This window comes from Cinclus cinclus, chromosome 2 (assembly GCF_963662255.1).
Source record: "Cinclus cinclus chromosome 2, bCinCin1.1, whole genome shotgun sequence".
NCBI classification, from domain to species: Eukaryota; Metazoa; Chordata; class Aves; order Passeriformes; family Cinclidae; genus Cinclus; species Cinclus cinclus.
In genome coordinates this window covers 24,716,830-24,787,600 of record NC_085047.1, presented here as the reverse complement: position 1 = coordinate 24,787,600, position 70,771 = coordinate 24,716,830, and the positions used below count along the sequence as shown (strand labels likewise).

The 70,771-nt window shown below is 44.4% G+C and overlaps 3 protein-coding genes across 3 annotated transcripts; 2 read left to right on the top strand and 1 right to left on the bottom strand.

The window, feature by feature from the left end:
- Positions 1-15,774: 15,774 nt before the first annotated feature.
- On the top strand, positions 15,775-26,268 carry DRD3 (dopamine receptor D3). The gene is made up of 6 exons (XM_062512648.1): positions 15,775-16,056; positions 21,039-21,151; positions 22,211-22,353; positions 23,861-24,057; positions 24,905-25,250; positions 26,072-26,268. The coding sequence occupies exons 1-6, from the start codon at positions 15,775-15,777 to the stop codon at positions 26,266-26,268; spliced, it is 1,278 nt and encodes a 425-aa protein (XP_062368632.1).
- An 11,876-nt stretch (positions 26,269-38,144) lies between these two features.
- QTRT2 (queuine tRNA-ribosyltransferase accessory subunit 2) lies at positions 38,145-50,148 on the bottom strand. The gene is made up of 8 exons (XM_062512630.1): positions 49,952-50,148; positions 48,889-48,944; positions 47,582-47,658; positions 44,809-45,018; positions 43,668-43,867; positions 41,005-41,156; positions 39,469-39,586; positions 38,145-38,406 (listed from the first exon to the last, which is right to left on the bottom strand). The coding sequence occupies exons 1-8, from the start codon at positions 50,146-50,148 to the stop codon at positions 38,145-38,147; spliced, it is 1,272 nt and encodes a 423-aa protein (XP_062368614.1).
- Positions 50,149-50,263: 115 nt separating this feature from the next.
- On the top strand, positions 50,264-70,528 carry CCDC191 (coiled-coil domain containing 191). Its single transcript, XM_062512614.1, has 16 exons — positions 50,264-50,362; positions 52,372-52,513; positions 54,805-54,933; positions 55,469-55,647; positions 56,158-56,381; positions 57,071-57,224; positions 59,408-59,598; positions 60,328-60,571; positions 61,876-62,330; positions 62,831-62,925; positions 64,515-64,597; positions 65,630-65,731; positions 66,739-66,882; positions 67,949-68,101; positions 68,485-68,639; positions 70,109-70,528. The coding sequence occupies exons 1-16, from the start codon at positions 50,264-50,266 to the stop codon at positions 70,239-70,241; spliced, it is 2,682 nt and encodes an 893-aa protein (XP_062368598.1). The 3' UTR covers positions 70,242-70,528.
- The last annotated feature ends 243 nt before the right edge of the window (positions 70,529-70,771 follow it).

Below are 70,771 nucleotides of genomic sequence, written 5' to 3'. Positions count from 1 at the left end.
GCCTGAGGTAAAGCAGAAGGACTTAGACCTGAACTTCCCAGTCTAATACCTAACCAGCAGATGAGAGAGTTATTATGTTACCACCCACCCTTGGAGTCAGAATGTTTTCCTGTATAAAATCTATTGCAGATGTGATTTGCATGGCAAAAATTCCCTTTTTGCCACCTTTTTCCACACTGCTGGAAGAGGGGACAGGGAAGGTAAAGGCTGGGTAGAGGGAATCAATATCAGCAGGATCTGAATCTCACGTGAATCTTACCTGACATGAGCTGTGGTAGCTTCTCTGAGGAGACTGTGATGATTCTGCAAGCTGCTGTGCATAGATAATCCTGAAGCTGACTCAGCTCCATTTTGACCACCACTGTGTAAACAGGTGAGTTTTGTAAAAAAAGTAAAGCTATTGATATGCCAAGCAGGCATATCCTGCTTAGATGGTATGGGTATGAATTAAAGTTTTTTTTGGAAGTTTGGAGGTTGTGCCAGCCAGAAAAGTTCTGTTTACTTCACATCCAGCAGGCAAGGTTATTTTCACGTCAGTGTAGGATAAGTCATCTTAGGAAGAGTCCTCAGCAGGTGTCTAGTCCAGCATCCTGCTCCAAACAGGGTCAGCCATGAGGTCTTTGTGGCCATAAATTAGAGCTTGATGCAGTCAGGTATTGAAAAACCCCATAGATAAAGAGTATTTAACAATACTCTCACAAGGGCACCCTGGCTTGCAGGAAGCAGGATGGAAGATTTATTGCACCTAAGTGGCACATTTTAGACACTGCACCTCAAATATTGGCTGTAGTGACAGCAACTGTGGTGTGAAAGCACGATAAATACCATTTGCAAACAATCCTTTAAGCTGCAGAAGTGGAGGGCATAGCAACCCAGAGATGGCTAAGTGAAAAGTGAGGAGCTTGGGCATCAGCAGCAGTAGGGAAGGACAAATAAGTTTGGGAACTGGACAGGATGCTGAGACTGTGGCTGGAAACCAAAGGAAGAAACACGTGCACAGGCTGGAGAGAAGCATGGGGCAACATCAGGACTGATGGGCAAGAAGGTGGGGTGGATATTAAGAGGGAACGTTAACATTTATCCAAGCTATTTGAAATTTTTACCAAAGAGTTAGAGGACACATAGGACTGAAAAGAAGAATTAAGGAGCTGGTGTTGGACATGAAGGCAAAGAAACAGGCTGGGAATGAACCAAGTTTGGGAACTATGGCACCTCTCCCCTTTCTGCATGGGACAGAAAGCCTGTGAAGGACTGGAAGAACCAAGAGTTTGAGCAATGAAACCTGTTTGTATCTTCTTTCATTCTGAGGTTCTAACAACTTACTACAGACCTGTTTTTCTGCCATGTTGTGATAACCAAGGCCTGCAACGTGTCCAGTGTTTAACAAGGGCAAATATACACCACACAAATATACACTTGATTTTGGGGTAGGAAGAATGAGAGGATTTTATGAGAGTGATATTGCACTAACCACTCTATTACAGAAGTTGTACTGTTAATAAAACCCACTGCAAATATCACAATCTAAATTGCTTATGCAAGTTTAATTCAGCCTTGCCTCTGTCTGCAGTGCAATGTATTCTAAATTAAATGATCATACGGATTATTATCTTGCTTCACAAGACCTCTTCTGCAAAGCAAACACAAGGAAGTCATTAAGTCCCTTCCCCAAAGAGTTTCCAGTCTTGGGAAAACCAGACAAGGGGGTGTGAAGGGAGCCATTCCAGGAAGGATATGGGGAGGGAGTGCTTAGTATAACAAGCTTCAATAGAGCAGAAGCATTTACAACCAGTTTTTTTTTGAGAACTACATTTGGACAAGAGAGGCTTCCATGAACACCCTATAGAAGCTTTCCAGTGCCTAAAGGGGCATACAAAAAAGACAGAGACAGACTTTTTACACAGTCACATAGTGACAGGACAAGGAGGAATGTCTTTACACTGAAAGAGGGTAGGTTTAGATTATATATTAGGAAGATATTGTAAGGGTGGTGAGGCACTGGAACAGGTTGCCCAAAAAAGCTATGGATGACCCCCTCCCTGGAAGTGTTCAAGGCCAGATTGAAACTAGATGAGTTTTAAGGTCTCTCCAACCCAAACAAGTCTATGATTCTGTGAGTCTAATTATTTTTTTCCTAGAGTCAGAGTAATACTAAGAATTGAGATAAAAATAATTAAAAGCAAGAAACAAGTTTCAAGGGAGACACAACCAGGGGAACCACCGACACACAAGGCAAAGCAAAGGGAAGGTTTCAGCACTGGAAGTTAAAAATGTGAAGCGAAACAATGGTGGTTTTGCGGTTATAGCAGTGCATTCCCTGTGCTGCATCTCCCCTATCTTCAAGGAGGCCAGGCAGCGTCTTTATTCATCTGTGGTTAGCTGTGTGATAATTGAGAAAAGATTTGTGTCAATCATAAAAGTAGTGGGGTTTGTATAAACCAGAATACTCAGGTCTGAAATGAAGCATGGACATTAGACAGAAAAAAAATATATATGATTAAATAATTTTGTTTGATTTCCCCTATTATGAATATAGTGGTTTTTTTAGTAAATTGTATCTGATACCAATTTGTAAAACCCGGGTTTCCCACAGCCTGAAAGATATTGCAAAATCAGATTTCCTGCCTTTGTATAATCAATTGCAGCCTGAAAGATTTTACAATACCACATTTCCTGCCTTGGTGTAATCAATTGCAACTTATCTGTTAAGACAAGACTCCCCCCCAGGTCTACTGTTCCTTCTCTACCAAGACCAGATGACAAACTGTCTGGAGACTACAAGGAAAACCATACTATAAAAAGGAGCTTCAAACCAAGGTTCGACGGAGCGTGGAGTGGGCGGTGACCCCTCACGTTCCCCAGCGCTGCTTGCTCCGTCTATATCAAATAAAGCAACTTAAATTTTGCTAAATATCGAGACTTTGTTTCTCATTTATAACAGCTGCTACATCGAACAGCTGACAGCAGAAAAGCCTCTTGCCTTCGTGCCTTGTGGCTCCATCACCCTAGAGCAGTGTGAGCACCATGCCAGTCACAGTCCTTCAGGAATTGCCCACCAAAAAAGTGCATTTAAAAACTGCTAAAAGGAAGTGAAAATGCCTCCATCTTTCTGCCAGCCCCCCCCCCCCCCCCCCGTGAGGAGTCATGCTGCCCAAGGCATCTGCACCCTGTGGACTCGCACAGCTCTCACTAGTCAGGACAAGCATCCCCGTGTGCATTTTCCCCTCTGGCTGTAGCCACACAAGTGGGGGTGTATTGGACTCTTTCTAAGATCACAGCTAAAAAGCCTCTGCTGGACATGGGCGGGAGGACTTTCCCCCTTCCTTGACTGCCCCAGGCACGTTCAGAGAGTGCATTTATCCAAAAGTGAGCAGTATGGTTCAGGTGACGGCAGAAGTTCGACTGTACAAATCTAATGTAAGTATGGTAAATGTAGTCCATGTCACACCGTTTGGGGGCTCCCGAGGGAACGAAGGAGCTGGAGAGCCCTTCACGGGTCATTTGGTCTCATAGCCTAGCAGCTATACCCTCCAGCAGGACACGTGTGAATATGTTGCCCTCGGGACTGGGCAGCGACTCTTCACATTCCTCCAGTGCCATTCTCCGAGCTGCTACGAGGCAGTCACAGCCTCGGTTAAAGGCAGAGGTGCTGATTACTCCCATCAAATCCTGTAGGGACACTTTCACCATCCTTGTCCAGGCTAAAGTTGTTACTCTCAGTCTTCACACCTGATGGGCGTGAGGGCTTTCTACAGCAGCTTTCCTTCCTACCACTCTCACCCACAAAGAGATTAGCCTGCAAAGTTGCAGGCGGGAGAGGTGATCCAGGCAGCCCAAGTCCTAAAACATATTTCTGAAGTAAATTCTTAAAAATAGGTAGATAAACTCTGCTCTCCACAGGATCTCCTCTTTTCCTTGTTCACATACAAGACAGCCTGTGGCCACCCCAATCTGTGCGGTACATGAAGAGGACGGGCACTTTGGGCCACAAGTCATACAGGCAGCAAAGGCAAACCTCAGCCCTGCTGCTGAGCTTCCTGCACCCTTCTGACAACCCCCCTGCAACCCCCATTTGCTGTGCCAGAGAGACAGAAGATTGATCCACTGGCATCCTGCGTACCCCAGTGATTACAGTCTGAGAACTGTGCCTCAGAGTCTTGATCTCAGACCTCAAGGGAAGCCACATCGAAGAGACGTGGCAGGTTTTGTAGCAGTGCCATTAGTGCTGTGCCTACTGGCAGTGGTCCCTGGAGAAGAACGCTTCCCAATATTAACCTCCTTTCCAGGTTACTCCACCTTTACCGGCACTCCTTCATCTCAGGTTTAAGGCAATTTATTTATTTTTTTTAAACCTCCCCTAAAATCATCTCTACTTTGAATTTTTTTTTCAACTGGTTTGTTTGTTTGGGGGTTTTGGGTTTTTTTTTGTTTGTTTGTTTTTGTTTGTAATAAAAACAACATAAAAATTGTTCATTAAAATTGAAGGACTACCAAGAGTTCAATAAAATAACAAAGAATAGAACCAGATCTGAGAGGGCACAAGTCATGCACCCGTAGTCCACAAGAATGTCTTGATTAGTTTGAGCTGAGTTAATTAACCATACTTAAGTATCCATTGTTCAACGTGTAAAAAGGATCTACTGATAAGGCAGAGGTTCTGCCGGGAAGAGGAGTCTTCTTCATTCCAACGACCACCGGAGAGCAAAGTACGACCCCTATCAACAGGCAGCGCCAGCGCAGACACGATTGCAAAAGGGACACGTATACCAGAAACAAGGGGTATAAAACCCAAAGGACTGAGAGAGGAAAGTGGAGTGCTAACTCCCGGCCGCCCAGCGCTGCTTTTGCTTGTTACTGCTTGCTTAATAAATTCCACTGCTTGATGTACAATTGGCTCAGAGTCAGTGTGTGTATCAAACACTTGTAACAAATTGGTGCCGTGACTCAGATAAGGGCAACCCGGTGGGAGACCTCCACCAGGGAGGCGCCCCGCTTTTAGCGGCCTTGGTGCTGCGTCCACCCTCCTGGACCCTTACCGACGAACCTTAAATTAGTAACAAGCAAAGGAAAACCGGTAACCCCATAATCTTTGTGCACGAAGCCCCAGGCAAAGACGCAGGAAGCGTAAGTATATTTGGGAATCCGCTCGGTTGGGGTTGGGTATCCCAGGACACAGCAAATGAGACGCCCAGTGTGGGCGAAGTGAGTGCGGACCTCTGAGTAGTGCGGTTCCCAAATCCCGCGAGGGACTGGGCCACAAAAAGAGGGAAAGGTGTGTGTGAGTGTTTGTTGGTGTTCTGGAAGATGGGACAGGGGAAAAGCAAGCCCTCTGATCCCATGGGTAAGGGGACCCCAGTAAAGCTCCCCCAGATACCCCCTGACAGTCCGTTAGGGATGATGATGATTAAATATTGGAATTATTATCCTACTAGGAAAGGGAAGGATAAGGTCAAAATGATACATTATTGTATGGAGGTGTGGGGAGTGAAACAGATCCGTGGAGATAATCTGTTTTAGCCAGTATTCGGAAGTTCCAAAGATTGGATTTGCCAGGCATTAAATATTTTTGTAAACTCTAAAGAACCTTTTTGCCTGGAAGAAAGTGAATATGCTGCCCTTTGGATAGTGGGAGAAACTAGGACTAGATTGTTTGCCCTAAACACCTGGGGAGGGAAAAAGAAATCTAAACGATCCGAGGAGGTCCCGACTGCTCCCCCCCCCCCATACATATCTCCTCCTCTCCCAGTTCCCCCACCTCCCCAGGCACAAGTCCTAGAGTCAGATCATGAAGAAGAATCCGGGAAACAAGAATTGGGGAACGACGACTTAAGATCCGAAGATAACCGAAGGATCACTCGCAGCCAGTCTAGGAGGGATAGAGAAGGTCCAACCCTGTATCCATTAAGATAAGTGGGCCTGGGGATGATCCCTAATCCAAATGCTGGACAACAGGGGCAGCCTGCCCAAATACTGGGCATAGGCTATTTAGAAGTGCCCCTTAATTCTGGAGATGTTAGAGAATTCAAGAAGGAGATGGGACATTTGCTAGAAGATCCCCTTGGGGTGGCGGAAAGGGTTGATCAATTTTTGGGTCCCAATATATATATGTGGGATGAAATGCAGTCTATCATAAGAATTTTGTTCTCTTCTGAGGAAAGGAGAATGATCAGAACAGCGGGAATGAGGGTGTGGGACAGGGACCACCAGGCAGGTCCCCAAGCTGATGTGAAGTGGCCATTGCAATGCCCCAACTGGGATAAGCAAAATCCACAGCACTGAGCCCATATGGCAGACTTAAGAACTATCCTAATCCAAGGAATCCGGGAATCTGTCCCTCGGGGACAAAGTGTAAATAAAGCCTTCTGTGAAAGCCAAAAGAAAGATGAGGACCCTACTGAATGGATAGAGAGGCTCCGAAGGTCATTGCAACTATATTCCGGGGTGAACCCTGATACTCCAGAAGGTCAAGTGTTATTAAAAACTCAATTTGTAGCAAAATCTTGGCCTGACATCAGGAAAAAGTTAGAGAAAATTGAAGATTGGCATGGTCGTAGTTTAGACGAATTGTTGCGGGAAGCGCAGAAGGTGTATGTCCGGAGGGAGGAAGAAGGACACAGGAAGCAGGCTAAAGTAATGATGGCAGTAGTATGTGAGGGGCAACGGGTAACAACTAGTTGATTCCCCTCGAAGGCGGGCCCTCCTAGAACCAGAAATGTGCCTAGAGAAAAGGAGGGTACCCAGGGGACTTATTATTGTGGAAAGAGAGGGCATTTTCGGAGAGATTGTCAGAAAAGGATTGCAGATGAGAAAGAATTTAAGGAAGATTAGGGGGGTCAGGGGCTCTATTTGCTGGGGACCTGAGAAAGATCAGAGCCCCTGGTAAAGCTGAAAGTAGGTCCCCAGCAACAGGAAATAGAGTTTTTAATTGACACTGGAGCAGAAAGGTCCACAGTACAAAGCCTCCCTTTAGGATGTAAAATATCAAAAGAAAGAATCCAAGTTGTGGGAGCGAAGGGAGAACCTTTTAGTGTGCCTGTGATTAAAGATGTAGCTTTTGAAAGCAGCTCAAAATTGGGTTTAGGAACCCTCCTGTTGGTACCTGAAGCTGATTACAATCTTTTAGGAAGAGATCTTATGGTAGAATTAGGAATTGAAATTAGTATAGAAAATAAACGATTAACAGTAAAATTATGTCCATTGCGAGTAGAGGATGAACAGGAAATAAACCGAGAAGTTTGGTATACCCCCGACACTGTGGGTCGATTGGAGATAGAACCGTTTGAAGTGACATTGAAAGACCCTGACATTCCAGTAAAGATTAAGCAATATCCAATTTCAGATGAAGGGAAAATGGGGATAAAACCCGAAGTTGAAAGACTTCTAAAACAAGGATTGTTGGAACCCTGCATGTCCCCTTTTAATACACCCATTCTCCCTGTTAAGAACCCTGATGGGAAATACCGGTTAGTACATGATTTATGGGAAATTAATAAAAGAACCGTGGAATGATTTCCCGTAGTAGCAAACCCTTACACCCTGTTGAGCCAATTAGGACCTGATAATCAATGGTATAGTGTAATAGATTTAAAAGATGCTTTTTGGGCCTGCCCCTTGAAAGAGAATTGTAGGGATTATTTTGCATTTGAGTGGGAAGACCCAGATACTCATAGAAAACAGCAGCTTCGCTGGAAGGTTCTTCCTCAAGGATTTACCGAGTCCCCCAATTTGTTTGGCCAAGCACTTGAACAATTACTAAGTGATTATAAGTTAGGAGAAGGGGCCGTGTTGATTCAATATGTGAATGACTTGTTGATTGCTGGCAAGGAAGAATGGGTGGTAAGGCAAGAGAGCATAAAGCTGTTGAACATCCTTAGTTTAAAAGGACTGAAGGTATCAAAATCTAAACTCCAATTTGTAGAAGAAGAAGTAAAATACCTGGGATACAGGCTGAAGCAAGGAATGAAAATTACTAGATCCGGATAGGATAAAAGGGATCTTATCTATGCCAAGGCCACAAACAAAACGAGAGGTGAGGCAATTACTGGGATTATTTGGATATTGTAGACAATGGATTGAGGGGTTTAGTGGGAAAGTAAAATTTTTATATGAAAAATTAAACAAGACTGGTTTACTTAAGTGGAATCAGTTAGATGAAGACAAATTACAAATTCTCAAGACAGAGTTGGTAAATGCACCTGTATTAAGCCTCCCAGATTTAAAAAGGCCTTTTTATCTCTTTGTAAACACAACGGAAGGAACAGCATATGGGGTGTTAGCCCAGGATTGGGCTGGTAGTAAAAAGCCTGTGGCCTACCTATCTAAATTACTAGATCCGGTATCAAGGGATTGGCCAACATGTTTGCAGTCGATAGTGGCTGCTGCTCTGTTAGTAGAAGAAGCTGTAAAAATCACTTTCGGGGGAGAATTGCATGTTTTGTCTCCTCACAACATAAGGGGGTTCCTCCAACAGAAAGCAGACAAATGGATAACTGATGCTCGGCTTTTAAAATATGAAGGGATCCTTATATCTTCTCCTAAATTGAGCTTAGAGACTACCTCTCTCCAAAATCCCGCCCAATTTTTATATGGGGAACCGAGTGAAAACTTAAAGCATGATTGTTTAAGGGTAATAGAAGAACAAACAAAAATCAGACCAGACCTAGAAGAGGAAGAATTAGAATATGGGGAAAAACTGTTTGCGGATGGGTCTTCCCGAGTAGTTGAAGGAAGGAGAAAATCTGGTTATGCAGTAATTAATGGAAAGACCCTAGAGGTAATAGAATCAGGACCACTAAATTGTGTGTGGTCAGCGCAGGCTTGTGAATTGTATGCTGTATGGCGAGCATTGAAATTATTGAGAGGAAAAGCAGGAACAATCTTTACAGACTCAAAATATGTTTATGGGGTGGTGCATACCTTTGGAAAAATTTGGGAAGAGAGAGGTTTAATTAATTCCCAGGGAAAAGGATTAATTCATGAAGATTTAGTAAGGAAGGTTTTACAGGCTCTAAGGTGGCCCACTGAAATAGCTGTGGTCCATGTAAAAGGGCACCAGACTGGAGTAAACAATCGAGTGAGGGGAAATAACCTAGCAGATCACGAAGCAAAGGCCGCAGCCCTCAGGGTATTAAAAGAAAAGGCTGCAGGAGTTAAGAGAAATTGCTCCTTTTGTGAAAAAGATTTAAACAAATTACCTTGTATGCTTTGCTGGGAAGATTCCAAAATAGATAAGATAGAATGTGTCTGTTTGAACCCCACTAAGACGCATTGTTATTATCACAGGCCAATTCAAATACTCACATTCACTGAGAGAGAACAACAGAAATTGAATGAAATGGGGGTAGTGAAGAAAGGAAATAAACGAGAATTGCCAGACGGTCGCGAAGTTCTTCCAAAACCGGTAGCCCGAAGAATTTTGGAAGCCATCCACTCCAAAACTCACTGGGGTACACAAGCCTTGATAGATCATTTTGCTATTAAATATGTCTGTATTGGGATGTATAACTTAGCCAAACAGGTCACACAACGATGTTTAACCTGTCAAAAGGTGAATAAGAAGCAGTGGAGACAACGGGAAGCTGGGGGAAGGGATTTAGCGTACAGACCTTTTTCACACATTCAAATTGACTTTACTGATTTGCCTAAGGTAGGGAGATACAAACATTTGTTAGTGATAATTGACCATTTAACCCATTTTGTAGAAGCTTTTCCTACCTCTAGAGCAACTACACAAGCAGTGGTGAAAATTTTGCTAGAAGATATCATCCCTCGATATGGGTTAATAGAGGTGATAGATTCAGACAGGGGGGCACATTTTACATCTAAAATCGCTAAAGAAATTGTTTCAGCCCTGGGGACAAAATGGAAGTATCACACTCCTTGGCATCCACAGAGTTCGGGGAAAGTAGAAAGAATAAATGGAGAAATAAAGAAACAACTAACCAAGCTGATGTATGAAACACAATTATCTTGGGTAAGATGTTAACCTTTAGCTTTGCTAAATATACGCACTCAACCCCGGACTGATGTAGGGATTTCCCCCTTTGAAATGCTTTATGGAATGCCGTATAATATGGATGCCCCAGCGGATCATCCCGAGATAAGTAATCAACAAATTAATCATTACATAATACAGCTGACACAAGCTCGTGATAAACTCAGAAAAGCTGGATTATTGGTACAAAGACTTCCTCTTGACTTAGCGATTCACAATATAAAAGTGGGTGATAAGGTTTTAGTTAAAACATGGAAAGAAAATACGTTAACTCCAACTTGGGAAGGTCCCTATGTTGTGTTACTCACTACAGAAACTGCCACCAGAACCGCGGAAAAAGGCTGGACTCATGCAAGCAGGATAAAAAGACCTATACAGCCCTCCTCTGAGGAACCCTGGAAAGTAACCAGCGCTCCAGGAGACCTTAGAGTCACCCTAAAACGGACTTGAACACTGTGAAGGTAGTTCGGGTACAATGAGACAGCGAAATTAAGTGTAACTACTTGATAACTGGATATTTCAAGATATATTGCTCGAACAAGGATTGTGGTTGTTATCCATTTGTATGTTTTGTTTGTAAAATTTGCCAAGAACGGTGGTGGGTCCATTGTTAGAGAGGAAGTCCACCTAGCAGTGTTTGTAAGAATTGCTATCAACTAGAACGGGAGCTTACTAAAAGGATTTTACGTGAAGGGGAAGGGTATTCACAAGGGAGGGCAAGGCCAGAAAATTATTGCTTCCATCCTAATGAACCAGTTCCTTTCATAGCTAAAATCATTAAGGGAAATTGTAGAAAAGCAGTACCTGGGGTCTGGTGTTCTTCACCGCAAGTGAAGGATAAGAACTGGGAATCTTATAAAAAGAGGCAACAAAAACGACATGGCCCTCCTGAAGAATATCCTTGCTGCTGAGAAGATGGTTCCCCTCGCGGCTCGAAGCAACCGAGTTGGCGAGTGAGGCAGAGGGATAAGAAAAGGTGGAGGAGAGAACCCACAGACTGGAACAATTCAGAAATGTTCCGAGAACTGCCTCAAGGATTTTAAATCCCAGAAATCACTCATAGACCCAGAGGGGGGGGGTGCAAAAATAAAAATTTCACATTAAGACACAAAGGAATTGAAAATAAAAATCCACCAGGACCACACCCTTCTTGGCAGGTTATGGGAATTTTAGCTGTAATATATATACAAATCAGCCAAGTAGATGCTTATGCGAACAAGCATCAACCTTTCAAATGGTCTTTGATACAAATAGAAGACTCGATAGTTATAAACTCAACAATTACGACTGCAGCCCCAAGCTTCCAAACACATTTGAGCTCAATTATTCGAGCAGGGACTGATAACACATACAAAAGACAAGTACAATCTAAGGCCTTTTATATGTGCCCAAGCTCAAATCCAGGACGGGGTTATTGCAATTGGCCTGGACATTACTATTGTGCATATTGGGGATGCGAAACTATTGCCTCTGATTGGGAACCGGGGGCAGGCCAAGACAGATACCTTAGAGTCAGGTGAGGACCACCTGGATGTCAAATACCCAAACATGGATATGATGGCACAGTGCAAGGGGGAAATCGAAATACCTGTTGGATGATTTACCTTAACATAACCAATCCACAGGATCCAGGGTGGAATATTGGGAAAATCTGGTGAATTCGGTTTTGGGAACCTGGCACAGACAGAGAAGGATTAATACTAATAAAGAAAGAAATAGCCCCAAAAGACCTAGTGGGTGTCGGTCCTAACCCAGTGGCAAAAGAGTCCCCAAAATTATATACCATCCAGAGGAATATGTATATCAAGCCCCAAATACCCCAGAACATCATTTACAAAAAAGAGAACCCTTTACAGCCCTTACTGTGGCCACACTTATGTTGGTAGGAACTGCGGGAGCTGGTACAGGAATAGCTTCCCTAGTGAGACAAACAACAGAGTTTAATACATTAAGGATAGCAGTAGATGAAGATTTAGCTAGAATAGAAGAATCAATCACAGCCTTAGAAAAATCTGTTCGATCTTTATCTGAGGTAGTATTACAAAACCGAAGGGGGCTAGATTTAATCTTCCTTCAGCAAGGAGGATTGTGCGCGGCACTTAAAGAAGAATGTTGCATTTATGCAGATCATACCGGGCTTGTTAGAGATACAATGGCTAAACTGAGAGAAAGGCTAAAGCAAAGAAAGCGAGAAAGAGAAGCTCAACAGTCCTGGTATGAAACTTGGTTCAACAGTTCTCCCTGGCTTACTACTCTGCTATCTACGATTGCAGGTCCTTTGTTATTTCTGGTGTTCGGATTAACTTTCGGACCCTGCATCTTTAATAAGGTCATAGAAATTGTAAAAGGGCGATTAGAAGCTGCTCACCTGATGTTAATTAAAGCTAAATACGAGCACATCTTAAATGATGAGGAGGTGGAAAAAGAGCTTGCATTGAGCTATCAGGAATTAAAAAGATTTAATGAACAAATTATGAAAGAAGAAAAGGAGGGATTGTAATAAAAACAACATAAAAATTGTTCATTAAAATTGAAGGACTACCAAGAGTTCAATAAAATAACAAAGAATAGAACCAGATCTGAGAGGGCACAAGTCATGCACCCGTAGTCCACAAGAATGTCTTGATTAGTTTGAGCTGAGTTAATTAACCATACTTAAGTATCCATTGTTCAACGTGTATAAAGGATCTACTGATAAGGCAGAGGTTCTGCCGGGAAGAGGAGTCTTCTTCATTCCAACGACCACCGGAGAGCAAAGTACGACCCCTATCAACAGGCAGTGCCAGCGCAGACACGATTGCAAAAGGGACACGTACACCAGAAACAAGGGGTATAAAACCCAAAGGACTGAGAGAGGAAAGTGCGCGCCGTTGCTAACTCCCGGCCGCCCAGCGCTGCTTTTGCTTGTTACTGCTTGCTTAATAAATTCCACTGCTTGATGTACAATTGGCTCAGAGTCAGTGTGTGTATCAAACACTTATAACATGTTTATTTTTTATTTGTTGTTGTTTTGTTTGGTATTTTTTAAGTAACAACCTTCTGTCTGCTCGGCCACAGCACCGGCGCCCCGGACTCCCAGCTCCCCGCTTCGCCTCCCAGCCAAAGCAGGTCCAGCCCTCAGCAAAGCACGCCCTTGCTGCAGACCCCGACGCCAAGATTCGCCCAAACACCTACCGCCGCACCCCTTTTAGCAGAAGGGCAACCTCTCGGGCACTTGAGGAGGGCACGGGGAGCGCAGCCCCAGCCCCTCTGCCCTTCGCCGGGTACAGCGGGGCCCCGGGGCAGGAGGCGGGCGGGAGGAGGTGGCCAGCCCGATCCCGCCCCGCGGCTCCGCGCCGGGAAGGCGGCAGAAGGGGGCGGGTCGGCCGGGAGTCAGTGAGACCGGGGACCAGGACCGGGACCCAGCTCTGCTCGGCGGCGGCAGGGCCCGACCGGCCGGGGGTAAGTCCTGATTACTGCCTCCCGCTCCCCTCCCGCCTGGTGCCGGCAGTCCCTTCTCGCGCAGCCACCCGCCTCCCTCCGTGCCCGGTTTTCATCAGCCCTCTGGCCCCCCACGGCATCGCCGGGGCACAAGGCAGCCGGGGCTCGGGGTACCCCGGGGAGCGGCGCAGCTCCCGCTGCCCCTCGGGTGCGGGAACAGCAGGAACAGTGGAGCAGCACCCGCAGCTGGAGGCAAATTCAAAGCCGCCGCCACACCTGGACCTTGCGCTCGGGCCCCGAACCCTTCCCCGCACCTGGACCTACCATGCGGGCCGGCACCGGCACCCGGGGGCCCCTCCGAAGTGGAGACCCACGGGAAGAGCGTACCTTTTCCCCTCCTGGCCTTCCTCTCTGCTCTTCCTCACGGCTGCGACCCTTGTCCCCATGGCAGTTTGTCACCCCATTACCCAGGGTGGTGGGTGTCCTGCCACCCCTCTGTGAGGGTATCCAGGTAGACTGGTACGTGCCCGGATTGTCAACACCCTGGCCAGGTGTGGAGTGAGCAGGACTGGGGGGGATGGAGGACAGTCCAGGGATGAGGGACCTGGCAGGGCTGGCAGGGATCTTGGTGGGGATGACTGACTTCGGGATGAGAGTAGAAAATAGGATATAAGAAACAGAAGACAAGACAGGAAACTGACAGCCAGACTGTGTATTGGGATGTCTTGCGCCTTCTGGTTATATATATTATGGGCGATGTTTTGTTCGTTCCCTGTTGTTGCTTATCACCTAGGCAGCTACTTTATCCAGCACTACAGAACCAGCCTTTCCTGGCTCCAGACAGTACAGAATTCCCAGAATGAGAACTGTGTCTGTGCAAGGGACACAAAAAAACGAATCCTGTATTTGGGTGGCTGCAGCTCATCTGTTTTGTGAACAGTCCTGGACTCAGCAGCAGCACTCATGCTACAAGAGAACTTCATGATAAGTGGAAAGCTTAACTTCTTTAAGCTTTTCTTCTTCCTGACCCTAACCCTGTCAGGGTCAGGCAGAAGAAAGATAGAGGAGACAAGCACAAACCATAAGAGATTGCTTCACCCCTGTTCTGAGGGATCTGTGTTCACAGGACAGGGGGAAAGTTCAGTTTCCATCTCATTCAATCCTTGTCCTCTCCCAGCTACAAAGCATCAGGGGAGTTTGGCACCAGTTTAAAGGATAAGTATATCCCAAGGGACTGGAGCAATTTATACCTATTTGGCAGCTAATCTTCCAGGAGTGTAGCTGTGCAGCAGCTGTGCATCACAGATGCTGCTGTTCGAGGGGTGAAGTGAAACCTAGTAATATTTATACCACTGGTATTGCAGTGTTTTATTCTTGCTTTTCATGCCTGTCATACTGATAATGAGTTCAGCAACAGGAGCAGTAGCAAAATAAAATAAAAAAAAGATACAAGCCATTAAATGTCGTGGAACAACCTTGGTACAGCAGCTTTCATATTTCTGAGAAACAGTCCTCCTCTTAAATCAAGGAAGGGTAGGTTACTGAGAACAAACTTGAATCTATTGTAAGAAAAAGAAATGCAGAGCATCCTGCAAGCATCTTTCCATTATTTCATCCCAAACATCAAGCTGGTTTGCTTTTCAGCACAGGAGGCACATCTTCTGGCCAGGCATGGAAAACACAGAGCACAGTACAGATGGAATGGGAACAGCACCAGCAATCAACCTTTTATACAAGGCAGGCAGGGCTTGGGACATGCTGCACAAAAGGAGGAATTCTGGAAGTGGTGCTTGCTGCCAGGCAGCCAGGGATCAAGAGGTTCTGCCAGGCTGCCAAGCACTTGGGTGTGTGAAGTTATTGAAAATATTTTTTGATGAGAGAAGGAAGAGGATACTTCCCAGAAGAAAAGATATAAGTTCAAAATTTCGGCCAAACACTAGTATGTTTGGGTAACTGTGTTGAGTTTTCCTCATAATTTCAAATTATTGTCTTTCAGGCTGCACTCTTGCCCAGCTGACTTGTACTGTGGTGTGACTTTGGTGCATCTCAAAACCATTTCCCACTTTCCAAACTGCTGTATTGGTTGTTAAGATCCACCTTTCACATGCACACAGGAAGTGAAATCTTGCATTCTTCCCTTGGTTTAGACTCAGTGAAAAACAGAACAGGCCAAGCGAGTCTTTAAGCAAAACTCTGCCCATATATGAGCAGAAAAAAGACCTCTCTGGTTGGCTTGAAGGACAATTCATAAGGAAAGTATAAAAATCATACCAGTACCCAAAGGGGGTACTGTTCTCCACAGTTATTGCAGAGCTCTGATTTTCAGTCCTCTCTTTCTTTCTCTTTGCAGTGGCAGCCCCATGGCACGCTACACCAGAGGCAGCATCCATCCTAATGCAGCAGACCCCATTCCCTGTGGGGTAAACAGCACCACAGAGCCTGAGCTTCCCCATTTACACGCCTACTACGCCCTTTGCTACTGCATCTTGATTCTGGCCATCGTCTTTGGGAACGTGCTGGTCTGCTTGGCTGTGCTGAGGGAATGTACCTTGCAAAGCACAACCAACTACCTTGTGGTGAGCCTGGCAGTGGCAGATTTGCTGGTGGCTATTTTGGTGATGCCATGGATGGTGTACCTGGAGGTGAGTACTTCTCAGGAATGATTAGCAGAATTTAGCCATACCACTGCATGCGTGGTCATGTTCCTAAGGAAGGCAGCAGCAACATTTAGACTGATCTGTGTGAAACAGCCCTGGAGCTGTCCTACAGACTGTGTACTGCTTGGGTGTGCTACATGGAATGATTAAAAAAAAAAAGGAATAAGTGTGTATGTGCAGGAAGCTATCCCAGCAAGATAGAATTCGACTCTTCAGTTTGATTGCAACTAAAAAATATCATTAAAAGTTAGGTTTTATTTCAAACTGGAATAGTCTGTCAGCTCGAGTGCATTGCAATCCTTAATGAAATCACATTATGCTTTGTGAAAATACTTGGCACTCACTCTTGCTGTGGACAGGGTGGGACTGAGGCACGTCTGTGGAGCAGCCTCTGCCCCATGCAATGCCTTGGTCATGATTTGTGAGGACAGCAGTAGGTCCATTTCCTAGTTGTGTTTGTAGAACCATTCAAGACTTATTTCTGTGAAGCTTGGATAATCAAAGCATCTGATGCAAGAGTCATCCAAACAACAGAGAAAAGAATTCATACACAACCTAAACCTGAACTACCAATCCTGGCATTGCACAGTACTTCCTAAAGAACTGGGCTGTAGGACTCCAGCAAAACTAAGATTTAAAAAACAGCCCAAAACACCCCAAAGTTTTTTCAAAATTTGCTGCTGTTTATGGATCAGCAATGCCATCAGTGAAGCAGAAAGAGCATCATGCTTCAATACACCATGAGCCTGGAAATTGCCAAAAAATCATTCAGTCCCTAAAATCGTATAGAATACCTATTCATCTACTGAAGGTTTGCCAAACCAGACTTCAGAACTGGCTCTTATTTATGGAGAAGCTTAAGGTGGATGAATGCCTCAGATTTAAATGCCACTTGTGAAGTTTGTGCTTTACACTCCATTTTTAGAGTCATCAGTGGCCATGATATGTGTTATTTTATCAATCATGCAGTCCAGAACTGTCTCTTTCTGAGAAGTCTTTTGGGAAGGCTGTGACAGAGCAGCATTCAGGAACATTTTACAGCCTCAAAATCCTTATCTCGACTTAAGGAGGCTTCTGGTGCAGAAGTGCTATTCAGCAGTATGTCTAGCAATCTTCAGGGGGCCAACATGTAGGTCTGACACACCAATACTTCTGCCCTCTCCTTTACTGATCCCTGGTGCTGTGGCTGCTGAAGCTCACCAAGGTTTCCAAGACAGCAGCATCAGGGTATCCTGCCCACTGGAGTTTGAGGGCATTAATCATCATCATGCCTTGTAGTCATTGCATAATTGGAGGACATGGAGCAGCATAGCTGGGAACACTCTCCTCACTCTTCTCACAACATCCAATTCTACTTCCAAAGGGGAAGAAAGCTTCAGGAGGAGGTTTTCACTGATGTCTAATCTGCTGAGACCATGTGGGAGTCACAGTCTCTCCTCATCTTCTCTCACAGGGGAGCAGTGAGACCTAAGCTGCTCTGTGAGCTCCAGGAGCTCTACTGGATTGGTGTCAGAGGGAGGACAGGGCTGAGTTACAGCAGCTCAGCAGTCCTGATCACGTGAGTGCTCTTTGTACTCCCACCATGCAAACCCACAAGTAGCCATCTCACAGGTGCAGGAGCCTGCAGCAGCCCTGAGCATCAGCTCTCAAACACAAAACCCTTCAGGGAGCCTGCTTACATGCATCACTACTTCCATGCCTGCCATTGCCTGATGCAGATTGGTTTCCTACTTTCCCATCCATGTACTCCTCAATGTGGCATCACCATTTGTATATGAATTGGGGAGGTTCTGTTGTTTATTTTAAGAATTCAGGAGAGTATGCAAAAGTTAAAAAAAAAATTCATTGTGCATTCATAAACTGAGAAGCTTTCTATAGAGTTTGGAAGTTACAAATTATAACACCACAATTTTGTAGATAAAGCAGACTGGTCATCAAGGGAGATTAGGCAAAAACCTGACCTGAATAGTCTGTAGGGATCTTTAGCATTGTGTTTGATATAACCAGGATTTCACCCTGGATGCTCTTCTGCTGCATAATCACTGAATGGTAATGAGAGATTGTATCAGCTCATCTCTCTGTACTTTGCTCTTATCAGCTGTAAGAGAATAATATTTGACCATCCACCTCACCCAGACAGATGTGAGGATTCATTCAGTTAATACCTGGGATATCCTTTGAGATTCCTGGACAAAAAGCACCAGAGGGATAAAGAAGAAGCACCCTGCCAGCACATGAAAACCAGAAATGCGGACTAGCAGGTTCTAGTTGCTGTAGCAAAGATGATTAGAGCAGAGCAGTAAAAGGAAGAGCAGAAATAGAATTTTAAACATTTTGAACAAGGCATACAATAAAAAGGCTCTTGTCACTGTTAAATTCTGGAATAAATTCTGGGTTTGTATACCCCACAGGTAAATATTAACTACTTCACCAACTCCAGCAGAGCTACTCCCCATTTTAGAAGTGGCACGTGGAAATGAGAATGGGTTTTAAGTCCAAACATTTTGATCTGTCAAGCATCCTCTTACACAAGCTACAGTCTAGTATGCAGGTGGTGTGATCTGTGTGTGATCATCCTGAGAGGGCTCACTTCTGAGCCATCCCCACCAGCACCTTCTTCAGTTTTAATGGTTCACATTCTTGAGCTCAGTATTTTAATGTGCTCAGGGCCTTGGAAAACTCCCTCATTTAAGAGCTTGCTCATCTGCTATGTTAGCAGCAGCTGGTTTTCATGTGAAGATCTACCACTGGCTTGGTGAAATAGTCTTCAGACTCTACAACTCACACAGAAACTGCATTGCCTTTTCCCTCAAACTGCAAAAACATCCCTTACTGGGTTCCCCTGCAAAGGCTTCCAGCATTTTTTAAAATATATTTTTAAGTGATCAAGCAGATCTCAAAATCTGAAACTGAAGTAAAACCAGTGTAGTGTTGCTTTGGAAGCTGAACCTACCTATTAAGGTCCCCAATCTCAGATAGACAGTCTTCAGTTTGCATGTCTTGTAGCTCACCTAACTGTGCAGAAAAGCTCAATGGTTTTGGTTTTACTTCTTTTTCCCTTTTACTTATTTTTTCATAAGAAAACAGAGGAGCACTACCATTATCAAGAGAACTGGTGAAGAAAGCACAGTTCCCTCCTGCATTCTGCAAGCCAATTCCCATTTCCCTCCCCTGCATTAATTCAGGGTCATAGGGTATAATGTAAGACTGCCTTATTCAATACCTGATTTCTGAAATGTAGCAGCTGGGTCCAGCAGAGAACACCCTAAAGATACAGCTCACCTCAGCAAGTTTCTGTGCCTGTGTATGGGAATGCTGCCACTATCAAAACCATTTTAATTTCTCAGAATTATTTCTGAAACAATTCTCGCAAAATTTCTTAAACAATTCTCACAGAATTTTGTATTTATACAAGTGCTTCTCCCTGAAGGGGGTTGCATCCTTCCCTGGCACCAACACTCACAGGACTGACCCACTGCCTGAGAAGCCAAGCTTATTTGTGGCTTACCCTCTCCAGTATGGTCTGCAATGGGTATTTTTGAATGGGTTTTGAAAACCTCCAAGAGTGGATCCTGCACAGACTTACCAAGCAACTGGCTCCATTGTCCCACTGTCCCTGTAGTCAGAAAAGTAACCCTTATAACCAGTTTGCACCTTTCTTCCAGCTCATTCCTGTTGCCTCTTGCTATCCCACCACACCACTGCTGTGAAAACCCAGTTTCATCTTCTTAGTAACTTGCCTTCAACCTTTTCAATAACCTCCCACTATGCACTAGAGAGCTGTTAGTCTCCCACCCCTCAAAGCCATCTCTTTTCCAGACTGAAAAAGTCCTGCTCCTTTAGCTGGTCCTCACAGCTGCCCCATCCCCTGTGGATTGTTTTGGTGGCTCTCCACTGGACTCGCTCCTGTTTATCAATATTTTTCCTCTACTGTTGCCTCAAAACCAGGTGCAGTATTCCAGATGTTGTCTAAATGTAAGCAGAGAGACCAGGAACTAGTGGCAGTTTCTGATAGCTTTCCAGGATCCAGCTGAAACAGCAGGATCTACAGGGCTGAAGGCTAAAATCCAAGCTCTCTCAAGCATGGACTTCCCCCTTTTTTCTCTCCTACTCCCTGTTCAGCACAGCACTGGGCTCATTTGCAGTTGAACAAGGAGGCAGCCTGCCTTCCATTTCCTACAAGGGTTGGGCACTGAGGCAGACTGCCTCCCTTGGAATCAGCCTGTCATCCCAACCCCAAGGAAAGCAGGGCCACACAATGCTTGGAGCATGCTTTGCAATCAAAAAGGTCATTGTCAAGAACTTGATGTCTGCTCCAAAACCCACGTTTCTCCATCACTAAGATTGGCTGTGGCTGAGCTTTCACAACCACACACTTCAGATTAAAACTTCAAAACAACCAGAATAACAGCTTGGTAGCAATTCAAGCCCCTTTATCTGAGTAGCCTGTGAGTTCTTAGATCTAATAATCAAAATCTGTAACTGAGATAAGAATTCCAATATGGTTTTTGTGAAACCTCAGACTCAGATCTCAGTTTCATGCATAAATGCAAAAACTTTGCAGCACTTTTCCAGCTCACTGCCTGCAAGAGCACTCTGGCAGCTAAACTGAGGAAGACTTTCAGCCCTTAGATTTTCTCACATAATCACTAATCAAATGATAAATACAGTGATATAAAATTTAAATAAATATATCATGTTAGGCCTTGAGAGAAGTGATAGCTGCTGTTTCTTCTCCCTGCCTCCCTCTGCAAGAGCAAACAAAGGATTGAAATTAAAGTGAGTTTCCTTCTCCATGACATACTGCTGTGTTATCTTGCACACAACACAGGTGCCTCAGTTTCCCTCTGCCCATCACTGTGGACATGAACTCCTCCAGCTACTGAGATAGTTGGAGGAGAGCAGCTCCTTACACACAACTTGCCAGAACCTGGTGCAGACTTGATAGAGTTGTGTCGCTGGTGCAGGTGACCAGAGGGGTCTGGATGTTTAGTCGTATCTGTTGTGATATCTTCGTCACCATGGATGTAATGATGTGCACAGCCAGCATTCTGAACCTCTGCGCCATCAGCATTGACAGGTGAGACACAACAGCATCCAGGGGGATGGATATGGGGGTCAGCCCTGTGGCCCAGTGGGGCAGAGACAAAGAAGTGGGGTGAACACAGACAGCATCTTCAAGACAACAAACCCCTGAAGGTCTGTCCCTGTTACTACTGCTGTTAATGTGGCTCTACTCACATTGTGCAAGAAGAGGTCTGCACTGGAGGGCAGGAAGACATAAGCAATAAAACATCACCAGTAAATAGTCAACCACATCCTTGAGCTTTTTAAAAGCAGGAACCACAACTGGTCATCCAATTCCCACTGAGTGTTGAAGAGGGTTTCTCCTTCTGGAGATCTCACTCATGAAGCTTTAATAAACAAAATAAACATGTGATCCTACTGGGACCAAGGAGTGGTAAAAGGGAAAAATACTGCATGCTGTACCTTTGTAGTGTGTAGTTCAAGGATAATAATGCAAGGCAGCTCTCAATGCTGCATTGGTCCAGTGTTCCCTCATGGGAATCTGCATCCCCATTTCAGTTTGGCTCTCTCTGCAAGGAACAGCCCCCAGGCTCTCCTAAAAATGAGACTCCTGTGCCTTCCAAATCCTTGCCCTGCTGAGCTGCATCTCCTTGGGCACCCCAGCAACTGAAAGTCCCTGGATGATCCTCCTCCTGTCAGGCTAACACCAGACCAGGCAGCTGAGGCAAGGAGTTTAGTAGTTTGTGGTTACTCCAGAGAGTGCAGTGCCTGTATAACTTCAGGGCCTTGAAGGTTAGGGATTTCCTGGGGTTTCTTGATCGATCTGGTAGCCCAAACCTTGTAGTTTTGCATACTGTGAGTTCTGCTGAGCATTTCTCTGCACTGCTGCCAAGTAACTCTGATTTGCTCTGTACCTCTCCCCAATGCCCCACTTACCATTTCTACAAATTGCTGATACCATAATCTGATTTTCTCTTACTTTCCTCTTCTATTTCTTCACCTCATTCACCATCATGCTCCCTGCTCTGCTTTCACTTCCCTTTTTAAAAACCTGGTCCTTTCCCTCCCTTCTTCCTCCATCTCCTCTTCCCAGAGCTGGTTTGGTCTGCAGATACACTGCAGTGGTGAAACCAGTTCAGTACCAGTACAGCACTGGGCAGAGCTCCTGCAGGAGGGTCTCTCTCATGATTGTGATACTCTGGATGCTGGTGTTCGCAGTGTCATGCCCTCTGCTCTTTGGCTTCAATACTACAGGTAGGTGATATCCTGAACAACAGCACACAGGAGGGTTTGGCTGTAGAGCTGCCCTGTGTATAGCCAGATCATTTTACATGGGTCCTGTAGATTTGCTAAGTTACAGGAAATTTTAAGGAACTGGAAAGCGTTCTATGAAGGGAGAGAAAAATCTTCATGTGCTCTTGTCTGTAAACTTGCCATTTGCTCAGACAGTTTCTCTAAAGGGTAAACCTGCCTGCTCTACTGCCAAATCAATGCACATCAAGATGTCCAGGTCTTCAAATTCCCATCAATCAATCAATCACTTTGAGCACACAGAAGAAAACATGCAGCACATACAGCACACACACACCAGACTTATCAGCATCTTGCCGATTTCAATAGGTTCAGAAGCACAGTTTTGACTCTGATACAGAACACATTTCTAAACAGCAAGAATTGCATATTAGCATTGCTTGCTATAAACCTCCTTCCTACCCAGCTGGCTGTCTGCTTGTATTGGTTTGAAAAGCAAAACCAGTGAGACTTCAAGTCAGTAATACAATTTTTAATAGAGAAGAGATAAAGGAAAAGTAATATACATGCAATAATAAAAAAAAAAACCACTGACAGAGTCAGTATGCAACCTGATACCCTGTCAATCAGGGTGTTGGTGCAGTTTTCCTCCAAAGGGTCCAGGGATGATGTGGAAAAAGCCTGGTTCTTCCTCTGGAATCCAGTGGAAAAAGGCTGCCTTTGGCGTTGTAAACCTCAGTTTTTATCTAGGTAGGAAAGGCTTGGCTCGTCCTCCTGGCTGGAGCATCTCCCAATGGGATGATGTAATCTTGCCAGTTATACAGTATCACTCAATGGCCCATTAACAGAAGATACTTCCCACAGAGATAAGGATGATCACCCTTCTCAGATGGTAATAGAATATATATCTTGTATTGTAAACCAGGACACTGCTTTCTTAACTAATCTCTTGAGGAGGGCAAACAATTTAGCCTCCACATTGGAAGTAGATTGGTCTTTTCCCTTTCCCTCAGCTAGGGCAACACAGTCTCCCAGAAGGCAGAGAAGCAGAGGAGCCTTCTTTCCCACTTCCCACTGAGTCACAGACAGAAGCCTCTGCTCCCCATCCATCTCTCTGTAGTGCTTGAGGCAGGAAAAGGATGGGAGTGGGAAATTCTGCTGCCCCACTCTGCCTGGTTCAGACAGAACCAGCGAATGCACACTGTGCATCTAGACAGCACAGAGGCTGTCAAAGGAATAGGAGGAAGGATGAGAACAGACAGGAGAGAAGAGAACAGAGCTGTTGGCCAGAAAAGCAGGCAGATGCATGCTGGCTAATGCTAGATGGCCCTGTGTTGAGTTAATTTTAACCATCACTTAGGTAATTGGGTAAGCCAGAGGCTAATCTGCACTCCTTAGACTGCCTTTGCCCCCAGCCACCTTTTGTCTTGCTTTGCCAACACACCAGAGCCTCCTTGTACTAAACCGAATCAGCTCAGCCACTCCTCTCTCTCTGTCTTCTCCTCCCCAGGGGATCCCAGTGTCTGTTCCATATCCAACCCTAGTTTCGTCATCTACTCCTCTTTGGTGTCCTTCTACCTCCCCTTCATGGTGACCCTGCTGCTCTGTGTCCGGATTTACCTCATGCTCAGACAGAGGCAAAAGAAGCAAACCCTCACCCAGCAGGGCAGCCAGAGCGCCAGCACCAAACCATGTTATGCACACCAAGCAAGAGCCACGTGAACCCAGTAGGAGCTGTCAAAAAGGACAGGAATGCATCATCCCTTCTCCTCAAAGGGTTAAAACACAGAACAGAAGGCATAATGAAGGACATGACATGGTTTCATCCTATCCCATGCTCATCCACCATGATATTAGAGGCTCGGAAGCTCCAGTTAAATCCTTTTCAGACCTCTAGAAAGAGGATATTCCCTGTGTATCTCTACCCTCTAGAAGTGGCAAGTAGAAAACAGCACAGCCTACTTCAATATTTCTTCAGAGCGGGGTTTTCTCAGCCATGCATAAGTCTGTGTAATTTCTTAATTTATTGATTTTAATGTCTTCATTTATTGATTTTTGCTCTATGAAGCTTCATTCTCAGGACTTCACAGGCTTTAACTTAAAATAGAAAACCCTCTTCATCTGACAGACTTCAGAGATCAAAATACTCATGGTACATGCAACATTTGTTCCACTGACCTTTCTAGATGAAATTATCTGCAACCATGGGAACCAACACAGTAGTTTGAAAGGAATTACCTGGTCATGCATATCCACTCCTTTTACTCATTTTTGTACAGTGAAGCTACATTAAAAGGGTGGGGATGTGAAGAGGAGAGGGGCCAACACAAAAATACAGATGAGAGGTTAGCAGAGCAGGTATTCCTGGTCTTACTGTTCTTATGCTTCTCCTTGGTGGGATGGAGGCAAAGAAACCTGCTGGTTCACCCCCAGATGAGTCCAGAGAACAGGGTGCAATGTAAGAGGCAAGTGATAACTCATACAGCTTCCCTCATCCTCTGGCCCAATGAGAAGTTTGGATGGTTTCCAGTTCTTCTGTGGAACTCTTTTGCAGGAACACATGGAGAGAAAAGCTTTGCCAAACAGATGCCAAGGCATGTTTTCTCCCCGTCTCTCGCTCAAATGCACAGGCCAGGAGATGTCTACAAAAAGGAGGTTGCTGACTGTCTTCAGCCTGCAGCGGTACCAAAGCTTCTGCCACGAGGCATCCCTCACCAAGGCACCAGGGACTACCCAAAAGAGAAGGTGGGAAAAGAGGAGAAGGAGCATGCAGCCAGCAGTGGAGGTACAGAGGCTTAGCAATGGTAGAAGTATCGGCAGCTTGAGGCTGGCACAGCAGCCGCCTCGGCTGATCCAGCTGTGGGAGAGGAAGGCTACACAGATGCTGGCAATTGTCCTGGGTGAGTGAGAACCATTCTGCCTGTGGGGTGAAAGGGGTGATGGTTTGGGACTTCCAGGAGCACTGACTCTACTAATACAATATTGAATTTTTTTTTAAAAATGCAAGCTGGGCCTTGGCTTCAGCTGTTACTGCTTCACAAACTCAGGAGAGACAGTAGTGGGACATTTAGGGATCTAGAATAATGCTCCCAAATGCTGAGAGCCACGTATGTTATTTACTATGTTTTGTTAACCTTGTGTTTAAAATCAGTAGCCAACAAGCTCAACTAGAGGGAGCAACAGCCAGTACGTTTGCTTTTCCTTTTCCTTTGTTTTTTTATTACAAGGCTGGAACAATCCTAAATTTCCATACATACAGAAGCTATTAGATTTAATTACAGAAGGGGAAACTGAGGTAAGGAGCCACAGAGGAACCAGTTCATGAGCTGGGTAAAAAAGCGAGGAGACTGGTGTCCCTGCAACCTGCTGTGGTCACCAGATACACTGGTCCCCCCATTAAATCAGTAGTAGCGTGGAATTAAAGCAGCCCTCATCCTAACTGATTAAAGCAGCTGAGGCTTTCCCTCAAAGCTGTGGCCACTTGCTTTTGTCTGTCATCAGACCACTTTTGAAGCCCCATCTATTCACAAAGCTGGTCCCAAGGAGCCCAAGCTTTAGTCAAATCCCTCTGTGTCAGGAATAAATGTGGCCTTCAGTGTTTGTGAAATACAGAAATATCATGGAAATAGGGAGTGGAGGGAGAGGCCACTAGTGCAACCCCGTTTCCAAATAGTTGCTGCTCTAAACTCAGGGATTGTTTTCTCCCTCTCTCTAAACCCAGGGACATTCATAGTTTGCTGGCTACCTTTCTTCTTGATTCACATCCTCAATGCCCACTGCCCATCCTGTCACGTGCCTCCAGGGCTTTACAGTGCCAGCACCTGGCTTGGATACGTCAACAGTGCCCTCAACCCCATCATCTACACAACTTTCAACACTGACTTTCGCAAAGCCTTCCTTAAGATCCTCTGCTGCTGACTGTGGGGCCACACCAGGCTGCACAGTTCTGCAGCAGTCCCCTGGGAGGAGAACAAGACAGGGACAAGCCAGTGAGTCCCTCAACGCTGGGCACAGCGCCAGGTGTGCAGCTGATCAGCCACCACAGTGTATCACTCCTGGGAGCTTGCAGGGCACATGTGACTCAAACGTAGATGGCATCTCTCATCTCTGCTGCCTAGATGCATTTGCCCTCCCACAGCTGGAACCTCAGCCTGCAGAAGGCACCCAGCTCATGCACAATAAGAGGTCAGAACTTGACCACTTTGATAAGGATCCTGATCTCTTCAATCAGGAGCCAAGAGTGAAAATTGGACAAGGAAACAGAAAAGGAGCCCTGATGGAGAAATAACAACTTTCCTGTTGTTTCCATCAAAAGGTTTGCCTGTTAAACTGGGTCAGTCTAAATGCTTGAGAAAATCGCCCTAGTTGAAAATGAAATCTTCCCTTCTGCTGCCAGCTTGTACTTTACTGCTTCTTGCAAGGTAGAGACATGGCTGCCCTCCCTCTGGTAGGTCAGCTCACATGAGAAGTGCAACACTACCCGAGGCTTCCCTCTCCTCCTGACCCAAGGACCAGTGATAGATCGGCCACACACCTCAGTGATTGACTGGGGCCACTGAGAGAACAAGGGTATTGATATCTGCCATAGATTCAAACCTGTTTTTCATCTGGTTGCATGTAGCCTATCTCACAACTTATTCACAGTATTTTTGGAATCAATCTTCACCTGTGTACTTCTGACAGGAGCACTGTTACATTTAGGGTTTGTACCAGCTGCATTAAGTCTAGTTATAGCCCATACTTGGGGAGAGCTGTTTCATAACATTCCTCACAGTAAGAAGGGACATTTGCCTTGGGATCATCCCCAGGACTCTCCTTGATGCTTCTTGCCAATACTCTTGTCATCACATCTGTGTATCCCAGCATCTAGCTGGCCAAATACGGCCTGGCCATGGCCTCCTTTCCCAGCAGTATTCTACAAAGCCATCTCCAGTAGTTCCTGGATGAAAAAACCAGACAAGTCCTGATCTAGCCAAAGCTGGTCCTGTGTCAGGGCACTCTAATGCTCTTCCCCTCATATGGACAAATCTGGCATGGACCAGAGAGCCTCAACATGATTCTCTCATTTTGCCCCCTTGCTGTACTTTAGAGGCTTCTGCTCTCGCTTCCAGGACTTGGTTTAGTTGTGCTGTCAGCCATGCTCGTTTGATAGTTTTGGGCCTAACTGTGCGCTGCTTCTGCCTGTGTCCATGCCACTGCTTCTCCATCTGGGAAAGTCTTCCTTTCTTTCTTAATATATTGAATCCAAAGCCATTGTCCTTTGCCTCCAGAGCACACAGGAGAATTCAAGCTGCTTGTTTGGTTTGTCTGGGTTTTTGGGAGGAGGATGTTGTGGAGAGCATGTGTTGTTTGCCTGGGCAGGTGCCCTCCATACCGCATTTTAACTACCTTAACCCAATAAAACACAAGTGTAATTGGAAGTTTTGGTATCTTTGTGGTGAATGTACCTCTGTCCATAAGCCTTTTGTCACCTGTAGCCCTCTTAACACTTTCCCTGTAAGAAATTATCATCCACCATCTCACAAGAAGTCTTTATTATTACTTGCATTTTCCTTGCAACTGGGAAAGAAATCAAAGGCTTCCAGCAGATAAATTCTGGAAATACGGTCAATTAGTTTCCCAGCTATGCCAGGCAGACATGCAGTAATGTTGCTCCATCTGCTCAAAGATGCTGGATAGCACAGGAGGCACTCAGGCACAGGATGGTGGAGGTTTGAAGAGTGAACCAACCTGTGGACAGATTTCCACTCAAGGAATTCTCATCAAGATGCTTCATAACAGAGATCACCAGTCCAGTTGCTTTATATAACAATATTCAGAAAGGAAGAAATGAAAATAAAGATCTTTTAAAGGATGAGTAGGTCCATTTCAAGACCTGGCCTAGCATCTCTCAGGGGTCAGTTTAATCTTACTTGAATTTTAACTGGTTCCACAAAGTGTGATCCCCAAGATGATTCAGGATAGAGGTAAGAACAGGAGGTGTGGCAGAAGACTAAGCAGCATTTTGGTGTCCACACAGCTATAAGGGATGGGGAAAAATCTGTATCTAAACATACACAGCCCTTTCTTTACTAAGATCTGAACTACCAAGTCACAGAACTGACTAGGGCCAAAAAAAAAAAAAAAACAAACATAAAACAACAGCACAAAACCCTCACACAATTGCAAAAACTCAACTCCAAACCTAAACAATCTCTGCCTCCCCCTCCTTCAAGTGGTGCTTGACCACCATGCCCAGTTTTACTCTGTCAATACAAACATAGGTGACCCCATAGAAAATGCCAAGGAACAGAAGCAATCAAAGGTGCAAGCAGTTGATGCCCCTCCACCTACTCCAGCAAGCCAGAGAGATTGCTGAGGGCCCCCTAAGCCACACCCCCACTCATTATTTATAGCAGAGTAATCTTCATTCTCCTTTTCCAGCTGCTCAATGTCTCCTACTAACCTTAATTTTCTACATTTTCCTCCTTGGTGTTTTGTTTTCCCTGACTCCACAACTGGCTGGGAGAGGTGAGCTATGATGCTGTGCTCTGCATTCTGTGGGGACTCATTTACATGCTGATACTCACATTGGAAGAGCCTTTGGGTAATGCAGAAACCTCCTTTCCTGCAGAGAGAAGGGAGCTCAGAGACAGCCACAAGTTGCCCTGGCAGCAGGGCTGGGCAGGTGCAGCACGGAGCCCTGCAGTCTGTGCTCACCTCCCCCCTGCCCCACCAGGCAGCTGGAATGGGACACTTCAGGCCCCCTTTGCTGGAAGACATTTGTAAACGAGCCAGTGGAGAAAGCAGCCAGGAAGCAGCTCCATCATAGCTGAGGAGAGTAAAGACTCTTTGGAGATGAAAGAGAGCTGGCAACACACACTGGGAAGATCAGCCCTCCTGCAAGGTACAAGGCAGCCATCCAAGTACGGCCTGTCTAGATACATTTATAGCACACCTGAGAAATGGACTGCAAAACACCATCTCCCAGCTCACAGAGCCATAGGCTCTGACTCATCTGCAGGAACCCAGACGAATGACCCACTGAGCCCACATATCCCACAGTTTGCTATTCCACATGTACCGACTCCCCATCTGTGACATATGTGCCACATGTTGCATATGTCAAACTTCAGCTCTAGGATGAAAGACACAGATTACCCAAGTTACTAAAATCCTAAATGGTACCAGGCACTGAACTGAAGCCATCCAGAGTTAAAATCAAAAGCTCTTACGTTGAGTTTTACACCGTAAAATATACATGGAGAAGAAACCATAAAATACTCGTCTTTGTCAGAGGAAGCAACAGGCACCAGACCATGCAAGAATCTTTAAGCAGAAGAGCACAGAGGTCCATGGGGCAGAAGATAAAACAATCTTCCATGAGAAAAAAGCTGATTCCTGGAAAGTAAAGGAAGTTATGGAGGAGGTGGGTTTCACCTGCCATCATAGACCAATGCTCTGCAGGTGGCACTGCTCAGTGACTATTCTGCAGGTACCTTGCAGCAGTTGTTGGACATGTTGTTTTAACAATCCCAGCTGCAGTCGGATATTAAAATCTACATTTGCCAGACTACAAGGACAAAGCAAAGCCTTGCAGAAAAATCTCACTTCCCCAGGTAACCCTCCTTAGGGGCTGGGCTGGCCTGTCCAGATACTCAGCTGAGCTCAGCTAGACACCACTGTGGGGCTAAGCACAGGGAGAGGAGGGAAGATGAGGGAGTACACCCGGAGTCTGCCTCTCTGAGGGGGATTGGAGTAACAGAGGATTCTCTGTTCCCAGCTGAGGCTAGCACATCCTTCTCAGGATGGCAGCTCCCCTGGAAGACAGAGCTTGGCTGCAGCTTACTGCTGTTCCTGATGTGATGTTTTCTGAAGGATGTCTAGTCAGTGCCAGCATTTCAAGGAATGCAGGCTGCTGATATGGTGACACTCAGGAAACTACAAATAGGTATTGTGGACAACCCAGAGTACACCGCTAGCAATCTGATTAGTTTCAGCTAAGTGTGTGATGGTTTGGTCACAAAGTGACAGACCAAGTGTTGGGGGTTGGTTCTTTCCCTTTTCTCTCTGTGGAATTTTCCCCATTGTCATGCTAAGATACCTGTTGACTAGGCCCTGGTGGCAGGGGAAAGGGGAGGGAAGAGGGAAACCCCCGCAAGATTCAAACAGCCAAAAAAGAAGGTGGAAGGCTCTGGCTCGGCCCCATTTCCCTGCAGAATTCAGATGAGAAGGACGATCACCGCGCCTCTGCCCCATCTCTGCCATCCTAGTGCCGGGAGTCATCCTCACTGCTGTCAGACCCTGCACTGCTGCCTTCTCGCTTTACCCTGCCATCATCCAGCACTCTGCTGAGCACTGGGACCGACACCGTGAGCGGAGAGCTCTCTCCATCTCTCTCTCCCCCCCGGGTCAGCACTGCCATCACCCCCAGCCCTCCTGCAGCTCTGCGGGACCTGCCCGCCCCCAACACCGGGAACTGCAGCTCAAGGAAAAGGTGCCTGCAGCTGAAAAGGACTGGGACTGAGTTACTGTTCTGTTTGTGGGTAATTTCATAGCTGTTGTTGTTCTTGTTTGTCTTGTTAGTTATACTAGTAAAGAACTGTTATTCCTACATCCATATCTTTGCCTGAAAACTCCCTTAATTCCAAAATTATAATAATTTGTAGGGAGGAGGGATCACACTTTTCGGTTCAAAGGGAGGCTTCTGCTTTTCTTAGCAAACACCTGTCTTTCAAACTAAGACACCCTGGCAGCCTTCAATCTGCAAAGACACCTGGCTGTGAGGTGTCTCATCTAACAAGAAGAATGGACTCACCAGTTCTTTCTCTGACCAATGCAAGGATCCCAAATCTGCCTGAGCCTTTGAATGAGCCATTGAAGTGAGGTTTTACTTATCTAATGGTAATAATGAATTAACATTAACATAACAATGTCATCTCCTGTCAGAATTTTGCCACCCGACCTGCTCCCTTAAGAGCAAAGGAAAGTTCACAAGACTGTAGGAATTTCAAGATATGAGAGATTCAAAACTGAATGATTTCTTCAAAGTCAGCATTAACTGCTTTGTACCTCTTGCTGAATTACATTGAACAGGATGCAGAAGATGCATCCCAGACCAATGCTGCCTTTCAATCTCAAAAGCCACTGATCCAGTTATTCTGTTACTCCCAAATAGTCAATCCTAAGGTATAGCAGGGACCTTTCTTGTTATGCCTTCCTGGCACCACTCATGCCACCTTTTCTTGGTTCCTTACTGCCTCAAGTGTCAGATCAGAAGCCCACCAGCTCTGATGCCAACCACACATTTCTACAACATGGATACATTTTCACCCAAGCCAGGAATTCTCCTAAGCTTTCTTTGTGATTCTGGAAGTGAATCTCTTCCTGCCAGACACTGGGCTCATCTTATCCCTGAATGCCTCTGGAAATGTGAGGCAAAGAAAACCCCTGGGGACAAAGAAGAAAACAAACATAATTAGAAATTAATTTCAGTGTAATGATTAAAGCATCTCAGTCAGACAAGCATCAGGCTGTTGTATCTTTGGTGATGTGGGGAAGACCTTTTTGCCTTCCCGCCCTGGAGACTCTTGTCAGTTTAAGTAAGTTTTACCACACAGCTGTGAGGATAGCAAACTGAACAGTCCAAATAAAGACCACTTTTCACCAGACAGAAGTACAAATACTGAGGGAAACACATTTCTTTCTGCCATCCTATATCATGGCAGAAGGGCTGTTGTGCAGATGGATAGCTCACCTTGCTGAGAGAGACAGCTGAGAGACAGCAGCACTTCTGTCTCTCTGTGGGTGTCAGGTCAAGGGATATGAGCAGATGGTTAATGCTACAGGACTCTCTTGAATATTTGTGATGGCTGTGAGCAACAGGGGAGCCAGGTACCAAGGGTGAGTACAGCACCAAGTACCCCTGTCAGCCTCAGGTCTGAAGGCTGACAGCATTATCCTGTGGCCTTTTGCCTTTTTGCAGCAATTGCTGAATTCCTTGAACCACAACAGAGAGCTTCTTCCTCCTCACAGTGTGCGCAAAACAAGGGATGGAAAAAGGCATGTGCCAGTGGCTTCTGCAACTTGATGTTGGGAGTGCTACCCATGGACATACTGCACAGCTTCCACTCCCTTTTTTTTTGCTGGCCTTGCCTAATCCTAATCATCCTGTTTGCCTATGTTCCTTCCTCCCAGACACTTCATCTCCTGTTCCCTTTCTTGAAGAGGCTGCATCTCTTTAAAGACTTTGGCTGCCTGCCAGTCTGTTCTCTCTCATCCCATTTCCCTCAGCTTTGTCTGAGGAAAGCATCTGGCTTTCCTAAGGGCTGGTTTCCTCAGCTGTTCTTCAGCACACAGTACCACTGAAGCTGACATTACTTTGTAGATGGTTCCATTCTGGCCCAGGAAGGGCAGTATAAAAAAGTTCAAGACAGATCTGTAGACTCTGCTGACTTCCTGCAAGATGGTGGCTGCATCAATACCTCCCGATTACGTCAACAAAAGGCAAACCAGATGTTCTCCTGTGGAAGGAGGGAGCAGTCAGCACAAAGCATTGCTATAAAGTGTTTGTGTCATGTGTTGCAAGACATCCACCAGATCAGAAAGGAACCAGCTCAAGAGCACAAGGTGTCGCTTATAGAGCACAGGAATGGGTCCAGGAACTCTGGCCAAGGACCTCGGAACCGCTCCTTTCTTTGTCAAAGTCTGTGCTGGGCCATTACATATAAGGGCCATAGTTTTTAGATACTTTCTTGATCAGCATCCTGCAAGTCAATTGACTCTTCATGTACAGGCAAGATACACCTTGTCCTGAAGAGCCTCTGGCATGAACTACTGTCCTTGCCTTTCCAAGAGCTTTGGCCACTCCCTTAAGCCAGAAAATGTTTTACACAGTAGCAGAAGGAAAGACAGAAAGCTGATTAACCCTGAGCTGTGGGCTTATGCCCTTATTTATCATTCCTTTACCTTTGGTCCTCACTAAACAGATTCCTAGATTTTCAGGCTTCAAAAGTTTGAAATAATCCTGGTTAACCACATAACCCCTTCTCATCCAAAACTGCTTCCCAAAGAGCTCTGCAAGATGTTCAGACACATAAACAGCTGTGAACAGAGCAGGCTTTCTCCAAAGATTTTGTAATGATGGGGAATAAGCAAGGCCAGGAGCTGGAGGAGCTGTGTCAGAAGCATGACAGAGCATCCCACTGTGTTGTACCTTCACCTGACCAATGTAATTAAAACATACAGACAACAGATGTAGACTTAACCAGGAAGTTCATCACCTTATTGTGAGGCAGGAAAGGTGTTGCTTTTCCAAGTCAATACGCTCCCAGGGAGGATATCAACAGGAAAGCAAGAACATTTTCTAGCATCATTTTGCCAGTTCCAACTTTGCCAGTCTAGATCCAACTTCTCAAAGGGATTTCAATTTATTATTTTTGTTTGAAAATTTGTTTGTCTTTCCTATAGAATGTGCATAAGAAAGGATGATAACATGTTACCAGAAAAGAGATAAGGTCCCTAGCAGATTATGTAGATCACTCCAGAGTACTACAAATAAAACCATTAAACTGGCCTGCACCATCATCTATTCCATGTGTGCCTCCCACATCACAAAGGAAACAGCTCTGAAACTACTGAGAGAAAGGTTTGAACATTTTATTGCAGCCCTTTGTCACCTCAGATTATGAATTAAAAAAACAACAGGGTTTGGAATGAAAAAAAAAGAAAAAGCTACTCAGTGCTTAAAAGTACCTCTGAAACACACCTGGAACTAATTTTTCTATGCAAAAAAATCCCATGATTTGAAAACTCTCTGGACCTTTGAGATGCAGAAATAAATTGAACACCCTGCTGGAACATTTCCAGTCTTGGGCAGCTCCTGGGATCCTGCAGAGCCACAGAGGAGCAGACCTAGAAACTGACAGACAAGGATAGATGTACACTGTGTGTGTCTTGGACAGAGTGTACTAATGATTTGCAGGATGGGGTGGATAAACAGTGGGAGGGGGGCAGGGAATTACAAACCTGAAGGAAAGGAGAAAGCTTTGCTGTGATAAGCAAATTTGATTTTTTTTTCCTTCAAACATTTCAAAGCATACCTTTGAAACTGATAAAGAGCTGCAATATTAAAATAGCTCTGGAAGGAGGAAGTTACTAAGCAGAATACTGATGAAGTGGTCAGAAAGGTACAGGCCTTAACATGAGGCCCTGACAGTTATTCTCATCAGCATGAAAGGTTTTTCTTTATAAAGGTTTTTTTCTTTATCATTTCACTAAAAGTTGCTAAGGAAAAGATATTCAAGGGTCTAATGTTTTTGTAACAAACTATCTCCTCTGTATTCTGCTCTGTTCTTTTATATTCTGCCCTTTGGGGATGGATGGCAGTCAAGGATGTTTCTGCAGTCTTCTGTGCTTAGTGAAGTTAACTTAGCACAGACATTTTCCACTCCTTATAAAACTCAATTTTCACTTCACCATGGAAAGTTTAGTTTTCTTCATGCACTTTTCATCCCCATATTAGGGCAAGAATTCTGTTTTTGAAATAAATTAGATCTCTGCCTGGAAATAAATTTTAAAACTTTCTAAGTTAGTATGAAAAATGTTGCTGATTTTTTACAGTGTGAACTAAGAGGACTGATATGTTGAGAAGCTATATAAATACAACACATTAAGTTGGTTTCAGGGTTAGTGATGTTTGTAATTGTTTGTTAAGATACATGAATCATGTAGCGGGTCAAATTCTGCCCAGCATAAAATGATTTACTTTGTGCAGCCATGCACACACAAAAAAACTAAGCAGAGAACTGTAACAGAAAGCCTAATGGGTCGGACTGGGAAAAAAACATAACACAGCAGTATGGAAGAACTGGAAAGCCAGATGTTATTGGCACTTAGCCTAGCAATCCACTAAGATCCCAGTACAGCTACATTTATCTCCTGAGAACATCCAGGCTGGGAAATAAAGAAAAAATAATAAATCTGAATGATTCAAAGAGGTGGGGCAGGACAGTGTCCTAGTTTGAAAGACAGGTATTTGCTAAGAAAGGTAGAAGCCTTCTTTTGAACCGAAAAGTGTGATCCCTCCTCCCTACAAATTATTATAATTTTGGAATTAAGGGAGTTTTCAGGCAAAGATATGGGGATAGGAATAACAGTTCTTTACTAATATATCTAACAAGACAAACAAAAACAACAACAGCTATGAAATTACCCACAAACAGAACAGTAACTCAGTCCCAGTCCTTTTCAGCTGCAGGCACCTTTTCCCTGAGCTGCAGTTCCTGGCGCTGGGGGTGGGCAGGTCCCGCAGAGCTGCAGGAGGGCTGGGGGTGATGGCAGTGCTGACCCGGGGGGGAGAGAGAGATGGAGAGAGCCCTCCGCTCACGGTGTCGGTCCCAGTGCTCAGCAGAGTGCTGGATGATGGCAGGGTAAAGCGAGAAGGCAGCAGTGCAGGGTCCAACAGCAGTGAGGATGACTCCCGGCGCTGGGATGGCGCAGAGGCAGAGATCATCCTTCTCATCCGAACTCTGCAGGGGAAATGGGGCCGAGCCAGAGCCTTCCGTCTGCTTTTCTGGATGTTTGGATACTGAGGGGTTTCCCTCTTCCCTCCCCCCTTTCCCCTGTCATTAGGGCCTAATCAACAGGTGTCTTAGCATGACAATGGGGAAAATTCCACAGAGAGAAAAGGGAAAGAACCAACCTCCAACAGACGGGGGAGACTGATCACAAGCCCCAAAAAAGGTATAAAACAGCACTTCCAAAACTAGCAGAAAGGTTACCAACCTAAGAAGTATGCAGAAAATATGAGGAGCACAACCACCAGCGCTCCTTGTCCTCTGTGTTATTACAGAGCATCCCTGACTGACTTGTTGGAAACGACCATCGTGGTGCCCCGGTGCTGGGCTGACTCAAGCACTTTGGGGATGCAGTATATGGATACAGGAGTATCAGTGAATGATTCATTTCAAAACCTGTCCCCTCCCAAAACAGGCACTCACAACATTGTAGAAACAGGCACTGCTGACACAAGCAATACAAGGTCCAATGCATTCCTCTTGAAGGAAGTATAAACCATTTTTGTTTCATTACAATTCCTGCCCTTTAAGTTAGGCAGACCTTCTACCTCACACTGTACACCCAGGACACCATCTCCAAGTTTCCCAACACTGCATCAATGTAATTTTAACAACCACAAAGTACTATTTGGGAGTGAGGACAATAATTCTTTTATGTCATTTCTGTGGCTGAATCATGCTCTGTAATCTCTTTGAAGACAACAGTAGAGCAGTATTTGCACCATTTCTTTAGTATGCTGAGGAACAGAAGTGTAGTTAGTGCAGCAGAGTGAATAAGGCTGGAATGGTAAAAAGGACCATGACAACCTTGTGTAGCTGCCCAGAGACAGGGAAACTAAAAACCCTTTATACTCTATGGTCATAAAGTCATTCTGATGGGAGGTATTAAAATCTTAAAGCATTGCAGAAATTGTGAAGACCAAACTACACATTAAGGCCATTAAGGGTAATATTTTTTCAAGCTTAATTAAGGTGATAGAGTTCGTACAGGGAGAGGGACAGGCAGCTGTCTTCAACACTTCTAAGTCTTTTAGGACATTCTTTTGAAGTAAATTATTGGGAAACCTGCTCCATGACAAGAACCTACTCCAAGATAGTGTCGTCCATCGGGCTGCTAGGTCAAGTTTTCAGGAGACATCTTGAGTTCAAACTCTCTGGTACACCATCTCTGTCACACACTGAGGAGCCAGTGTAACAAATAATAAATTTCTTTTATTGTTGCTTTGTAATATAAAATGATTAAATCCATTATTCCAGAGTAAGGGGCAGTAAAAAAGCCCAACTGAATAAGTGGAATGTAACATAACTAAATCATATTTTAGAACAAGGACCCACCAGAGCATTTCCTAAAAGTCTTTTCCTATGACACTTCCCCTCTACAGCTCTATCTCACAGTGACATTTGTTTAGCCTGCTCTCTGACCAGTGCTAGGGTGGCTGGAAAGAGTGGTAGTGATATTGTCACCCATGCACTAATGCAAAGCAAAGTCTGAAAAAAGAGCATAGAGTTCTAAAACAAAACCTCTACAGCAGGATATGGATTAAACACTTTCTTTCCTCTCTGACTCTAATGCCACTGAATGGGACTCCTGAGGCAGGGATGTTCAAAGTCAGGCCGAGGTGGCAGACTTCTTCTGGGCCCAGAGAACATTCTGGACTGCAGATGGCCTGAGAGAGGAATACACATATAGTCCCTTGTGCCACTGGACACAGCAGAGCTTCCAGCCAGTTTTTTCCAAGGACACAGAAGCTGGCAACGGCTACAAGGACAGTGTGTTAGACAGAGGTGGGATTTCTCACCAAGGAGATACATGATGAGAGATTAGGATACCACTGGGTTTTTCTAGAAAAAGAATTACCATCAGGTATGAAACAAGAGTCCCAAGAAGCTGCTGAGTCTCCAGGCAGCTGTATTAATTTTAAGTATATTCCCTGCTTTATCCTCAATCACAAAGTTAAATTACTCTGTCCTTGCACATGGGAAACCAACACTGAGTATCTGAAAAACCAGTCCATATTGGTGATCCGTCCAGGCTCTGCCATCCACCAAGAATGTACCAAGCCAATTAACCAAAAGAGACATTTGAACAAGATCGTCCTTCCCCACTGGGAAGTGAGATCTTCAAATGTCTCCGTCAGGTCTCTTCAGGAAGGAAAAAAGACATTTTACTACTGGTCCAGGTGATACAGTCCCACTGGATGAGGATGCAGCCTGCAAGCTCCTCTGTCCTCTCTGAGCTCACTCTCTCAGTGTTACATTTGCCAGGCCTTGCAGCGCCTGCCTGAAGACAAGCTCCTTGAGTTGATCTAGTTTACTGTCCCTTAAGGCATCCCGAATGGCACTGAAGAAACCAAAGTAGTGCTGGAAGTTGTGCATCATGAGCAGGACACCAGACAGCAGCTCGTTGGTCTCCAGGAGGTGATGGATGTAGGCACGAGTGTGCCTCTGACAGCAGTAACAGCTGCATCCTTCCAGCAAAGGACCAAAATCATTGTGGTATCTAAGGAAGAAGCAATATTGGGTAACATCAGAGCTAAGAAGACCCATACAAACAATAAAGAGTACCCCTGTAACCACCTGGCCTTTTGCAGGGACCTGAACCTTAAAGTCCTGAGGTCCTTAATCCAGATTTGCTGCCAACTCAGATCAGCACCACTGGCACTAAGGACTTCAGATATCAGAGATAGTTTGGGTTGGAAGAGACCTTAAAGATCATGTAGTTCCCACATCCTGCCATGGTGTGGGACCAAGGCTGCTGAAAGCCCAAGGCCTCCTCCTCATGCCAGAACTCACTTCAGAACCAAAAGGCCATACATTTAAGTAAGAATAACTCTGACTACATCACAGATAACAGCAGAGAGAGGCCTCATCTGTGCCTTCCCTGGCAGAAAAGCTGCAGTGCAAGACAGCCATCACACAGTTTATGAAGGAGAAAGCCCTCAAAACCACAGATTTACTAATCCTACTATTCACAAAGTAGTATTCCACTCTACTGTGAGATGCACCATTTCCCAGAAAGAGCAAAGCAACACATTTGTCTACTCACACAGCCTGGAAGTACCTGTGACAGAGAGGGAAAGACAAGTGGTAACAATGGCCAAAGTTTTTGTGAAGTATCCAGAAATGGCAGAACTGCTCTGCAGCTGCCCAAACTGAGTCAGAGAGTAGAAGGTCTACATAGTTAAAATAAAATCTAGCATTTCAAAATGACCCAAGTTAGATGTAGAAGACCAAAGTGATTTCCAGACCACCTTTGTGAACCTATGGTCTTTCAGCTGAGACATAATTATTACCACAGAATGTCTGCTGGATAAATGATCAGAAAACCCCTGGATCTAGGTCAGGCAAAAGACAGCACCTTCAGAGATAGGCTGTTGCCTGATAAAAAGCTAGAATGCTTGTCCAACACTCTCCATTCCATGTCCAGAAGTATTTTCTTCAACAGCTTCATGTTTTATGAAGTCTCTCATACAGCTGCTGACCAGTTGCAAATAAATACAAAGGACAAAAGCATCATATTTAGTCATACAGCTGCAGATACCATCCTCACAAACTCACATACTTTTTATCCTTCAGAGATATCTCAAATGGTGTCATTTCTGGGTCAGCTTTGGAGACTTCCTCCTGGTCTTCTTGAGCACCATTCTTTTCCAGGTCCTGGGTCTCATATTGTTTTAAAACTGTTTAAATTAAAAAGACAACTGCCTTAGAACAGAGAGCAAGGGAAGAGCAAGGGTAGCAACCTTAGAACAGATATTTCTGCTACTTTCTTGCCAACTGAAAACTCCTGCCCCAAGTTTCCACCTCTTTCTTTTTCAAAGCAGATATTTTACTTTAACTGCTCTAGGTTAGTTAACACAAATACACTTTTAGACAATCAAAACAGCAAGAGACAAGTGAAAACTAATCAACTAAAGCTAATCAAAAGTTAAGAGCTGAAACAACAGTGTAACTTTTTGCCACTCCACTGACCTAAATTCTTTATAAAATGTCAGAAGTATTTTGTCTGAACTACATACTGAATAGAATGCAATCACCTGAACAAATGGATTTTATTGAAATTTTGTTAGAGTAGACAGGCAACTCATCTGCATTCAGTCATTCTACTTTCCATCCTGTGATCACTCAGAGATTTAGATGCCTCTTGTTTAAAAAAACCCCAAAACCTTGGAATCAAAAGAGGCTGGTAGCACTAATTCAGAAGAGGTAGGTTCCACATCTGCCTTTTCAGTATCTATCTGAAAAATAAAGAACCATCCCATGATTTTGTAGGTTTTCATTTTTAAGTTTGTTCTTAAGGAGAAGGAGATGTATCTGGAAATACCAATATTACTGTTTGCATAATCCATGCCTACCTTGTTTAAAAGAGACACATAGTGAAATCAATGCCACTACCCAGAGTCTTACAATTTAAGAATAAAGTAAGACAAGATAAAGAACAACAAACAAAGAAAAGGGTTAAAAAATAGCAGCAAGCACAAAGAAACAAGATGTTCTGTTCTATTCAGCTGGCTCTGAATTATCCAGGCATGAAAAGCCACTAGGCTCTGCCCAAGAGAAAAAATGTAAAATGTTTCCCTGTATTAAAAACATTTAATAGGCCAAAACAAAACAGCTGCTTGAAACAGCATTTGATAGGTGCTTTAATGGGTGATACACATCCCCATCTCACACTGTAATGAGTTATGAACAGAGGATTCTGGTTTTCATATAAACCTATGAATGCAAGAACAGAGAGGAAAACTGCCCAAATAAACGGGAAATTTCTGACAGCTAGAAAAAAGAACTTCAAAAATGTATTACTACAACAGACATACTAATTCTAGAGATCGCTTAGTAGATCCAACCTTCACTGTTAATGGTAAACCCCTCTATTCAGGAGGTGTTTAAGAAATATTTAATCATCATATTTTGGCTAATGAGACATTCAGAGGCCTCAAGTTTTACTCAACAGATTTCACACCAAAGCACCCTGCCTTCAAAAGCAGCATGTGGTAGTGGAATCCCAGTTTTTTCAATGGTCACTGAACTCCCAGGTATGAATTATGCTTACCACAATATAAAAGGTAAAAACTGCAACAACCATCAAGAAGCCTACCTGTTGCTTCAGGATCTGGATGGCAGTCATAACTGAAAACCAAGGCACAGCCTCGCTCAGTCACTTGGAAGGGAAAGAAGCTCTCAAAAATGTCCACTCCCATTTCAACGCACTCAAGCACCTCATCTGGTTTGCCTATACCATGAATGATTCTGAAAGAGACACACAGGAAGACAAATCTACTATATTCTGAGTAGAAGCAAGCAGGTACCTGAAGGAAAAGACCTCCAGGTCATGTGCAGCACATGTAACTTATCTCTGCAACTGCTAACAGTCGTCACACAGAATTCCATGCTCTTCCACTTCTCTACCTCCAACCTATCCAGTCCATAACAGGCTTTTCATTATTTGCCCTGCAAATATGACAGCAATAATCCCTCATTTACTGCAAAAAACCCCATTCTGTTCCTTGTGTTTGAAGTGATTTGTATGTGATTTCTTTCACATACACATAAATACAATTCGATTCATAACATCTGTGCCACAGAATAGGTATTTTCCTTAATCATGTTTGTGCCCCAATGAACTACCAATCTCCAGATACATGGACCCTTTTGCTTGTTAGCCGTTTAGAAGACATTCTAAAAAGAGTCTCAATAGAGACAGCAATAGATGGCTGGTCAAAGATACAGGTCCTTCAGATAACAGACACATCCTATTGCACTTGGAAAACTGCCTAGGGGAGAACACACTAATGAAAAACATATCTAGAAAGAGAAAACCTCCTTGTTTTAGTCTTCCCTCTTTACATTCTACCTGCTCAAATGATTTACCCAAAAATATGAGCTGTAACATCTCCTGAGACACAGCACTAAGAGGCAGAAGAGGCCGGCTGGATCAATGGTAATAGAGATCCTGCTGGCAGCTTCGCCAAGGGTGGGTGAAGTGTAAGAGTAGAGCAGTGTGTGCTCTCCTGCAGGTGCATGGCTGGGCTGAAAGCAGTAGAAGTTAATGTAGGGTAATGAGCTAAACAGATAATTAGGAAAATAGGCATGGGCTGATAAATGAAGTTACAAGGTGCCATTTTTAGTCACTTTTCTAAGTACTCAAATTGACGAGCACAGAACAAGGATATGAGAAGTTTACAGCATGACTGTTTTATGCTTCATAATGTTCCCATGACAGGAAGAAAATGATACACAAAAGTCAAAACACTAGCTCTGCATATGTGATCAGAGCCTTGCTAAAACTCATCTCTGCACAGGTAAGGACAAACATTTGTTCCTGCAAGGATTCCTATGCTATTGGAAAGGAAAACAAATTTAATCAAGAAACTTCAGCCTCCTTAGGTACATGAAAGGACTCTTTATAAAGAGTACACTCATAAGATCACTTTATCATCACACAAAAAGCAGCCAGTACTTGAGTGGAGCACAGAATGTCTTTGTCTTCTGGAGAATTTCATGCTGAGGCAGAACAGAGCTGAAAAAAACTTCCCCAGCCAGAATGGCAAGGGTGATTCAGGAGCAAGGACTGAAATTCATTTGAGATACTTCGAAGACCCCCTGGAGCTAACCAGCTCTCCTCATATCAAGAGTACAGAAACACTTGTCTTAACAAGACAAGCAAACAATTTGATAGATGAGGCAGATGCACAGAATCGCCACTGAGGTTAGCTGAGCAGATTGGGTTCTAGTGTTCCCAGGGTAGCTTTTAAGTAGCTCAACCAGACAGGATAGCAACAAGACAGCAAACCTCCTAATTGTCAGGAAAATTCAAACCCCGGGCACCACTAAGCAAGAATAAGCTGCAACACCAGACACAGTGCTCTTGCATTTAATTTCCTTTTAAACACCATTAGGTCAGAGCAATGCTCTGCTAGCAGAGGGAAGCAGGAACACACTGGGGCCTCAGTTATTCTCTTCACAAAATGATGAAGAAAGCAACCATATTATTTCTAAAGCATTGCTCTAGAAGAGCAATCCAGCAAGCTCAACCCAATAAAGAAACCCCTACATTTCTGAACCACTAGCACATATTAGCATACAATTTCAAGAAGTCTTTAGTTACTGTTAGTCAGTTATAATAATCAAGTAAGCTGCCACTCCTGTCCAGTCCTTGCCACGGGTCTGATGGGCACAACTGACAACTCATATATGCAATAAGCCCCACACTGTCCAAGAAGAGAATACTACTGTTCTGGGCCAGCCTGTATCACCGTGGGGAGTGCATAGGCTCAGTGCCTTAGGTTCTAGGACAGAGATGGCTACCAAGATTGTGTAGCAAGCACTGACTGGTTCTGCCAGCACCCCTCTCTGCCATCCACCAGTTCTCAGGCCAGAGAGAACTGGAAATATGACAGCTTTACTGAGAAGAAGCCCCTGCAAAATATCTTGATAATAACATTCTTGTTTGAGCTGAACTTCAAGTAAACCATGGCCTCCAAGACCAAATAGAAGTAACCCTGCATATCCCACCTGTAACTCTTCCTAGAAACCCTTCCGGAAACTCACAGCATGAGCAAAGCCTGGTGCCAGTTGCAGCTCAAATCTGAAACAAGTGTTGAAGACTGCAGCCTGACAATGATAAAATTTATGCAGCCTGGCACACACAGAGTGGTGCAATACAGTGATTATTTCCTACAGGGAAGCCGCACAGCAGCCTGTAGATGTCCCTCATAACAGGACAGATGGATTTCTTGGGATGTTGCCCACACAACTTACCTTGGTTTATCCTCTGGCAGCTCTGCTGTGACAGAAGCTATCAGTTTCAACTTGGTCTCCTTGGCCATGGCACTTCCCTGGAAGCCATCTAGCAGAAAGCCACCCACAGGCCGTTTGGCAGTCTCCCTGGCTGATCTGAGCCTCTCCTCCAAGATCTCTCCACCTTCAATTGCTCCAAACATTACACTTCCTTGTAGTTCCTGTCTCAGGAGAAAGCCACGAGTGCTAGAGCAAGCTATGCCAGAGACATGAAAGATATCTTACAGCCCAGACTTAAGATGCCTGCTACTTAAGCCCCACATTCCCAGGAATTTGCCAGAACCATGGGGTTTCATCTCATGTAAGACTATTTTACACACGGCACTGTGAAGTCCACGTGTACGAAATGGGACTAGTAGAGACAAGATTCTGCTCCTTGCCTGGACTCTAACTCACTGACAATTCTGATACCACTCTTCCCACCTCCCGACAGAAGGCAATAACAACACACCATCTTTGTATGTGTTTTTTTATGGATGGGGTCTCAGCAATAGATGTGTTAGTGCAAAATACAAAGCAGGTGCCATTGTCCTGGCTGTCAGATACCAGATGTCACAGGGAATTCCCTTTCAGAAGGGAACAAACACCAACTCCTGCCACCTGTTCTCACTTGTAGTGCAGACTCATATAGTAGATCTCCTTCCACAAAAAAGGAGGGAAATTTCAAAGCTGCTGGAAGAAATAAAAATAGCACTAATTCTATCAAATCCTCCCTCACTTGGAACCAAGGGGACTTCAGAACAAAAAGGATGGGTTTTCTCAATCTGAATAAGATCCCACTCTGCCCATGCATCTAATAATAAGGTAAGTGAAAGAAATGCATCACAACCCAAAAGCAGAAAGAAAGATCCCAAGTGTAGTTCTCCTCAACTAGTAGGGATGAGGGGTGATCCTGATGCAGAAGATAATTTTCTAAAGGAAGGAAGGAAGGAAAACTCACTGTGCTACTGGTTATATGTCATTCTGGACTGTAAGATGGGCATTCTCTGATACACACATGTGACTCAATTTCCTACTAAATCACATCCTGGGGCTGGTGCAGGATACAGCACAGACCAAGAAGCTCTTGCAGTGATATAGCCTCAGTATCCTGGGGACTTACCGGTAATTTTTCTTGCAGCTGAAGGCATATATCCAAGAAGGAAAGTGACCTATCCACAGACTTCTTGGCTCTTTTTCTGCCAGCTTCCCCAGAAATGGTGTCTCCATCAGAGATGCACTGGAACCAGTCTGGCTGGATGGCCCGCTGGATGTCCATGAACTTGGAAGCTGTCATCTCCATGCGCCCTGAGCTTCCCCACAGGGAGACCATCTGCACAGGAAAAACAGGGATGAACAGCAGTTGCAAAGGACAGCAGATTTATGGGTGAAAGGAGAAAAATAATTGATCTGGTGAAACACCAGATACTGGAATGATAGCTCATTATATAAGTTCCCCTTATCAGATAATCAGATGCACTTGGCACAATGAATGAAAGGAGATAAATGACTGAACTGGAATTTCTAAGATACTCTTTGGTGAAACCATCCCACTCAACACTGACTTCTCCATATTTAAAAATCTGAGAGCAGCTGGCCTCTCATCACACAAATTAGTTGCAGAATAGGGGGGAAAAAAAGCTTGAATTCCCACCAAGCTTGTCATCAAGTAAGCAAAAGCTTGTAAAAAGCAGCAAAGGCTGCAATGGCCAATACAACTCACTAGTTTCCTGCACAAAATGCAAACCCAAGAAACTACTTCCTCTTCTAAGGATTTAGCTCATACAACACATGTGAATGTATATGTTTATATAAATCATACAGACCAGGAAGAATACAAAAGCTTAAGTGCTCTATCTTAGAACTCCATGTTATTTCAGGTCCCAAATCCAGCAACTCTAGAAGGCACTGAAATGCCCAAACCAAGATAATGTAAGGAATGGCACATGCGCATTAGGATTTCACACACAATCTTCCCTGTCTCTTCACGTTTCCCATCCTGCCAGCACACATGGACTGCATCTTCCATCGTTACTCTGTGATATCCTCAAAAGAATTCAAAAGCACATGGACAGAGAGGTTATCTTACCTGAACACCTCCAGGCTAGCAGATGTCACCCATCAATTCACTGAACATTCAGATTCATAAAATGTTCACATTTTAGCCTATTTTGCAGAATCTGTAATTAACCTGTGAGTGTAGCTTGGCCATTGCTTTGGTTGTATTATTGTTAGGCTTGTGAAACTGTTGCTCAAAAACTCTGAAGGGGTATTCAAGTAGGTTAAGAAAAGGGCTCAAGCCCTTTGGAAGTCAGCTCTTTTCATGTGCAGTTCTGTTCATGCTTTTCTAAATGAGAAAGGGCTTTCAGCTATCAGAAGCAGCATATAGCTTGGAATGTTATGGGCACTTTTTGTGGCCTGAGGGTTTAAATACATTCTCCTAGCCTATGCCAGACAGATTAAGCAGTGCAGTTCTCATGTATAATTTGCAAATTTAATTTCATCAGTGGATGCAAAAAATATGAGCAGAAGCTTTTTTCTTGGTCTGGTCCCCACAAAGACCCAGAAGGATTGCACAAGTATACCATGTGCCTGTTGTCCATCCATTCACACTGATTACTGCTGGCCTTATCAGCCAATTTCACCAAATTTGAATAAAACCAGAAGTCTCCAAAGCAATAAACTGTTTTGCAAATTTCCAACTAAAAAAAAAGAGCAACTCCAGAAGGAGTTCCAAAATTTGTATCTATACAGAATAATTGAAACACAGCAGCTGTATGTAGTTCTGATGCATTTTGTTCAGACAGTACCTGCTACCTCTTATTGTGAGAGCATCAAGGAACAGGTGGTAAAGGCAGGCAGAGGAAAGTCAGAGTTGTCTGAGCCAAAGGGTAGAGTGAAATCACATCTAGTTACCTTCATTCTGTTCTCGAGGGGAAAAAAGCTGCTTTAATAAATAAAATAGCCATGCAGCTTAGAGAGCTGAGCATTATCCTGTGATTATTTAAATCCAGTTAGTGCTAGGCTTCCTGGCACAGAGCTTTCTGTACCATTGCTTTCAAAATGCTTTCATAAGTATTTGTCAGCACATACCCAGCTGCAGAAGGCCTTACAACAAGGTGACAAGTATCTTCACCACCTTTTTTTAAAAACCCTGAATCAAATTCCCAACACCCAGGTTTAGACTGCTGCTCTCACTTCAAAGCTGCACAACAGTGGGACAAGCTCCAGGTAATTCCTTCCCTGCAGAGAGACGGTACTCAGCCTGGATCCCAGCAGCATGGAATATACACTGATAGCTGCATGGCCGGAGTTATCCTCTGTCACTCAGTGACCTTCCACCAAATGGGGCCATACCCAAAGAGGCCTTGGGACTGACTGTATCTGAGCAGGTGCCAGGAGCTCCAGCATGAAGCTGTGTCAAGCAGCAGGCAGCGTGTGTGCCTGTAGGGCGGAACAGGCAAATGTCTGCAACTATGCACTCCTGGACTGCTGAGCCACCCTCCTGCAAAAATTCTGATGTCCTTCCCCTCTGAGGGCCTGTAGCAGGCTGTATGTAAACATACACACAGGGGTTCAGATTTACTGTTTATCAGCGGCATAAGCATAAGCTTGTACAGCAATATGCCAAAACACAAGTATTTTCTTTTACTGCCATTTAAACCAGAACAGCATGGTAGTCCACAGCTCTTCTTTCTACCTGAACTGCCACTTAACTGTTCAGGAACCATTCAGGGAACATGCCGCCAAGTAAGAACATGTACAGCTTCATTTTGTTAGAGGTGTAAGCATGTAAATGACAATCCTCTTTGTTTGTGACTGAGATGAAAGGAGGACTGGCAGATTTCTTTTGGGAACTTTAGGTGGACCATTTCAAGTCTTCACAGTTACTGTACCTTGTTAGTGTTGTAGCCAGTGGGGCAGGGAGTGACTGGGTCATGCAGGGAGCAGTAGAGCACAGCATCTGGCAAACCTGAAAACAGAGAGACAGATGCAGAGCAGAGTATCATGAACCAAAGCAAAGCTAATGCAAAGATGTGGCTTGCAGATCTGCAAAGGGGAACAGGGTATTTTCCCCCACACAAGTACATTCATTCTGACAAAGAAAATACTGTTCATCTATCTCTCAGCACCAAAGAAGGCAGACTTCTTCCCCAGCTTTACTAACTGCCTGGAGAAGAGTGCAGCAGCAGAACAAAGCATCAAATAATGCCCTTTGGTTCTGCAGCCTGCATAGTTTCTTTGGGATTTATTTATGTTTTTTTCTTGATTAATACTCCACCTATTAAAATTTTCCAGACTCAACAGCTGACTCCCTTGACCACTCAGCTCATAACTGATACACTGACACAATCCAAACCAGCAACAATCCCAACCCTAGAACTTTTAAGGAAGGACAAAGTAAAATCATAGAATGGCTTGGGTTGGAAGGGACCTTTGAGATCATGCCCCACAGGGAGCGACACCTTCCACTAGACCATGTTGCTCAAAGCCCTGTCTAACCTGGCCTTGAACATTTCTAGGGATGGGACATTCACAACTTCTTTGGGCAACTTGTTCAACTGGCTTACCACCCTCACAAGAAAAAACAGGAGAGTGAGAGAATGTATCAGCTAGATAAATGAGAAATTTATCATCCCTGCCAGACTGGAGGTTTCAAACCTCAGAAATCTAAAAAGTATGTCTCAGCCTTCTCTTCAGATATAGTTACTGAAACTTGTAAAGCCTCCAGGAAGTTCCAGAAAAAGACATTTTTCAATTTTTCTTGAAGGAGTAAATTGCTCCAAACAAGCAAAGATTATTGAAAGTTGGGTGCAAACTTCCTTTGGAAAGCCAAATCATATTTTTTTAAATATATAATTAAATGTATGTCCCAAATTTTTATGTGATTTAAAAAAAAAAAAAACCTACAACAAAACAAGCTTTGGCAACTCTTTTTTTTTTTATCTTGCAAAATGTACCAGATTCCATACACTAAGAAATGTCTGTAAATTATAGAAATCACTTTGTAGCCTGATTGAAGGATTTTTGGCCATATTAGTGACTACATACTACTTCAAGTCTTCCCTAGGGCCACTCTGAGTGAGAAAATCCCTAAATGCGCAAAGCCTACATCTTTCTGCCTACTGTACTGCCTGAACATGTTCTAGTGGGATCCACCTACATTATCTCTCATATATACAAGCAAATACTTGTACTTTACCCATAAATTTTGCTGCTCCTTCTTTATACTCTTCCAGGACGTCATGAATTTCTGCCCTGCAATTCAGACATAGGAACACATAAACTAAACAGACAACTATCTAAAGAGATTGGTGGTCTCATATCTAAGGCTTTCCCCCCCACACACACACTTATGCATTGTCTGACACTGAACTGGTATTTGCCATCCAGCTGCCAGGCAGTGAAGAAGGGACAGAAGGAATGAAATGTCAGTTACAGAGCTCAAGAATCAGCTCACAACCTGGGGCATTCAATTCTGTTGCAAAAAAGTAAAGCTTTTACCTGCGCTGACCAGGGACCACTAACTTGACAGACAGCATGAAGAGAGCACCATTAATGTGTTCACATCATCCAACAACTGCACAAGCTTTTCCATGTTGATCTTTCCTTTCCATTCCAACTTAACTAGTTTTGAGAGTTAGTTGCTGCTCCAGTTTTACATTAAATGTTTTCAGGTATGGGGTACCTACCACCTCTATGGGCAACCTGGTCTAGTGGTTCACTACCCTCATTTCAAGAGATACCCTCTTATAGTTTAAACCCACTACCTCTTTTCCTACTACAACAGGCTCTGTTAAAAATCTGTCCCCATCTCTCCTATAATCCCCCTTTAGGTATCGGAAGGCTGGTAAAAGGTCTCCCCAGAACCTTCTCTTCTCCAGGCTAAAACACCTCCAAACTTCTCTGCCTGTTGTTACAGGAACGATGCTCCAGGCCCCTAAGCATCTCAGTGGTGCTCCAAATGACCTGGACCACAAAGGCTCACATCTTTCTTATGTTGCAGGCTCCTGAGCTGGATGCAGCACTCTCGGTGGGGTGCAGTAGAGCAGAGGGGCAGAATCACCTCCCCCACTCTGCTGCCCACCTCAGAGAGATGACTGTGAAGTCACCACGACGGGTTTGGCCTAAACACGCTAAAAATCACGCAGCCCTCCATCTTCCCTCCCCCCACCTTTCCTACCCCGGCTCTGCACCTCCCTCCACACCCCCACCATCCTGCTGGATGGAACAGCAGGGCCCCTCGGCCCAGACGCGCTACTCACAGGGCGGGCAGGGCGATGTGCGCCACGCCGGGCACGCCGCGCACCTCCCGCAGCGTGTCGTGCGTGAGGTGCGGCGCCGCGCCTGTCCGCGTGTACAGCAGGCAGCCGGGCAGCGCCAGTGCGCCGGCCCCGCTGCGGCCCAGCCCCGCCAGCGAGCCCAGCCGCCCGCCGCCGGCACCGAGAAGCTTTAGCTTCATCTTCACCCCGCGGCGCCACCGAGGGACACGGGGAACACGAGAAACGCGGTCCGCCCCTTCTCGCGCAGGCCGTCATCACCGGGCGCCGGTGGGCAGGCACCGCCCTTCCGTTGCCATGGCCAAGAGGGGCGGACGGCGGGCAGGGGTGGCCGCCGCGGCCATGACCCTCACGGGCGAGCAGCCGGGGTTGCAGCGCGGGCAGCGCCTCCCGCAGGTAATAGGGCACGGCGGGGGGGCGCGAGTGCGGCCCTCTCGCCCTCAGCGGCTCGGGGGCGCCGGGGGCAGGACGCTTCCCTTGGATCTCTTGGGATCGCGAACGCCTTAGCACGGCAGGATCAGGATCAGGGATGAGGTTTCCCAGGACTGTGCTGTTTTCCGGCGTGTAGGAAGTCCGCGCTGGACTGAGCGAACGGCGCCAGAGTTGGCATTGTGAAACTCGGGTTCAGGAAGAGGCACTGGAGGCTGGAACGCTTTTTTCTTACTCCTTGCCGAAGTTTGGATCGGGTAGCTTGGAACAATGGGCCAAGGCGGAATAATTTGCGTAGTGATATTCAGGATCAGGTTAGACGGGGTTCTGAGTAACCTGAGGTGGCTGAAGATCTTAGACTCGTTAAGATTTGTAAAAGACCTCTAAAATAATGAAGTCCAGCCATTAATCCAGCACCACCACGTTCGCCACTAAACTATTTACTCAAGTGCCACATCCACAGGTTGTTTGAACAGTTCCAGAGATGGTGACTAAACGTCTTTCCTGAGCAGCCTGTTCCAACACCTGATCTCCCTTTCAGTGAAGAGATTTTTCCTAATATCCATAACAAAACTTGAAGGTATTCCCCCTTATCTTGTTACTTGTTACCTGGGAGGAGAGACCGACCCCCACCTGGCTACATCCTCCTTTCAGGTGCTGTAGAGAGTGATAAGTTCAGTCCTGAGCCTTCATTTCTCCACGCTAAACAATCTCGGTTCCTTCAGCTGCTCCTCTAGACCCTTCAGCAGCTTTGACCTTCTCTAAACACACACCTCAGTGTCTTTCCTGAATTTAAGGACCCAGAGCTGGACACAGGAGACTGAATGCAGCCTCACCAGTGCCAAGTACAGAGGGGAAATCACTGCTCTGGTCCTGCTGGCCACACTACTGCTGATAACAGGCCAGGATGTCATTGCCCTTCTTGGCTACCTGGGCACACAGCTGGCTCATGTTCAGCTGCTGTCAACCAACACCCCCAGATGCTTTTCTGCCAGGCAGCTTTCCAGCCACTCTTCCCCCAGCCTGTGGTGCTACCTAGGGTTGTTGCAATGCAAATGCGGGAGCTGGCACTTCACGTTGTTGAGCTTCATGCAACTGGCCTCGGCCCATCAATCCAGCCTGTCCAAATCCCTCCGCAGAGCCTTCCTGCCCTCAGGTAGAGCAACACTCCCATGGTGTTATCAAAGATGTCCCTGCTCATGGCAGGGAGGCTGGACTAGATGACATATAAAGGTCCCTTCCAATTTGTTGCTGTGCAAAAAAGTCAGCACACAAAACTTGCTGTCCAGGAGTGCAGCAGGTTTTTTTTTTTTAGCAAGCAGTACAAGAGATTTACCCCAAAGCACCTGCACCTACAACCACCTGACATCAAAGAAAATGAATTCTAGGGTAAGGTTCCCTTTGTTTTGCTTCACTGGGCACACCCATGCTTCCTTCAGCCTGCTTCTTGTAGCAGGTAGGAGTGTGTATCTGCTTTCTCAGGCAGCATCCTGGGCCTCTTGCAGCAGCACAGAAGGAAGGATTTCAGAAATCCGGACTGTCTGGGGCACAGGTGTTACTTGTGAAAACATGTCAGGACCATTAGCATTTCAGAGAGATTAATACAGGACAGGAAGTCTCAGGCTGGCTATGACAAAAAGCTGATAACAAATTTCATAGTTGCTGATTGCTGGGCACTAACTCAGCAAGTCTCCATCCAGCCCCCAGGGGCTGGGTGTTTCCATTCTCTCTGTGTTCTCCAGTCTCTGTGTTTGGCACTAATTGCCAAATGAATGTTTATTTCCTAATGACTTCTAAGTCTAGTTTATGCAATCAAGCAGTTGTAGAAATGTATTTCAAAAGAAATCTATTCCTTGTAACAGCCATGCTGTTTTGTGTTATATTCCCACTGATGTTTGCTCTCTGGAGGAGAAATGTGGATATAGGAAGTGTAAAAATGAATATCCTTAAAAATGTTTTCCTTTCTTTAATTTAAGAGAGTGGACCGAGCCTGTGAGTATGCTGTCTCTGAAGCTTTTTCCCTTCAAAAGCCAAAGTGTCCACAGAGGCCTTGGGGCCCTGTGACAAGTCTGGAAACTGCAGAATGGCTGCAAGTTCATCATGAGGCCTGTGGGGAAGGTGAGGTAAAATTTTGCTTGCCACAGGATGCCTGAAATGAACTGTTCACAATGCAGCTTTGTGAGACCTGAACAGGCTCTTGCAAAGCTTGAGTTCACAAGAAACAAGTTTAGAGTAAGATGTCTTTCATCTAATGGAGAAAGGTATAAGAAGGATCAGTTGCTGAAATTCAAGGCAGATCTTTAATGGCATACCTGAGGGAAGGATAAACTCTCTGTCTGCTGGAGATACCAGGTCAAGACAAGGATAAGAACTGCCCTTGAAGATACACTGTATGGTCAAAAACAAGTTAGTGTGCTATAGGAAATTACCTGACATATTTCTGATAGCAGATTAGTTGTGGAAATGGAGTTGCTCCCTGTAAATTTCACATATATTAATAACAATGTGGCTTTGTTTTGATTCCCACGCAAAAATTTCCTCACTAATTACCTAACTAAATATTTCAATTGTAAAACCTGCAGCCAAAAGTGCTTGCTGCAGTTTGAATATAAAACTGTGGAAGGTTTAAAAACAAAAAGGAGGGAAATTATCACCCATCAGTGCTAGAAATATGTCTGCAGTGTAAAAAGCTGACAGGAGACAGAATTTTAAAAAGTGAGTTGACCGTTATTTTAAGAATCAAAATTCAGCATTACAGAACAAAATGATGACACATCTTAAGAGCATCCACTTCAATCCAGGAAGTCAGCTTTTTCACTTGTAATCATCAAGGGTTCAACTTGGAATACACTTACCTGCTTACAGTGCACATCTGAATGCATTATACAGCTCCTTTGGAGCTGTCTTTGCTCTGGTGAAAAGCCTTGTCTTTTCCTTTGGTGGAAAGGTTTCCTTTGCTTTCCTCATGTTTCTTTATTATTTCTTTATTATTTTTGTTTGCCCTTCTCTGCTAGGGTTTTCTGTTTTATAGCTACCAATCCCTCAGAATTGTTCCTAGCTCAACCAAATTTCTTTCACGTGGAATCCTTTATTATAATACTTAATGGCAGTAACTACACAATGCCCACTTGTAAAGAAAGGTATCGATAAGAGAAGTGCCAGAAGACTTTTACTAAGAGATCACCACAAATCCCAGTCAAAAAAGTAACCCTTCCCCAAGTGGCAAGTTGTTTTCCACTCTTCTTTCTATTATCAGATACATTTCCCTGTTCCTGATCTGGCTATAGAGATTATGAAAGTGATTTGAAGGACAACAAACATTAGATTTATATTTTCTTCAAAAAACTCACAGTTTTCAAAGAAAGTTTGAAGAAGGCTTTATTGCCTTGGAAATACCAGGAGTATCTTCACTTTGTGTTAGGAGTAGATATTTGGAGCAGCTGTTTGTTCCTTACCATTGGCTGTATGTCTTACACTGTGTAATGACTCCTGCTGGAGTGGCTGCTGAGATCTTGGCTCTTTGTCCATCCTCACTGCATGGATGGCTGAGGATGACTCTGCTTCTCATTGGGCTGCTCCTGATACCTTGCAGTTTACAACCCTGTGTCCTGCTTCAGGAGCAGCTTGGCCACCCATGCAGTAAGGCCAGCTGGTTTGTTGAAGCAGCAGACACTTGACCTGACCTTGCTTTTGAGAAGAAACTCTAAGAAAAGGAATTTTTTTCATTTTTCCACAGAAGAATGGAGATGCAAACAGTCCACTGAGGGACTTCACACCCAGTTGTTCATTAGGCATTTGAGCTCACTGAGGATACCACATCCATCATGGATGCATTCCTGTAGCTGCAGTCTTAACCCTGAGTTCCAGGTGAAGTTTGCCACCTGACAGATTTGTAATTAGACTCACCAGTTGTTTCTGTGGTACTTGCAAGGGGTTAACCTGTACACAGGAAATAAAAGTTTGTCCAAACAGTGGTTCTTTTGAATTTAGCATATGACAACCCTGGCTGCACATGTGGAAACCATCTTAAGTGTCTGCAAGTGCAGTGGTAAAACACATGAAAGCTATTTAAGTTATGAACTACTTCATGTGAATTCCATATCCTTGATAAGTGCTAGAAAATAATCACAAGTGATCTAAATGCCTGCAGAATCATAGCAAAAATGAAGTGGAGAAGAATTAATTTCTGATATACACAGCAGGGAAAAAGTTTGCTATCTTCTCTTCTTGTTCTTTTACAGATCAACAACATAAGAACAGAACTATTACCTTTATTACATTTTATGTTGCAGATTAGGTTTCAGTCATTCCTAGAAAGTGATATAACTGTCCCAGACTATTACTAGTTCACACTTAGCCATATAGTTTTTTTAAGCAAGTGAAGTCATCAATCTCTTTCTTCATGGTAGCCCAGGAGCTGCTCAGTAACTGGATGAAGTCCCAACTGCAACTGGATCTGAGTGATGGAGAAGAGGAAGTTGACTCTGTCCTTCAGAAAGAGCTTTCTGCAGCCCCTCCAAAGTATGAGCACTTTGATGGTGAGAGCACAGCAAAGCAGGTCCTGGTTTCCTCACTGAGGCTGTGCTGGGGAAGGAGGTCAGGCCTTATGATTTTCTCAGACTGAAAGGTAACAGTTGTTCTGAAGCCAGGACAGTGGACTCAGTAGAAACAAGATTAAATGTGATGATTTTTGTCCCCCAGATCTTTAAGCATCTTGCTGTAGGGCTGCATAAATGCACCTCATAAACATTCAGTGTCTCCCTTTGTAAAAGAGATTTTTTCTTTTGTGAACAGGTATTTTTGATGCTTGTCAAATTTATGCAGCCGTTTGAGATGGTCAGAGGCAAGACAGTAAAAAATGGATGAAACATTGTTACTGCCCTAGCATGTTCAATGGGAGACTGATTAAGACTCTCAGGATAAATGGAGTGCAGTCAGTGTGTCCACATTCATCAGAAATGCATTCACAGGCTGGGGAAACGATCCCTTTAATTGCAGTAGGCTTTGTGATCTGAGACAGAGGGTTTTTTTCATTTCAGACTAGCCTGAGATAATCTGAATTTCTCATTTCAGACTTGTGCAGCTATCTGGAATGTGAAATGGAAAGTTCCTCTGTCCAGAAATACCTCCAGCATCTTTTGCAGAGTGAAGCTGTGAACTGTGGGATAGCGAAACACTTTAAACTTGAAGAGATCAAGGAAAAAAAACAACTTGCAGATCCACGAATAATCATGGACCTCAGACACAAGCAGGTGAGCAGGCAAAGCAGCTCAGTTAAAAGGAATAAGGGGGAGGATTATAGGATTTGAGTAAATGCTCAGTGATACCTCTCCAGTATTCCCTTAGAAGCCTGTAATAATCTCTGACTTGGAAGCAAGTACCCAAAGATACTCTTCCACAGGTCAGCTGAAACTTTACTGCGTTTCTATGTGCACATCCACCATTCAGCAGTAGCTTGCACAGTCACCTTTCACTAAAACTGTTCAGGTTTTCCCCCTTTTTCTGAAGACTGACAGGAAGAGTTGCCACAGCAGTCAGTTCTGAGTTTGCTCCCATTAAGGAATATTAATTTAATTTCTCTCTTTTACTTGGAGTGTTTTGCTGGTCAAGAGCACAGTCTCTCCAGTCAGTGCCTGATACGGATAGGGTTTCTTGCTTTATGTGAAAGGTGGATTGCAACCCACCCTGGCAGTGCACAGTGAACCTCAAATTCTTTAGCCTCTGGTGTTTGCTTTGACTTTTGCCAATTTTTTCCTGCCCAGGTGAAAGAAAACCGAATGAGGCATCAAAAGGCTTTAGAGCTTCAGAGACAAGAAGAGTCCCTGAAGAAAGCAATCCTGTCTGAGGCCAGGCTCCAAGCACAGGAGGAGGACAGAAGGAAGGCCCTGCAGGCTAAGAAGGAGGAGGAGGAGATCCAGAGGGAAATAGTGAAGCTGCGAAAGGAAATGGCTGAGAAGAAGCACACTGTGGCAAAAGTTTGGAGAATGTAAGGAAGAGTGTGGGGGGGTGTGGAGAGATGGAAACCACTTATAAGGTCCATTTGTTAAATACAAGAGCGGTGGTGATCCCTAGCAAAACTGCCGTTAGTGACTTTGAGCTCTCCCAAAACGTTTTAGTCCTCTGTTACCAACATCAGTGGCGGAGTTTTTCATGAGTGGGAAAGTGGACTAAGAATAGTGTTATCCTGCCCTCAGCCATTACAGTATGTACACTGAATCACAAAGTAGCAGTGTGTTAGCATGTAATGCCACATGAAAGCCAGTACACAGAAAAAAATAAAAGGAAAAAAGTCTGTATTAAAAGTAGCACTTGCAATACTTTCCCTGCTGTGAGACAATAAAGAGCATTCTTGGCTGAGAATTCTGCAGAGACATCATTTTTTTCTAATGCTGAGCTTGAGCAGAAATGTTACTTATAGGCATCCCTGAGATCCTAAATATCAGTGCTTTAATGAAATATTTACTGAAGTATTTCTGCCTTCTGTGTTTAGGAAATGCACCGGACTCTTTAATCTCTGGGACCCCAAACCATTACAGAGGTGATTTCTAAGAGGACAAGTTAAAATAATCAGCAAATTTCCAAGCTGTAGAGATGGCTCTCTTACAATTGGCCAAAAAGAGAAGGTATTAGATTGTGTATTATGGTATTAGATCTGTGTGCTTGTTCACTTTGCAGGGAGGGGAAGAGACAACAAAAAACTCAGAAGCTGTCAATGCAGGAGGTGTCTGCTGTGTCACCACCCCTGATCCTGAAGAGAGAAGAGCAAGGAGAGGAGAAACAAAGAAAGACTCAGGAGTTGCTGCACAGGATTCACACCAGTAAGCAGAGAGTGAGCATCACTTTTCTTTATCTGAGACTCTGAATACCTGCCCTTAGCTACCATTTGCAAACCTGTTATGCAAAGTCCTGGTTATGCAGAATTTTTTTTACTTTTTCAAAGATCTCCTGATACCAGGAAAGTAGGAAAGTAGGGCCATGTGTTGTAATATTAGGAGCAAGAAATCCTGAGGTGACAACCCCACTGGGCCTGTACCTCAAGTGTATTCAGGGGGACATTTCACTTAAAATTATGGAAAAGACATGGCTCTCAAGACAGATGAGACCATAAAGGCTTCTGCAGTCAACAAATAAGGAGATGTACAGAGGAGGAAGCAGAGTGAGATTTGTTTTCCCACAAGGAAGGAAATAAAAGGGGAAAGTGGCAGAAAAAATGCCTGAGAAGCCCATATTGTGTGCATGGAAAGGCATTTTAAAGATTGCCTTGCACACTCTAGTTCAGGAACAGGGAGAGGAAAGAGGAGTACTGCAGCCTGCGATAAATTTTAAGAAGTGGCTCTGAGACTTGATGCATGCCAGCAGATCCACAGTAACAGGTTCCTCAAGGATCCCCTTCCACTTGGATGCAGTAGGATATTCTGTGTTACTGCAACAGCTCTTTCGAGGAAAACTTTTAATAATTCCTAGTAGGAACCTCTTTGTTTCACCTTCATTATACTGGTACCATGGTCAGCTCTGGGTTAAATGTGTATCTAATATTCGCAACTAAAGAGTGATCTTTTAATACTGAATAATTTTATGTGGGCAGTCTCAGCAAAGGAAATAAATTTCTTGAGTGCAGGTATGAATGCCATCTGTCACATAATGTTTTAAATTAATAGAGCAGTGTTGCATCTGTTTGTTGTTTGGGGTGATAGCAAGTAAGGAAGCAGGAAGGGCCTTTTGCAAGGGTTTCACAGAGATGTTTATTTCAGCTACACGCGTGCACTGTCCATGGGTCAGAGAACAAAAAGCCAAGAGGGGCTGAGAGGGTTTAGGTTAAGAAACCTCAGAGACCAATTACCAGGGGACATGGGGGTGTCACAAGGGTGGGGTTAGGGCAAGGGCCAACAGGAAAACAGAGCGGGAGTGACCGAAAGGCTGACAGAATGGGAGAGGGCACAGGGCTGGAGGTCTCTCATTTTCCTTAATTTGGAATGCCTTTCTGGGTCTCCACACAGCAGTCATCATCATTGATGTCTATGTATCTACATCTAGGATTTTTTTCAGCAGAAGAGAGTTTATGGTGATTCTCTTCAGCTCAATCCATCTGCCCCATCTGCTGGATTTGGGCTTGGCTGCTGTTTAGCAGTACACAGCCTCTCTCCAGCACAGTCTAAGCTGTGAAGATAAGCCTGAATGAAACCACAGGACAATTCAGGACTGGCATAATGTAAGATGACACAGCTTGGCTGAGCTAAGCAACAGTGACATTTTGATTACTTTCCTAAAGCAGAAAGAAATAGCTAATGCATTGACTTTTTGTAAGTCTCCGTTTGAAGATTTCAGGGAGAAAGGAATGCAATTAACACAAGGCACTATGACGAAAGGGGAACAGCAGAGTCTTGTAAGTTGACCCACTTGGAGGATCAAAATGAACAGTGTCTGCAGTGCAGTAACAGGACTAGAATTATGAGGTAGATTAGATAGCAAATTGCTGCTCTGTACAATGTAAATTACTCCCAAAGGCAGCGAGTCTAATTACATAATAGGGGAAAGGTTTGGCTTCCTGCTGGAATGAGGATGAGCTGAGGCCATGTCATAAATTCACTCCAGGAAATGTCTTGCTTTTTGTCTAAGTTATTTATTTTTTTTTTTAAAGAAGCAGTTATTCACAGATGTGTTCTTACCTGTAGCAGTTTAGACATTTTCTAGATTTGAAAATATTTTCCCCATCTCTAGAAATTGTATGTTCGTCACCCATTTCACTTTATACTTGGTGAACTAAGTGTATTTCACTCCAAAGCTTAGAACCCCTTGATATGATGTCTCTTTCTAGACCCTTTCTGCTTTTTGTAGAAGACTTGCACATGCTCTGCCACAGTTTTTTTTTAATCCTCAAGATTGGTGTTGAAAACAAGGATTCTTAAAAGAATCTCAAAAAGGAAAGCCAGAATAGGCAAAGGGCAGAGAGGATCAGTATTTGTGTGACAGGCTGTATCTTGCTCTTTGGTTTTATGAAACTCTCCCATTCAGTGCTTGCAACGACATTTTTCTGCTTGGCTGAAAGTCATTCTGGAGCACAGAATTAAAATGGGAAAAGCCAGAGCCCTTGCTGACTGGAGATGCCAACTGAAGGCCCTGCGAGCTTGGAGAAACTATACTTGGGCCCAGAAAGTAGAGCAGGAGACACAGCAATTTGAAGTTCATCTCCAAGATCAAAACAGGTAGTGACCCTTTACTGGGGAATTCCTCCTACTGCAGCTGTACTTGGGCAGAGCAGTGATCAAGGGACTGTAAAAGGAGCTTGTCAGTTATCCAGCAGGAGGGAAGCAGCAGTTTTTTGAGAAAATTGCTACACTGCCTGCGGTCTGCCAGAGGCGTTGTGGCACAGATGAAAAGGAGGACAGATACAAACAGCTTTAGCACTTTCCAGCAAGCCTGTGTCTCAGTCTCTGTAGGTATCCTTCCTAGAAAACTCACCCTGGCTTGCTCTTGACTCCAGAGAATATGGGTTGCCAAATTTATTCCTGATTAATATATTTGCTGTTTCAGTAGTAGTATAGCAGAGATCATTTTTGGCCAGTGCCTTTCATTAAGGAAGCTGTTGGATGAGTTCCCTATCATCCAGAGAAAATACTTCCCTTCACAGGTGTCTAGCAGACTGCAGTGGTGAGACACTGCCACTTCCCCATATACAGCTGGCCAGGGAACATGATACCTCTTTTGCAGCTGTCCTGCATCCCGGAGATGCCACAGGAAATCTGAAAGTGTGAATGAGCGAAAATTAATTCAGAATTGCAGGCATCCTTTCTGCCCTCCCACTCCTTGGAGGAGCTCTGTACAACTTCAGAGGGCCTTCAGAGTTAAGCAGCAAAAAGACTCAGGAAATTATGTGGCTTCTTGCCTGGGCAGAAGCCTCACTCCTGCTGTAACACAAATGTTCTCTCATTCAGGAAAACCCAACTGGCTGTAGAGCACAACCAGCGACACCTCCTGCACTGCTGCTTTCTGGCCTGGCAGCACTGGAGCCGAGCGGAGATGGAAAAACGAGAGCTGCATATGAGGAGGGAGCAGAAAAATAAAAAGATGGAACAGCTGCTGGAGGCTGTGTCAGTGGGGAAATGTGGAGACAGGCCACTAGAGGTTAACAAGCCTGGGACAGAAGTAAATCATCATCAAGATTTACAGCAAAACAAGGTAAATAATTCTCATGTCATTTTTCCTATTGGCATAGCAGTATTCTTAGAAAAGTACTTACTTTATGCAGTGTGAATTAAAGAGTACATTGTCCCAGAGGAAAACTTCTTTCCCAGGATGACCCCCAAACACCAGCCCGCAACTGTTCAGGGGAGAAGTCTAAAAATCAGAGGCAAATGGGAAGGACAATGGATGAGTTTTAAAAATAATCACTAGTGCTGCCAAAGAATAACCCTTCATGTACTCTTGAGTCACAATGAGCATCCCACCCCCAGATCACTTTTACTGAGAGATTAGTTACATCTTTGATGCCAGCTTAGACTTAAAAAGAGTAACTTGACTACATGACAAGAGATATTTTTCATGCCAGTGCAGCTTTCCTACTTATAACTCTAGGGGAAAAAAAGGTTTTCACTGGCTGTTTCAGGATAATGCACATCACAGGGAGGTAAGAGACGAGAATCAGAGGTTGCTTCCGTAAATTGTCGTTTGTCAGATTGGATTCCCACCTTCCTCTCTGTCTATAAAAAACTGTACCACATCAGCGCCCTAATGTTAGTATTAGAGCTCACACACATATATTACAGGTCAAGCTTTCTGTTTGCTAAGTGTAAGCAAAAGTTGATTTCTTTCAGTGCTTATACTATCCTAGTAGGCCCATATTTTTCTTCTGCTGCACTGGTAAAATTTGTGCTCCAGGAATAGGGCTGAATTTAGGGTTTGATCTAAGAATCAGAAAGCAGACCTTGTAGCTGATGCCTCTTCAGAGAATGACCATGTGTCAGAAACGTGCAGCCTCATTCCCTGCTGTGCACCTGTTTTGTGGTGACATTTATCAAAGCTGGAAAAGAGGGAAGCAGCACCTTGGAGACTTCTCTTCCATGTAAAAGGGGACTGTTCAGCTGTGTAGATCACTTCAACAACTGTTTTTAATTTTACTTGCCATCTGAGCGCTGAACAGGGACAACACAGTCCAGAAGAGAGGGTGCTAATCCCTGAGAAATGAACTGTCCTAAGACATGCTCCCTAACAAAATAGTCAGGATGCATTCTTGCCAAAGCTCTTGCTTAACCAGGATTTCTTCCTTCTGGTGAAGTGGCACTCAGCTCCTTAAGAGTTCTTTTCCACAACCTCCATTTTGTGCATAATGGGGCCCCTCTGGCCTGACTGGATAAAGATTGCATAGCTGAGATTACCCTGCTTCTCAGGCATCTCACTAGATTTGCATTAAATGCTATGCAGGAAGGGCAGAAGAGTGCTTGGTTTTAATCAATTTTCCTAATTTCTTTTTGTTTTTCCCCTAGCCAACTGAAACTTGCTTGATACAGAAAGAGCCTGGTCAGACGAGAGACCAGTCTTGTTCGGATGTTGTTCACACATCTCATTTCCGCAGAAAACCCAAATTTGCCTGGGAGATTACCATTAAACATGCAGCCCTGAGTGCCCAGGACCAGGCTATGTACAGGAATCAGATAGCCACAGTCCTCCAGCAGTTTCAGGCACTCAGTCCAGACATATCTCCTGCTTATGGTAGTCGTTTTGAGCACCGTCACGCCTTCCAGCAATGTATGATTGAGGAGCAGAGGCAGCAGCTTCAGAAACAGCAAGAGCTGATCCTTAGACTGCAGGAAAATCAGAAGATGAGCAGAGAGAAAGAAGAGGGAGCACAAGCTGTGGCTGTAACCCAGACATTTAACAATTCTGCTTCTCAAACCAGGGAGGAAAAACAATCCAGATGCAAGAATACAATCCCTTTGAGGTATATGCCCTCAATAAGGCAGGGTCAGTGAGTCATCATGTCTCATTCCCACTCAAGCTGAGCCAGAATTTGCCAAGCACATTTCAGTCATGCTAGTGCTATCTGCTGTTCCTCTTCAGTTGTGACTTAGCCTCAAAGGAAGTATCAGACTGGGCCATAGTTCTCTCTCCTTCTCCTTTCCTGCACTGGCTCAACATCAGGTGATCCGTGCAGGATCCACTTAGAAACAGCAACACCAGTGTCACCCACAGTAGCAGTAGGGATCTATTTAGTTATGAAAAAAAAAAATAGCATCATCCTCTGTATTTCAACCTATGCAGGGGCCCAGGAACCCAGTTCCTTTGTAAGGGTGCAAAGGAGTCCCATTTCAAGCAGAAGAAAGGTGGATCAGGGATAATGCAGCACAATGGAGAACAGAAACTACAAGGCCATAGGTGGTAGGTGTGAGATGTAGTTTGACCACATTCACTGAAGAAATTCTTTATTCTTTTCTTTCATAGCCCACCTGATTCTCATGGGCCAGAAAACACAAGGGCAGCAATGCAAGGCAAGAGGCCCTCCAGCTGGCTGACCTCACTTCATCCCATACTGAAAGGTATTGTTCTAGATGGCAAACACCATTCCAGACCACTTTTCTCAACAGCTTGTATGGAAATGTCTGTCTTTGCCTCAGCTTTGCTGGTTGATGATGCTGTGCAAGTAAAATTCTGCACTTTATTTCTTAGTCTGATGAGTGCTATTAGAGGAGAGGGTGAGCTGTATTCCCTCTCTGAGTCAGGCATCTCTAAAACCCGGGACACTGCCAACCCCTCATGTCCATACTTGGTACACTGTTGTGGCAGCTACTTCTAATACCTGTGGTTGTCTCTGCTGTAACAAGAGTCAGAGAAGCTGTACAGGGTTTTTTGCCATCAGTCTAATTCCCTTTGTTATACATCTAAGTAACATTAAACTAGTCAGTCATTTTCATCCAACTTTGACAGAGATGTTGAGATTTCAGAGGGAATTAAATGTCTAGCCAAGGTTTTGTGAGACAGCAATAACCAGGCTGGGGAAGGAACTCCAGATTCCTGCCTTCTGTAAGATATCTCCCCTTCTCTGACCACACTGGAACACAATAAACATGCAACATAGCCTTTTCATCACTAAACTAGGATCAGGGTTCTGTTATATCCGTAAGTCAAGTTCTTCTGTTTCAATGCAGGGTAGTGACAGTCTGCCTGAAAGGTTGTCTGGAATATAATCATTGTGATGTTTCAATAGTTTTGGGATCAGCAGACCTTTTTGGCTATGACAGTTGGGCATTAATAGTTGCCTTTCACTACCTGTGTTCAGCCCCAATGCTACATAGTCCAAGCCATCATTCACCTTGATTTTCCTGAACTCTGTACAGCTTAGAGACAGCAAGCATATTTTTCAGAGCATTCAAATACTTGTGTTTAAAGATCCCCCAAAAAATCAGTGAAGAAGTTATCACTGAGTGGTTTTCCCTTGGCAGAGAATCCTGGGACAGCTGAGAGGAGAAGAGAATCTGAGGAAACATACAGTGGTCAAAATACTTCAATGCCTCCTAGTTATTGATTGCTCCAGCCTGTGCTTTTGTTTGCAGCTGCAGAGGAAGCAAGCACAGGTTCCCAATTCCTCTGCATTTTATGCATGTAACACCTTTGCTGATAGCCAGCAAGATCACTTCATTGCAATTTATCTTCCAAAAGAAGCATTAAGCTGTAGTTTCTTACTGATGGGGCCAAATACCTGTATGTCACTGTAACAATGATGCTGTCATGAAATTGCTTTTAAATAAGCAGTCAGAGCTTATTGGAGACCTCAGAGCAATTGCTGTTAAATCACATGCCTTGAGCCACAGCCCTCAATCAGGAAAGGCAGGAAGGGACAAACCCTCTGAATGCAGCTTCTTTCATAACTGAGCCTCATGGTTATGACTATCAACCAAGGAGGGTGGAGAGGACATAATTGTCATGGCCCTGAGTCATCTCTCAAACGTTTATAGGTTCCTTGTTCAGGACATTGTGGCTGCAAGGGACAGCAGGAAGCAAGTCCCTTTGTGCTGGCATTGCCAGAGCAGTGGGGGTCTGGCATAGAGTGATGCACCCTTGTTCACCAAACTTATGCCTTTACACCATAGCTCATTTCCACTAAGCCTTTTGTCCTTTGTTTCTGTAGGGATGGAGGAGAGAGCGATTCAGCGGGCAGAACAGAAGAAGAAAATAGAAGAAGCCAAACAACAAAAAGCAGAGGAAAAATTGGTAAGGGAAGTGGAAAATGAACTAGTGTCTTTCACATTGTTCCAGTTAAAATAAATGCTGATTTAACCCCAGAGTCAGGGACTTTGAAAAGGCCCTTTATCCAAAGCAGGAGTTTTATGACTTGTGAGAAAGCAAGTGTCCATCACACATCAAAAGAAGTTACAGCTGCTTTTGCTTTACACCATCCCTGCTGTATCAAAGGCAGACACTTCATCTTGAAGTTACAGTTCAAGAAGCAGCCTCTGTTTCCCCCAACACTTTTTTCACACCTACCCCATGACTGTAGCTTGTCTTTGCTGAGAATGGTAGGGGTGGAAGTGTACACAGAGATCCACTTGATGGGACCTGGCAGTGGTAGGGTTCCCCTCCCTGCCTTTCCTCTCTGGTCACATGCAGCTTGAGGACATGCAGTCTCACCTAGTAAAACTCTGCATCTTTCTGGCAAATCTCTGCTGAAGAGGGAAGATACTGACAATGTTTGTATAGTTAATACACAAATTCTGTGATATGCATCCAACAGAGCACCTTCTTCAGGTCAGGGTATTAAACTGTTATTGAAAACATTGCTAGTAAATTGCATTAGGATTAGAAAGTGTGATCTTCAGTGTCTGGGGAAAGAAATGTTTGGGTGCCTGTAATGTTGCTTTGCATGTGGAAATGAAACTTGAGAGTAGAGCCTAGGGATTCAGAACTGATCTCAGTAATCAATTTATCAATAAATTACTTTGTGTATGGTTTACATTTTTTTAGAGGAAGAGTGGAAAATTACTATAACTTAGGGCCAAGAAAAATATACATGTACATTCATAGAAAAATATATAGATATAGATATGTATATAGGTACTGAAAAGGACAGTCCCTCCTCCCTGTCCCTTCCACAGTTCATGCTTGAACATAGATGTATGTGAAGCATCACCTGCTGAAGTTTCAGGTGCTAGTCAATATTAAAGGAATACTATGAATGTTTAAAGACCTGTATTCATGGAAGAGGTCACATGAAACAAATTGAATATCACCTTTCTCCATTTCAAGGCCCAGCTGAAGGCTGAAGAGGAAGCACGACAGAGGAAGGAAGCCGAGGAAAAGAAAGCACAGCGGGAAAAACGCCAGAAGGAGAGAAGGCAGCAGAAGATGGTGACCAAATGCCTCATCTGTTTCTTCCCCTTTAGCAGGGATAGGGAAGAAGATCCATTACCCACTGGTACTCAGTCAGCAGCCAGAGTAATGTGAACTGAAGGTTTTCATTGGTAGAGCATAGTTCCACAGCACAGCACCTATAATACAGACTCACAATCTGTCCCCTTTCTGGCAGTGTTAGGGAAAGGGCTGTGTCCCAAACATGCTACGAAGTATATGCTGTCTGTCTCCTCAGCAGGACTAGAGGTCCCAGCTGCTGGACATTCTCTGCTGAGATACAGCCACATAAGCCCCTCACAGTGGCAGCATGTTCAATCTACTCTCAGATTCCTTCCACTCCTGTAACCCCTCTACAATGACACCAGTCACAAACACATGATTCAGAAGTAAACAAGCCTGACAGTTATATCAAGGGCACCTTTTCCTCTTGGAGCTAACCTAGGAATAGCTACACTTCATTATTGTTACTTGGAAATGAGTTGTCCTAATAACCCAAATACCACATTTGAAATCCTACAGGAATTCAACCTACAACTACTGTTATACTTGGATTGAGTGTTTTAGAACATTTTACCTTCATCCCTGAGTATCAGACAAAAGTAGTGTTATACAGTTATAAAATACCCACATCCCTCCCCTGCTATTTAGGCTAGATCCATCAGAATCATTTTTGGGCATGTTCTGGACATCAAAAAAGGTTCCTGCTACATCAGCACTTGTGGTAGCCACAGGTGACATGTCTGTTACTGTAACTCCAAACTGCAGTGCTGATACACAGCCCAAGGAAGTGTTCAGGAATACCATCATCTGCCAGGAGAAGACAGTTTGCTTTAGAACACAGGTTCTACTGCATGGGGCCATGTCTGGTCTGCAGTGCTAAAGATGATGCAGACTCCTATTTCCTGTCAGGTCAGACCCTCCAATTCCAATGTGATAATCTATTGTCATTGCTTAATATCCTCTTCAGCTTGAGGGATTTAAAACTACTACTTTTTGTATTGCAGAAAGAACTGGAAAAGCAGAGGAGGTTGGAGAAAGAGCAGCAGCTCCAGAAAAAGGCTAGAGATCACTATGAGAAGGTCCTTCTCAGAAAGCTGGGAATGGTGCCATGGAAAAGGTTGAGGGAGCAAGCCAAGGAAAACCTAGTGGTAGGTGCTGAGGGTAAAGGAAATGACTGGTGCCATAGGAGGAAGGGAAAAAGTAGATGCAGCACTTAGTGGAAGCCTTAATAGGCTTTTAGGTCAGGTAGAGATGGAAAAAGCAAAAATTCTGCCTGCATATCCTGCCTTGCATTAGTTCTTTAAATCAGCTCATCTGACAATCATCATGAAAAGCCATTAAAAACCTGCAGGGATGGCATCCTCATTTATAGCTGATTAAACGGGATTAAACAGAATAAAACCCTTAAAGTTATATGACATGTGCCTGCCAGTTCTACTCCACAGTAAAGCTTATCAGTGACATATTACCAAGCAACTTTAATTGCAGGAGTTAACCCCAGCCTATCATCAGGGCTTTCACTCTCTGAAGTTGCTGGTAGAGAGTTGGCCACTACTAATAGCAGAATACTACAGGTGATAATCCAACAATCTGTTCTATCCTGGCCCTAGCCTCAGTGCAGAACAGCAAGTGGCAGTTTCTGAGACCTTGATGCAGGAATATTGCTAATGGTCACATTTCCACACGTGACTGCATCGGCATCCTTTATCACAGAGAGACTGATAACACTCAGCTGCATCCTGAAGATCCAGCCAGAGCCCAGGGCTAAGTTGGAAAGCTTCCATTTAAATCACTGGAACTGGAGCTAGTCACAGTACTTCACCAAATGCACACAGGCATCCAGCTGGAAAGAATAGATGGGTACAAGCTGTTCCATATGTCCACCCTGCTGGTCAGCATTATGGACAGGCTTGGACTAAACTGTTACAGGCCATTCCTCTGCCTCATTCACAATCAGTTACACTGAGCATCTCATTCAAAAGGGTATTCTCCAGAATTCTCTGATGCAGCAGTGGCCTGGTAGAGACAGACTGGTCTTGTTCCTTATGCTGACCCCTCTTCGTGGGATCCTGTAAGTTATTCCAGCTGTCAGAAATCTGGATTTGGGCACCCCCAAAAAGCTGAGATGATTTTCAAGTGCACCCAGTTTTCTGTAGCTTTATACTTAGTCATCGGTTCAGGTAACCAGCTGCTGTCTCTGCCGTCTTCACTCAGGTGGCACAAAGGCACCACAGCTTGGGCCTGCAGAGGAAATGCCTGATTACTTGGCTGCAGAATGCCCAGCAGAGTCTCAAGGACAAGATGTCTTGGGCTGAGGACTTCTATTCCCATATGTTACTGAGATGGGGCTTCAGGAACTGGCTAAAGGTTGGCCTGCACCACCATGGAGAAATGCTACCAAGAGAGTTGGCTACTGCCACTTTCCTGTAACCACACAGTGTAAATTCAGTCACCTGTAGCACAATGTTTGCAAAGTTAATGCTATCTCCCCATTCCAGCAACATTAGTCCCTTTTTCAGAGACCTTCTCTCAGCTTCTCACTCTCCATCACTCTCTTCCACACAGATTTCTCTTACACACTGCTCCTCCACCGTCTGCTGTCTCACCCTGCTCCCTGCTGATTTTCCTACACTCCTGTGCCCACTAGTCTTCACTGCCACAGTCTCAGCACTGTTCTATTTATTGGGCCAGAGGTTGGGAGAGAAAAGAAAGAAAGCCATTCTCACGTGTCTTTTTGTCCTCCTCCCCAGTACAAGGATTATCTCTCTACTCAGGAAGAGAGATCAAGTACCTTCCACACAGTCTGCCTCATAAGGAAGTTCTTCTGGGCATGGTTTGATCATATAATGGAGGAAAAAAGGACCTTATGGGAGAAGCTGAAGATTGCTACTGAACGCAGAAACAAGTAAGTGTATACCCTTACTAGCAGTTATTTTTCTTTAGTTTAATATGCACTGTAGATAATTTTAGGGACTACTTTTGACAAGTCAGCCGTTTCCCAGGAACACATGAAACAGGATCTATTCTGCTAGTGTTTTGCTTCTGTGATATGCACAGACAGCATCAGCAGAGGTTTATGCTAAGTTTCCATGCAGCCTGGAAAGGAAAGTGTAATGACACCCTTCATAGGACTTCTAAATGTGAAAAAAAAGAGAATACAGTGAAAGCTTAAATAAGGATAAGAAGCTGAAACTTTCTAAGATGATTAGCAAATCTGGCCATACAGCTTCTGCTGAAAGCTGCCTTAGGAAAATCTGTAAGTACAATTATAACAAGCCAAATGATTGTGTAGGAATTACATAGTACTTTTTTGTCCACAGCAGATGATTTCGTTCAAAAATCCCAAGTTGATCAACTAGAAATCGTATTTCATGAGTCTTTAAATTTATGCAATCACCACCCTGACTGGGCAGGAAAAACTAGAGCAGTCAGTTCTACCAATCATGACTGGAGCTGGACACACCCTGTCTACTCCTTGTCCCATAAAATGCATTCTAGCAGGAAGAAAAATCTACTGTCAAAGTTCAGCAGAAAACAAAAGTCTGTTCATCCGTCTCATCATGGAAGCATGGTAGCTGCATGCAGTCACTAATAGGCTTTGCCTGTGCACAGCCCCAACAGGATCTGCAGCACCTTGGAGGAAGAATGAAATTAAATTCACCTCTTATGTGGTAGCGTAAACCTGTTCTAGCTTGCTATGTCAGTAAGGTCTGAATGAATAGTGCACAGTTTAACATTAACAAGCCAGAAAACTGAAGAAACCAGGGGAAAGTCAGACCCAGGAAGAGACTGGATTTATTCTACATATGACCTCCTATGAGGAGCATAATCACCTGACATTCTTCTTTACCTCTTTCCCCACTTGCAAAAGGCAGTTCAGACCTTGCCATAACAAACTCTTCTTTAGACAAGACTGTGGGTCCCTACTGCTGATATGGGAACCCAGGGCAAAGGCACCTTTGATGGTGTGATTAAAATCAGGTAAGAATTGGAGCCTAGCTGCCTGCACTCCCAAGAGGTTGGTTTGGACCAAATGAGCCTGCATTTTTCCTAAAGAAACTTTTTTCAGAGGCCCTGTTTATTCTTCAGAAAACCTCTTTCATCTTTAGTGTGCTTAAGCAAACACCAGCTAATGAATCCAGTCAGAAGAGCAAAATTCTCAGTGGAGAGGAATAGAAAGGGCAATGTTATTTTTCCCCAGCATGACTGACATATCAATGAAATGGTCTGCACATAAATGCTTAATATGTGACAGCCCTGATTAACAGCAGAAAGATCAAGTTCTCAAGATCTAAATTCCCCTTTTGAACAGAAGTTCTTTTTTGATTGCCTGCACATTGTCACTTTGTTCCATGTGTTCCTAATTTCTTTCAGGATGCTTACACTGAACACATTCAAGGCATGGAGGCAGTACCCATTCCTGATGAAAAAGGAAAGGGAAAGAGAAGAAAGAAGAAACCAGCTACGCAGGAGAGTAGCTGAAATTCTCCCCAACTTCCAAATATGACAGAAGAGTCAGATGACATGGGAAGGAGACAAGACCAGTTTTGTTCAGTGCTATCTCCCTGTTGACTGAAACAAGTCTAGGGGGAAGGCTTACCAAGTGCAGAGGGTCTTAAGCCAAAAGGAGCTCCCTGTTGTCAGGTCACCGATGTTGTAAATGCAGCATAGATGGAAGCTGATCTAACAGTTTCAAGGTTGCACTTCATGGAGTCATTCCCCTCAAGCCTCTGTAGGGGTCTCTTGGCTGTTGGCCATGAAGCCCAAGATAACTAAAGCCTAGCACAGGGTGTGTTTGAGACCAAGGCCATTTCCACATGCAGAGCTGCAGCAATGACACAAATCCTCCTCCCTCTAAGGAAGCACAGAACTGAGCTGCACCTCTTTTTGCCTAAGAAGAAACCTGGTGCTTTTTTGTTGGCAGTACTCTGTAGGGTGACAGCTTGTCCAGAGGGCAGACAGACCTGACTGTCAGCTAACCCCTAACCACTACTGTGAACTTGGCCATCCAGAGCACAGTTTCTAGCTAACTGTGCC

Excerpts from the sequence above, each read along its gene's own strand:
- CCDC191 (XM_062512614.1), top strand. The coding sequence starts at position 50,264 with ATGGCCAAGAGGGGCGGACGGCGGGCAGGGGTGGCCGCCGCGGCCATG. Across the intron at positions 52,514-54,804 it reads TCATGAGGCCTGTGGGGAAG|CCCAGGAGCTGCTCAGTAAC; the intron begins GTGAGGTAAAAT and ends TCTTCATGGTAG. Across the intron at positions 66,883-67,948 it reads AAGCCAAGGAAAACCTAGTG|GTGGCACAAAGGCACCACAG; the intron begins GTAGGTGCTGAG and ends GTCTTCACTCAG.
- QTRT2 (XM_062512630.1), bottom strand. The coding sequence starts at position 50,148 with ATGAAGCTAAAGCTTCTCGGTGCCGGCGGCGGGCGGCTGGGCTCGCTG. Across the intron at positions 48,945-49,951 it reads CACATCGCCCTGCCCGCCCT|GGCAGAAATTCATGACGTCC; the intron begins GTGAGTAGCGCG and ends TCTGAATTGCAG. Across the intron at positions 41,157-43,667 it reads CTGCCAGAGGATAAACCAAG|AATCATTCATGGTATAGGCA; the intron begins GTAAGTTGTGTG and ends TGTCTCTTTCAG.
- DRD3 (XM_062512648.1), top strand. The coding sequence starts at position 15,775 with ATGGCACGCTACACCAGAGGCAGCATCCATCCTAATGCAGCAGACCCC. Across the intron at positions 21,152-22,210 it reads TGCGCCATCAGCATTGACAG|ATACACTGCAGTGGTGAAAC; the intron begins GTGAGACACAAC and ends TTTGGTCTGCAG. Across the intron at positions 22,354-23,860 it reads CTTTGGCTTCAATACTACAG|GGGATCCCAGTGTCTGTTCC; the intron begins GTAGGTGATATC and ends TCTCCTCCCCAG.